This window comes from Choloepus didactylus, chromosome 27 (genome assembly GCF_015220235.1).
Source record: "Choloepus didactylus isolate mChoDid1 chromosome 27, mChoDid1.pri, whole genome shotgun sequence".
Classification (NCBI taxonomy): Eukaryota; Metazoa; Chordata; class Mammalia; order Pilosa; family Megalonychidae; genus Choloepus; species Choloepus didactylus.
The window spans coordinates 15,090,328-15,161,373 of NC_051333.1; the positions used below are offsets into that span (position 1 = coordinate 15,090,328).

Here is a 71,046-nt window from a genome sequence, read left to right on the forward strand (position 1 = left end):
TCACTGGGGGTTGTGAGGATTAAATGGCACAAAACACATAAATCACTTAGCACAGGGCCTGGCTGAAGGAAGTACCCACATTTCCTGTCATTGTTTATCGTTAGTATTATAAGTTGTAGTGATTTTATTCACCATTGTCACTATTTTCATTTATTGGACAGAAGCCACAAAAGGCATAAGAAGCAGCAAAGTAGTTACGTACTTGGGGTCTGGGAACCAGAAAGTCAGGGCTGGAATTCCCATCTTGCTGCTTACTGCATGACCTTAACAGAGTCACTTAGCCTCCCTGTGCCTCCCTTTCTGTATCTGTTAAAGGGAGCCACCTCTAGGGCGTGGTGAGCATTGAATGAGCAATATTCATAAAGCACATAAAGGAGTGCCTGCTGTTATTGTATTTGCCCTGTGCTCCTGAGCAAGCCATTTTGCCTCTCTGTGCCTGGGTTTCCTTATCTCATAAGGTGACAATGAGTTGATCCATATAGAGTTCAGTTCGGTGCCTGGCACATAGTAAAGGACGCTAAATGCTGTCACTATTATTGTTAGTACAAGAAGGGAGGAGACAGACCACGGGCGCTGGGTCTCACAGCTGGTAGGCGGCAGAGCAGGGATTCGAACCAGCACCCACGCCGTTCACTCCCGCCCCCGCCCGCAGGTGGACGGCGAGTTCGTGGCGCTGCCCTTCCAGCTGGACTCGCGCCTGCACGCCTACCTGAGTGGAGCCGACGTGGTTGTCACCACGGCCAGTGGGCTCTCGCTGGCTTTCGACGGGGACAGCTTCGTGCGCCTGAGCGTGCCGGCGGTGTACGCGGGCGCCCTCTGTGGCCTGTGCGGGAACTACAACAAGGATCCCGCGGACGACCTGGAGGCGGTGGGCGGGAACCCGGGAGACTGGCAGGTGGGAGGGGCCCCAGGCTGCGGGGAGTGCGTGCCCGGGCCCTGCCCGCAGCCGTGCACGCCCGAGCAGCAGGCATCCTTCGCGGGTCCCGACGCCTGCGGCGTGATCTCGGCCCCCGAAGGCCCGCTGGCGCCCTGCCACGGCCTGGTGCCGCCCGCGCCGTACGCCCAGGCCTGCTTGCTGGACGCCTGCCATGCTCAGGGTCATCCCGGAGGCTTGTGCCCCGCCGTGGCCGCCTACGTAGCAGCTTGCCAGGCCGCTGGGGCCCAGATCGGCGAGTGGAGGCGGCCGGACTTCTGCCGTGAGTACCGACCCACTCGTGGTCCAGGAGGGCAAGTCTCCCCGCTCCTCCCCTCATAGGACTCTAAGACAATGAGTGCCCTTTCTCTCCCAGGTGGGGTTAGGGACCACCCTGCCCCCACTGAGCCTCCTTAAGATTCACACACTCAACTTCACTGGGTGGGGTACCCCAGCGGGAGACCTGGATACAGCAGGTCACAAACCCTGGGTCTAGCACAATCTCTTGGATTCACATGCTCAGACAGTCTCCCGCCAATGACCCCATCAGAGTTACACAGCAAGGTACACCTGGTCACACAGGCGCCCTAGTCAGAGAGACGGAATGAGTTGCACCTAGTCAGATGGCCCTGGACGTTCACACCCTGCAATGCCTAGAGCCAGATAGAACTGGCTCACTAACCCCAGACAGGGGCACCTCTGGTTAGATTCACCTGGTCAGATTTACACCGAGACACATCTAGCCAGGCACGCCCAGCTGGAGATTCACGGTCAGATCATCCCGGGCAGTTTGTCCCCTTGTCAGATGTCCTTGGTCACGTTCCCCTGTCAGCTTCCCCCAATCAGAGATATGTGGTCAGAGTCACACACTGAGACAGATCATGTCTGGGAGATGCCGCTGGAGGTCAGACACCCACGGCTGGGTTCATTTTGCAGCTTCATACCCCAGGATCCATCTGCTCACAATCCCCAGGGGGAGTCACACCCTGAGATACCCACAGAATCCCAGGCAGATATTCACAGCCAGATTCACCTCATCAGAGTCACTCAATCCTTTAGAGACCCTCGGTCAGGTTAGCAAATCACCTGGTCAGATACTAGCTGCCCCGCCCTACCCCACGTCCCCCCACTGGATCCCGCAGTCGTATGTCCTTGGTCTGCAGATTCACTCAGGACATCCACCCTCTCAGATGGAGTTGGTCAAAGACTCATTCACCAAGTCAGGCTCTCCCACTCTGGGCCCACCCCCGTACCTGTACCTGCCCGGCTCATCGCTGTCTCTTCCCCGCAGCCCTCCAGTGCCCTGCCCACAGCCACTACGAGCTCTGTGGTAACTCCTGCCCAGTGAGCTGCCCGAGCCTCTCAGCGCCCGAGGGCTGCGAGCCGACCTGCCGCGAGGGCTGCGTCTGCGACTCTGGCTTTGTGCTCAGCAGCGACACCTGCGTGCCCGTGGGCCAGTGCGGCTGCCTCTACGACGGCCGCTACTACCCGCTGGGCCAGGCCTTCTACCCGGGCCCTGAGTGTGAGCGGCGCTGCGAGTGTGGGCCAGGCGGCCACGTCACCTGCCAGGAGGGTGCGGCCTGTGGGCCCTACGAGGAGTGCCGGGTGGAGGATGGCGTCCAGGCCTGCCACGCAAAGGGCTGTGGCCGCTGCCTGGCCAACGGGGGCATCCACTACATCACACTCGATGGACGTGTGTATGACCTGCATGGCTCCTGCTCCTATGTCTTGACCCAAGTGTGCCACCCAAGGCCTGGGGACGAGGACTTTGCCATCGTGCTCGAGAAGAATGCAGACGGAGACCCCCAGCGCCTGCTGGTCACGGTGGCTGGCCAGGTGGTGAGCCTGGCTCAGAGGCTGCAGGTGAGTGGACACAGCTCTGCCTCAGAGGGTGAGGGGACAGGGCCCCACTCCAGACCTGTGAATCTGTGAGTCCCTGACCCACTTTACCAATCCTTCCACCCAGGTCACCGTGGATGGCGAGGCCGTGACCCTGCCTGTGGCTGTGGGGCATGTGCGGGTGACCGCTGAGGGCCGGAACATGGTTCTGCAGACAACCAAGGGGCTACGGCTTCTCTTCGACGGCGAGTCCCACATCCTCATATCCATCCCTAGTCCCTTCCGTGGCCGGCTCTGTGGCCTCTGTGGGAACTTCAACGGCAATTGGAGCGACGACTTCGTCCTGCCCAGCGGCACCCCGGCCTCCAGCGTGGAGGCCTTTGGAGCTGCGTGGCGGGCTCCTGGCTCCTCCCAGGGCTGCGGTGAGGGCTGTGGGCCCCAAGGCTGCCCTGTGTGCTTGGCTGAGGAGACAGCACCATACGAGAGCATCCAGGCCTGCGGGCGGCTCCTGGACCCCCAGGGCCCCTTCGCGGGCTGCCACGCGGCACTCAGCCCCTCCGAGTACTTCCGCCAGTGCGTGTATGACATGTGCGCCCACAAGGGCGACAGCGCCTTCCTCTGCCACGGCCTGGCAGCCTACACTGCGGCCTGCCAGGCAGCCGGTTTGGCTGTGAAACCCTGGAGGACAGACAGCTTATGCCGTGAGTGTCCTCGGGGTCCTTGGGGGACTCCAGACCTGACTAGGGAGCATCTTCCTTCCCTGCTCCTTTTGTCTGTTTCCTTCCTGAGTGAAATCCTTCTCCCCAGTTTCTCCCAGGCCTGTGATCCCCTCAGATCTCCAGGACAGGTCTTGTCTCCTCCAGTCTCCCTAGGGCGAGACTTAGGCTCCAAACCATCATCCATTTCCACGGCCTTAGATTTCTTCTCAGTACTGACCCAAACCTGATCTCTCTCCTGACTGCCAGCCTCAGGGGTCCAGTGGCCTCCTGGGCACCTTCCCCTGGGTGTCCTTATGGTCCCTCACCCCTGCTGTGTTCTCGACTGATGGCAGCATTTCACCCCAAACCTGATCCTCCTAGTCCTCCTCCCTGTCCCCATCTTGGGACAGCCACGCCATCCTCCAGGTGCTCAGCCAGAGCAGAGGCTCAACCTGTTTCTCCCCCATCCCAGCCTCGACCCCTCTGCCTGTGCCTCCCCCAATCAGCCCCTGACCCCTCTGGGCTGTCACTACCTGTCCTGCTGGATGGGAGCTCTGAGAGAGCAGTGCTTGGGGGCTGTCTTCATCATTGTGTCCCCAGTCCTGCCCCAGCCAGGGCCGAGTGAGCAGTGGGCCCCACTGATGATCCACTGCTCGGCCTCCTGTCTCTGCAGCCCTTGAGTGCCCTGCCCACAGCCACTACTCCAGCTGCACCCGCTCCTGCCAGGGCTCCTGCGCGGCCCTCTCTGGCCTCACGGGCTGCACCACCCGCTGCTTTGAGGGCTGCGAGTGTGATGACGGCTTCCTGCTCTCCCAGGGTGCTTGCATCCCTACCCGGAACTGCGGCTGCGTTCATGACGGCCGATACTTGCCGGTAAGTGGGGCTCAACGTGGGCAAGGTGGGTGGAGGGGCCCCAGGAGATGCAGAGCTTCGATGCCGACTTCAGGCCTAGGAGCAGAGGAGCTGCCACCATCTACCAGCAAAGTGACCCGATGCTGGTAGCCTCCCGGTATTTGTTTCCTTGGGGCTGCCGTACAGATGACTACAGATTTGGTGGCTTAAAACGGCAGAAATCTATTCTCTCACAATTCTGGAGGCCAGAAGTCTCAGTTAGTATCCCTGGGCTGAGATCAAGGTGTTGGCTGGGTCATGCTCCCTCCAGAGGCTCTAGGGGAGAATCCGTTCCTCACTCCTTCTGGTTTCTGCCGGCATTCATTGACTTGTGGCCACATCACCGCAATCTCTACCTCTGTGGTCACCTGGCCTCCTCCTCTTCACTGTGTGCTGGAAAATCCCCCTCTGCCTCCCCTTGATTAGGAAACATGCAATTGCATTTAAGGACCACCTGGTTAATCCAGGATCATCTCCCCATCTCAAAATCCTTAATCACATCAGCAAAGACCCTTTTATCATATCAGGTAACATATACAGGTTCCAAGGATTAGGACTTGCATCTTTTTTTTTTTTTTTTTTTTTTGAGGCGGGGCATGATTCTGGCTACCACAGTCCTCTCCCAGAGCCTCAGTTCCCTCATCTGCAAAACGGGGTTACATCTTCACCCCTGGACCTTAGGCATCTGAGGATTGGGTGAGACTGTGCACAGAAGGCACCCACTGAGTTACAGGACCTTGCCCTCCGTGTTAAAACAGCACCGTAGTTAGCAGAGCTAGTAATTGTGTAATCTAATAATGTTTATTGAAAGTTCAATTAAATAATGGTTCATAGGTGATTTATTTTTGTAACGATATTTTTTGAACTCTTACTATGTCCCAAGTTTGTTGCAAGTTTTAGTTCTTAACAATCACAACAATCCTATGAGACAAAATAAATATCATTATCTTCTCCATTTTACAAATGAAGAAATTGTGCCATAGAGAAGTCAGCCCAAGGGTACCCATTAGCACGTGGTGATGCTGGGTTTCACCCCCAGCAGCCTGATTCTGCCTTCTTAACTACTAAGCCATCCTACTTCTCCAAAAACATATTTATCGGATGAAGGAAAGGTGGATTGCATGTGCCCCCTCATTCGCCCCAGTTTTACAGGTGGCAGAGGGGTAGGCTAGAGGGTCAGCAAGTCCAGTACTTCTGGGGAAGGAGGCTCTGTCCTTCCGGTCTCACCGCTACAGGGGACTCTGTCTCTGATTCCCTGGGCTGGGTTAGTCCTTCATCTGGACCTCGCAGCCCCCCGTGCCTCCCCCACCCAACCCTGACCTGCTGCCCATGCTGGATGTTTTCTTGAAATTGTGACTCTGGCCTTCAGGGGAGAGGTCTGGGCTGGGGACACACACAGGGGAGCTCTCAGTATAGAGATGGAATTTATTTTGTTAAGCACAGTTATTCATTTCTTTTAAAGTTTTCAAAGTTTTTATTTAGAAAGTTGTTCAAACTTAAGAAAAATTGCAAGAATAGTACAAGATACTCTTGTATACCCTTCATTCAGGTTCTCTAGTTGTTCATGTTATGCTATGTTTGCTTTATCATTCCCTCTCTCTCCCTCTCTCTCTCTCTCTCTCTCTCTCTCTCTCTCTCTCTCTCTCTTATATATATATATATATATATATATATATATATATATATGCACACACATGCACACACACACACACTCAGTTTTTTTTTTTTTTAACAATCTGAGATTATGTTGCGGACATGATGTCCCATTACTCCTAGATACTTCAGCGTGGGTTTTCTAAAGATAAATTAATTATGTGACCATAGGACACTGATCAAAATCAGGAAATTAACATTGATTCAACACTACTGTCTCATCTACACATTCTGTTCAGATTTCACCAGCTGTCCCAACAATGTCCTCTCTGATGATTCTCCCCCGGGCCCAGGGCCCAGACCCCAATCACACACAGCTTTTAGTTTTCACAAGATTGGATGGAGATTGGATGTAGAAGAAAGCTCTGAAGACAAGCCCTGGGCAAGATAGTTTTAAGGATTTGAGAGACGGGGAGGAACTTGAAAATGAGATGGAGAAGGAGTTGCTGGACATGTAGAAGAAAAACGGGAGAAAGTCAATCCCTGGAATTGGGATCTAGGTTTTGTGGGTGCCAGGGCTCTGGGGCATCTCCACTGCCTCTCCTCCTTGTGTCAGTTAGCTTTTGCTGGCTTATAAACCACCCCAAAATTTAGTGGCTTAAAACAACCACCATCACAATTCTGTGACTCTGCGGTCTGGGTTGAGCTCAGCTGGGCAGACCTTCTGCTCTCTTCTGGATTTACTCATGTATCTGTAGTTACCCAGTAGGTCAGGTAAAAGCTGGTGGGTCTAGGGTGGCCTTAGCTGGATAGCTGTCTCATCCTCCAGCAGGCCAGCCCTGGCTTTTTCTTATAGTGATTGACGGAGTTCCAAAAGAGAGTGAAGATGCAAGGTTTCTTGAGGTCTAGACTTGAAACTGATACAGCATTGCTTCTGCTGCATTCTGTTGGCAAAGCATAGTCACAAGGCCAGCCCAGACCCATGGGGAGAGGAACTAAAGTTCTACTTCTTGATGGGAGTTGCTGCAAAATCACTCTGCACGGATATAGGGTGGTTAAACGATTGTGGCCCTTTTTGCCATCCACCACACACCGTAACCTGGTCCCTTTCTGTGCACAGGTGAACTCCTCCCTGCTGACCTCTGACTGCAGCCAGCGCTGCTGCTGCTCCTCAAGGACTGGCCTGACATGCCAGGAAGCCGGCTGCCCACCAGGCCGGATATGTGGGATCCAAGCTGGGGCCCGGGAATGCTCGGTCCCCCAAGGTCTCTGTTTCCTCCATGTGGGAGCCAACCTTACCACCTTCGATGGGGCCCGTAGTGCCATCAGTTCCCCTGGCGTCTATGAGCTCTCTTCTCGCTGCCTGGGACAACGGGAGACCATTCCCTGGTACCGTGTGGTCGCTGATGTCCGGCCCTGCAATGGCAAGGCTGAAGCCGTGAGCCAGGCTCATATCTTCTTCCAGAACGGGCTGGTCACTGTGAGCCCGAGCAAGGGCGTGTGGGTAAGCCTGGGCACGTGTCTCCCCTGGGTTTTCGTTTTTCCTATTGCGGTGTCCCTCCAGCCCTGCCTGCTCAGCTGCCTGTCTGTCTTACTGTCTATTTTCTTTAACTAGTTCTGCAGTTTGGACTTTGGATTTGTCTCAGCCTTTCAAACTTAGTCCCTCTGTGCCGGCTGAGTTCTTGAGGAATGAAAACATACTCAAGTAACTTTTGATATTAGTATTAATCAAGATTCCATTGGTTGGAAGTGACAGAAAACCAAATTCTAATTGCCTTAAGCAAAAGGGACTACATTGGCTCTCAAAACTAGAAAGTCCTAGGATAGAGCCTCAGGAGTGGCTGGTTCCATGTGCCCTGGCAGAATTATCAGAAATGTGTCTATTTCTTTGATTTGCTGTTCACCAAATCAGTTTCATTTTCAGGCAGGCTCTTTCCTCACATGAGCAAAGATGACTTCTACCAAGAAACTGTTCTCTACGTAACAGACAGATGTTCTAGAAATGTGAATCAGATCAGATCATTCTGCTGCTTAAAACCCTACAGAGGATTTCCAAAACAGCATTCTAAGCCCAAGCCACCAACCTTCAGGGCCCACAAAGCCTTAAGTGGTCTGATTCCTGCTGGGCCCACCAACCTCATTTCCGATTAGCTGTGCTCCAGCCACACCGGCCTTTTTGCTCTTTGTACAGCAGATCAAGCTCATTGCCACCTCAGGGCCTTTGCATTTGCTATTCCCACTGCTGCAGTGCTCTTCTCCCACATTTTCCAAAAGTCCTTCAGGTTTCAGTTCCAGGATTGCTTCTATAGAGGCATTTCCCGACTATTCTACCTAAAGAAGCCCTCTTTAGGTCTCCATCCCAGTCTTGATCCTGTCACCCTCTTTTATTTCCTTCAAGACACTTATCACTAACTGGAGTTGTTAATTATTTGTTTACTTTTGTTGCCCTTCTCCATAATTAGAATATGAGCTTCAGGTGGGCAGGTAGCCTGCCCTCTTGGTTACCCTTTGGTCCCCAGTTCCCAGATCAGGGCCTGGCACCCAGAGGAAAAATTTGGTTTTGTGAAAGAATTTCACCCTTTTCTATCTGTGCCAGTCCTCATGCTGGGTAGCAGAGATGACTTGAGAAGAGTGCAGCCTGGTGGGATTCTCCATCTACCTCTCCATCTGTCTTTCACTCCCTCTATCCATCCTCTCTCTTTCCCTCCCTCCTTCCATCCTTCTGTCCTCTTTCCTTCTATCTTGCCTGCCTTCCTTCTTTTCCTTCTCTTTACCCACCCACCTACCCATCTATCCATCCATCCATCATCCATCTTTTCAGCTGTCTTCCTATCTATCCACGGTTTCTCCAGTCATGTCAGAGGAAGAGTCCGAGACACAAGCATTTAGGAAAAAAATGAAACAAAACAAAACTTTTTTTTTCAAAGAAGGTTCACTAAAGACTCTTAACTTTAGAAGGATGAACTCATCAACTGAAAAAGACAACATTTATTTAACGGAAAAAACTCAAAAGGTTACCAAGGTTACAGAGTGCACAGCCTATGATAAAGTAATTTTAGCACATGAATTTTATATCTTCTAAGATTGTTACTTAACTTTAGACATCAGCATTGTAAAAATAAGGACTAGAGTTGCTTTTGTTAGGGAATCAGTAACTTACAGGACATGCTCAAAGGTTCTTTTGTTTAAAGAACTAGAACCGGACAGGGTGACTTTGGGGTTTGTTTGTCTCTCTTTCAATCTGGTACAAAGTGCTTTTCCCCTGACCTTGGGATGTTGTGTGCATGTTTATCCATCCATCAGTCCATCTCTCCATTGCTCTATCCATCCATCCAAATCTCCAGCTATCTTCTCATGTATCTATCTTTCCAATAAGTGCCTCCATTCATCTCTTTCAGCACCTGCCTCTCTGCTTTTGCTCTTTGAACTTATCTTTCTTAGGGTATCCATCCTAGGAACACCCCAGCTTTTCTGTGGCTCTGATCTCACCTCTTATTTGTCCTCCCCTCCCCACCTCTGCACTAGGTGAATGGTCTCCGAACAGATCTCCCAGCTGAGGTGTTAGAATCTGTACTTGTAAGTTGGACACATGATGGCTCTGTGCTAGTCCAGCAGAAGGCTGGGGTCCAGGTGTGGCTTGGGACCAACGGGCAGCTGGCAGTGATGGTCAGCGAAGAACATGCTAGGATGCTGTGTGGGGCCTGCGGAAACTTTGATGGGGACCAGACCAACGATGGGCTTGACTCCCAGGGGAAGGTGACGATGGAGAGCTGGAAAGCACAGGACTTCTCCCCATGGTGAGGGACATAGTATGGAAGCCAGGCTTCTTGGGATGGGGCACCTGGGTACTCATGGGAAAGGGGCATTCAGGATGGGCACTCAGTCTGCAAGAGGAGGTGCTAAGTGTCTGTCCCTTGCAGTCATGGCTGATCAGCAATCCACCAGGAATGAGGACATCAGGACCTGATTCCCTGGAGATTGCAGTGGTTGAAGGATACACCCCAGCTCCACTCCTTTACTGAGCAACTGAAGATGAACATGAGAGCACTGAATAAATATCTTAAGCTAAGCTTCACCCAGATGTGTCTGACTCATGCCTTCTCAGCTGGCTCCCTGACTTTCTCTCTGCACAGCAGGACATCAGGTGCCTGGGGAATCTGGGACACGGTGATATTTATTGAGGGGTGAGAGGATGGATGGTTAGATGGATAAATGGAGAGAGATGGATGGAGAGATGTGTGACTGGATAGATGGAAGGAGAGATGAATGGGTGGACTGGGAGAAGAGTGAGTAGAGAAAGAGGAAGATGGTGTGATCAGGGGGAAATAGATGATTAGGAGAATAGATGGATGGGAAGATGAATGATTGGATGGAGAGATGGAGTCAAAAATGGAAATGTAGATCAGTAATGTGGTAGACTGAATTATGTAACCCAGAAAAACATGTTCTTAATCCATTCCTATGAGTGGGGAACCCATTGTAAATAGGACCTTTTGAAGATGTTATTTTTAGTTACGGTGTGGCTAACTGAATCAGGACGGGTCTTAATCCTATTACTGGAGGCCTTATGGAGAAGGTCACAGAGAGAAAGCCACCAGGAAGGAGTAGGAGCTTATAGTCAATAGATCCAGAAGAGAAAGGAGAAGATACCACCATATGCATTGCCATGCGACAGAAAAACCAAAGACCCATTGATCTCCAGCCCCAGAACACCACATTTTTCAGGGAGAAAGCATTGCCTTGCAGATGCATAGATTTTGGATTTTCCTAGTTCAAAATCATGAGCCAATAAATTCCTGTTGTTTAAACAACCCATTGTATGGCATTGTTTTAGTGGCTAGGAAACTAAGAAAAATTGATTCAAGCTTTATCATTTATAACCCTAGCACAATGAATTTCTCTGTGACTCAGTTTCTTCATCTTTAAAGTAGACTTAATGATAGTGAGGATTTCATGTGTTCATCCATTTAAAAGTTTTAGAACACTGCACATAATTAGTTATTTTCACAAATGGATGATATATTTGACAACTTAAAAATGAGAAACTTTTGTATGGCCACAAACACCATAAACAATTTTCACACTTATAATTACTTACTTACGCTGATGACCCCCGAGATTTCTCTCTCCAGTTAAGACTTCTCCTAGGGTTCCAGAATTCTATAATTTGCATACTTGATATCTCCACTTATATGTCTCCCAGGCATCTCGAAATCAACAAATCCAAAGTTGAACTAAAAATCTGATCCCCAGGCTTCCCATCATGGCCCTCCTCACACCAGTAAACAGCCATTAAGCCTATCAGCTGGAAAATGGGGAACTGTTCCTGATTCCTCCATCCCTCTCCCCCTCCACTAAGTTCATCAACAAATCATGTTGAATTGTATCAAAATATACCCCAAATCTGCCTTTTTTTCTTATGCTCAACCATCACCACCTGTTGTGAGTTACCATCACTCATATCTATGACAGGACAGCCTATCTGCTCTTTCCCTCCTGTAATCTATTCTTACAACTACTAGAAGAATCTTCTAAAAATATAAATTGGATCATTGGTTATAAATTTCTCTTTTAATAAAATAAAATTCTGTCACCTTGTGTTGCTGACACGGCGGAGCAGGAATGAGACACAGACATAAAGTTAAGAATTAAGGGAGCAGGAGGCCCACTGCATCTCATGCTAAGTGGACAATAACGCACCTTTGCTCCAGTTATTTATTTCAGAAGATCAGGGAGTATATGCTAAATGTCCTCAGGCTCGGGAGAGCCCACCAGATACCTATGTTTACATCCTGTTGCGTATCAGAAGGAACAATCTAGGTTTAGGACAATAGTAAACGTCGTCATAGTCACAAGACACATATCTTTACAGGGCGGGCCTGCACGGCGTTCCATGCAGGCCTGAGGCTTAGCGTTCTAAGCCACCACACTAGATATGCCTCAGGCAACATGGAAGACTCAGTTTCCCACAACCTTGTCCTTCAAGTTCCTGCCAACCTCTCTAAAATCATCGATCACTGACCTCCTTGCCAATTATGATTTGGGAATCTGATCGTTCTGTTTACTGAACATGTGAAATGTTCCCACTTCAGCCCTTGACAATATGCTTTTCCTTCCACTTACATTGCTGGTTTCTTCCCATCCATCCTCCAAATGTCAGCTTAAATGTTACTTTCTTAGAAAGGCCCACCACGACCATCCCACCTAAAGTAAGTCCCCTTCTGTTATCCTCTGTCCTTCCTAGCATTTATTGCACTTCACATTTGCTTTATTTGAATTTCTGTCCAATTAGAAGTAACTTCAAGGGAAGAGACTGTATCTGCCTCATTCAGCACTTCATTCCCAGCACCTTGCACAGTAAAATATTTGTTGAATGAATAGAAGACCAACAACAAACTTGGACGAAAGATTTGTAACATATCTGTTCTGGTTTGCTAATGCTGCCAGAATGCAAAACACCAGAAAGGGATTGGCTTTTATAAAAGGGGGTTTATTTGGTTACACATTTACAGTCTTAAGGCCATAAAGTGTCCAAGATAATGCACCAACAATCAGGTACCTTCGCTGGAGGATGGCCAGTGGTGTCCGGAAAACCTCTGTTAGCTGGGAAGGCAGGTGGCTGGCGTCTGCTCCAAGTTCTGGTTTCAAAATGGCTTTCTCCCAGGACGTTCCTCTCTAGGCTTCAGCTTCTCTCCAAAATGTCACTCTTAGTTGCTCTTGGGGGTATCTGTCCTCTCTTAGCTTCTCCAGAGCAAAAGTCTGCTTTCAACGGCCATTTCCAAAATGTCTTTGTAAGCTGAAGCTCCTCTCTCAGTTCCAGTGCATTCTTTTTTTTTTTTTTTTTTTTTTTTTTTTTTTTTTTTAATGTTTAAATGCAAATTTTACTAGAATAAAAATTAAAAGATAAACATAGGACTGTGCAACACAATGAACCCTACTGTAAACAACGGACTATAGTTAATAGTACAATTATAAAAATCTTCTTTCATGAATTATAACAAATGCACTGCACTAATGGAAGGTGTTAATAATAGGGTATTACACTGGGAAAAAACACACCCTAATGTAAGCTATGGACTATAGTTAATACTACAATTATATTATTCTTCCATCATTTGTAACAAAAGTACTACACTAATGCAAAGTGTTAATAATAGGGGAGGGATTATGGGAATGCTGTATTTTTTTTTTTTTTTTTTTTTTTTAAATCATCATTTTATTGAGATATATTCACATACCACGCAGTCATACAAAACAAATTGTACTTTCGATTGTTTACAGTACCATTACATAGTTGTACATTCATCACCTAAATCAATCCCTGACACCTTCATTAGCCAGTGCATTCTTCAAAGTGTCCCTCTTGGCTGTATCAGCTTGCTTCTTCTGTCTGATCTTATATAGTGCTCCAGTAATTTAATTCAGACCCACCCTGAATGGGTGGGGCAATACCTCCATGGAAATTATCCAACCAAAGGTCTTGTCCACAGTTGACTGAATCACATCTCCATGGAAACACCCAAAGGATTCCAAAATCTAATCAACGTTAATATGTCTGCCCACACAAGATTGCAGCAAAGATAATGGCATTTTGGGGGACATAATACATCGAACTGGCACATACCTAACAAAACCTAACATATCTAACAAAATATTAATATCCACAATATACAAAGACCTCCATCAACTCAAGAAGAACAACCCAGAAAATAAAAAGTGGGTTGAGGATATAAACAGGCAATTGAGAAAAGAAGAAATCTAAATATGTTGAATGCATATATGCAGGTTCTTCAAAGACAGTATTTCTGAACTTCATAACAACCCAATGAAATGGGTATAGACATAAAGAAATAGGTTAAATAACATATTCAAGGGCAAACAGTTTGCAAATTAAGGAGCCAAGATTTGAATCCAGGTGTGTCTGGCACCAAAGCTTGGACTCTCCACTGAATCTTGCTGTTGAATCTCACCTAGGCTCAATTTTTTTTCAAGAAAAAGAATAAAGAAGTCCTTAAAAATTAAGAAGTAAAAGCAACAATCCAATAGAAAAATAGGCAAAATATCTTAATAACTCATAGGAAAAGAAATACAAATGGCCCTAAACATAAGGAACGCTCAATCCTGCCCATCTTAGAAGAAATGCAAATTAAACTATCCCAAGATCTTACTTCTCACCTCCCAGGTTGGCAAAACACAAAAAATGACAACATAATTTGCGGACAAATTTGTGAGGAAAGGAACACTGTCACACATTATTGGTGGGACTGTGTTATATAAAAGGGTCAAAGATGGTCACTGTGTATTGACCTCTTGTAGTTCCTGTGTTGTTTACTTTTTCAAAACAGGCTTGGACCATTAGTCTAAAACCCACTGGTGATAAATTCAAATTTTTAGTTGCTTTAGATACAGCCCAAATAAGTATATATTTTAACCATTTATAACCTTCCTACTTTGCATATTTATATTTGCGTATCTATTAAAAGTTTAGATAAACCAAAAAAAAAAGGTTACTTACAAAGGGAAGGAGGGAGCTAGGGATAGAAGCAAGACTTACGTGAATATACCTTGTTATGTAGCTTTGGCTTGGAAACTATGTACATATTTCATATAATAAAAATTAAAATTAAAAACCCAAAAATTAATAGCAGAGTAATAAACTGAATTATATATCAAGTTGGTGGCATATCTACACTGAGAATATAATTGCTTCAAATGATTTAAAATACAGTACTTTTATTATATTCTCTATATTTTAAGGACAAAGAGAGCAGCAAATAACTCCTGAACAGCATTGAATAGTCTTATTTTAGAACATAATTGCTATTGTAATTTTGAAACCATAGTAGGTATATTTTAAGATAAAGCAAATAAGTAGTTATATTAATGTCATTAAAGCATTAAGATTTTCAGCATAAAAGAAAACATACAAACAAAAATTTTAAAATGTTAAGTGAAAACCACACAATCTTAAATTTTAATTGGTAATACTATGAACACATGATTCTCTTTCTAATATATATTAGCTAGCTCCACTTAAAAGGCACAGTAGTAGCAATGGCAACCTAATATGAATGAGAATCCTGAAAACCCAGGTAAGGGAATACAATGAACAATTTAAACTCATAAATTTGACAATTTAGAAAAATAGGCCGATTCCTCAAAAACAGCAAACCAACAAAACTCAACCAAAATTAGACAAACTGAACAGTCCTATAACCATTAAAGAAATTGAATTCATAATTTAAAAGCTCCCAGAAAAGAAAGCTCCAGGCCCAGATGATTTCTTTCACTGGTGAATTCTACCAAATACTTAAAGAATTAACACCAATTTTACACAATTTCTTCCAGAAAACAGAATATGAGAGAACATTTACCAACTCATTTTATGTGGCCAGTATTATTTTGATACCAAAACCAGGTAAGAAAGTACAAAAATAAATAAATAAATAAGTAAGTAAGTAAATAAGTAAATAAATAAATAAAAGAAAAAAGAAAGAAAACTATAGACCCCATTATCTCTCATCAACTTAGATGTTAAAATCCTTAACAAAACAATAGCAAACCAAATTATATACTACATACTATATATATTTGGTTATATACTATAACCAAGTCGGATTTGTTCCAGATATGCAAGGATTTGTTCCAGATATGCAAGGCTGGTTCAACATTTGAAAGTCAATTAATGTAATCACCATATCAACAAGCTAAAGAAAAACCATATGATCATATCAATTGATGCAGAAAAACAAAAAGCATTTGGCAAAGTCCAACATCCATTCCTGATAAAAACTCCCAGCAAATTAGAAATACAGGAGACCTACTTCAATTTAATAAAGAGCATTTAAATAAACCCTACAGCTAACATCATATTCAATGGTGAAAGACTGAATTCTTTCCCCTAAGATGGGAACAAGAAAAAAATTTCCACTCTTACAACTCTTATTCAACATACTGCCAAAAAGTCTAGGCACTGCAGTACGGCAAGAAAAAGTAATAAAAGGCATAAAGATTGGAAGGGAAGAAATAAAACTGTGCCTATTTTCAGATGACATGATTGTGTATTAAAAAATCCCAAGGAATTTTTTAAAAAGCCCCTAGAACTATTAAGTGAATTCATCAATGTCACAGGCTGCAAGATAAGCACACAACAGTCACATTTCTATATACTGACAACGAACATGCAGGAGCTGAAATAAAAACACAATACCATTTACATGCTTGAAAGAAAATGAAATGCTTAACAAAATCTGTACATGATCTGTCTGCTGAAAATTACAAAATGTGGGTGAAAGAAATCAAAGATGACCTAGATAAATGGAGAGGCAAATCATGTTCATGAATGAAAGACCTGTTAATTCTCCCCTAGCCTATTAAAATCCCTGCAAGGTTTTTGTAAGACATAAATGAGCTTACTGTATAATTTATATGAAAAGGCACATGCCCTAAATTAGCTAAAATAATTTTGACAAAGAAAATAAAGTGGGAGGAATAGTCTACCTGAAAATAAGGCTTATTATATAACTATAGTAATCAAGACATTGTGGTATTGATGAGGGAGAGACATATAGATCAATGGAACAGAATAAAGATTCCAGAAATAGACCCACACAACTATGCCCAACTGATTTTTTACAAAGTTGCAAAAGCAAGTCACTGGAGGAAGGATAGCCTTTTCAACAAATGGTGCTGGAGCACATGGTCATGCATAGGCAAAAAATATGAACTGCAACCTAAACCTCACACCTTTTATAAAAAGTAACTCAAAATGGATCTTAGACTGAAATGTAAATCATGTAAGTATAAAACTTAAAAAAAAAAAAAAACAGGAGAAAATATTCAGGATTTAGGGCTAAATACAGAGTTCTTACACTTGCCACTGAAGACACAATCCATAAAAAGGAAAATGTGATAAACTGAATTACATCACAATTATAAACTTTTGCTCTGTGAAAGTCTATGTGAAGAGGATGAAAAGAAAAGCTACAGGTTGGCAAACAATACATCTAAAAAAGGACTAGTAATTATAATATATAAAGAACTCTCAAAATTCAACAGTGTAAGAATAATATTTTAATCCGCCTTCATCAGCAGTAACAAATGTACCATACCAATACTATGGGTCAATAATATGGGAGGGATCAGGAGTATTGGAGGATTAGGGTTTTCTTTTTTATTTATATTTATTTTCTGGAGTAATGAAATGTTCTAAATTTGATCATGGGCCTGCATGCACAACTATGTGATGATACTGTGAACCAGTGATTTTATACTTTAGATAGTTTCTATGCTGTGTGAATATATCTCAATAAAATTGCATTAAAAAAAAACAGTAAAAAAACAAACAATGCAATTAGAAAATGAGAAAAAGACACAAAGATATTTTATCGAAGAGTATATACAGATGCCAAATAAGTACATGAAAAGATGTTCAACATCATTAGCCATTAGGGAAATATAAATCAAAGCCACAATGAGATATCACTATGTACCTATCGAAGTGGCTAAAATAAAAAAAAAAAAAAAATAGTAACACCAACAAATACAGGCAAGGATGCAAAGAAACTGGATCCTTCATACATGGCTGGTGAGAATGTAAAACGGTACAGCCACTCCGGAAGACAGTTTAGCTGTTTCTTTTAAAACTAAATACTGAACACAATTATCACATGACCCTGCAATTACATTCTCGTATCAATGTCAAAGTCCTGGTTGTGCTATTGTACCATCATTTTACAAAATGTTACTGTTGGGGGACACTAGGCAAAGCATACAAGAGATCTCTCTGTATTGTTTCTTACAACTGCATGTGAATGTATAATTATCTGGGTCCTTTGCTCAGAATCTCATAAGGCTGCAATCAAGATTATGGCTCGCAGTCTCACCTGGAGCTTGGGGTCGTCTTCCAAAAGCATACAGGTTATTGGCAGAATTCAGTTCCTTTCAGTTGCAGGACTAAGGTCCTCAGCAACTAGTGGAACCCCTCTCCACAGGCAGTTCACAACATGACTTTTTTGTTTCCTTCTGACCAGCAAGAGAGCACCCCTTTTTGAAAAGCTCAACTGATTAGATCAGGCCCACCCAGGATGGGCACCTGAATTACAACTGCAAAATCCCTGTGCTTTGCCCTGTACAGGGAGTGTACATCTATCAAAGGAGTGACACCCATCATACAGGCCCCACCTACACTCAAAGGGAGGGGATTATATGGTGCATGTATACTGAGGGGGTGGGGGCGTGGGAAACTTTGGGGCGATCTTAGAATTTTGCCCACCACACTTAAAAAGGAGGAAACATTAACTTTCACCCCATTTTACATAAGAGGAAACTGGCTCAGAGAGCTAAAGTCACTTGCCCAAGATCACACAGTTTATAAATGGTGGAAGCAGAGATCTAATGTAAACATATGGGACTCCAGAGCCGACACCCTTAAGTGCTTCTTGGTGGGGACTCTGGGCTGTGAGGCTGGCATCCTGAACCTCCTAGAAGCCACTCTGGCATGTAAAAACTCTGACTTCCTCATTTGCCTGTGCCTGAAAACTCCATGTGAAAACACCCCACCTCCCTCGCAACCACCCCCCACTCCACACACACTCTCTCTCTGCTGGGCCAGACAATACTTTGCATCCTGAGGTTCTCTCCTCAAGAGAATTAGAAAATCACCATCTTGCAACCCCTAATTAAATACTGGATTGAGATAATGATCATCAATGGATGCTAAAATCATGAGGTAAACAACTGATGAGGAACTTTGTAACAAAGGGATCAGGCCCTCGCCACTTGAACCCACAGATCAATCTTAACTTCAGAAGTGGAAGAACTTGACATTATGTGCATACGGAAATAGGCAGTACATGGCACTACCTACCAAATATTCTTGCTTCTCCATGTCCCATGCCCACCCCCTACACACACCACTCCCCCCCCCCCACCCCGCACCAATAAATTGAAGTTGACTGGAATCAAGCCTTTGGTTCTGAGTTCTGGTCTACAGGATATACTGGGGGAAAGGAACAGGCTAAATGACACACGAGAAGGCAACTGGCCACATCCAGATGGCGGGACATATAATAGGACAAACTATTCTGTTGTTCAACGGATTCATGGTATTTTAAAAAAAATGAAATTGAGGACAGCTTTGGAACAAAAGAGACTAACAGAATGGGCACAGGGGTGCTGATAACGGGCAATGTTCTATTTGTGGACCTGTGGTGGGGAGGTGGGCTTCTCTTTGTAATAACTCTTAGAGCTACATGCACTTTTCTTCGTGCACGCCATAATTCCAAAAAAGTTAAAAAATAAGTTATAATTTCTGAAGATTCTTGGCCAAAAAATGTGTGTGATGTGCATGTGTGTGTGTGAGAGAGAAAATAAACAAATACAAGGAGGTGACTGTCTGGATCTTGATTTGAACAAATCAGCAAATTTTTAAAAATCACATGTTTTAGGCAATTGAGGAAATCTAACTATGTACTGTTTATCAGATTACATAAAAGGAATTATTGTTGATTTTGTTAGGAGTGACAATGTAAGAAAATATCTTTTTAAAAGAGATACTTACTTATGTATATGGGGGTGGGTGACATATTGATGGTTGTTGAGGCTGGTTGATGAACACGAGGGACTTTTCATTTTTGTTATAAATTTGTCTTTAAGTCTATCAAGTCTCCAGGGTCCCATCTTAAAAGCCTCTGAAGAGCTCTGCACACTGGTCCTAACTTGGGTTTTCAATGAAATGTGTCCCCAACACCAGCCCTTATGACCCCACTAAGTCTATCAAGTCTCCAGGGTCCCATCTTAAAAGCCTCTGAAGAGCTCTGCACACTGGTCCTAACTTGGGTTTTCAATGAAATGTGTCCCCAACACCAGCCCTTATGACCCCACTGTGAGCATCCCTTCCTTTCTTCAATAACTGTGTTTGAGCACTTGCTATGTGCCACGGCCTTATTCTGGGCACTGGAGACATAATGGGGAAGAAGACAGAAATGGCCCCTGTCCTCCAGGAGCTGATATTCTACTCTGAATCATTACAGATGGTGAAAAGGGCTACGATGTGCTGGAAGAGACCACAGGCTGGGTGGCCAGGGAAGCCTCTCTGAGGAGGTGACCATGGAGCTGAGTCCTGAAGGGGGAGAAGCAGCAAAGACCTGCGGGAAGGGCATTCCATGCAGACCGAACAGCAACTGCAAAGGCCCTGGGGTGGACATGAATTGAAGCAAGGAGGCAGGTGTGGCTGGAGTGGAGGAGAGTAGGGGGAGAGTTGCTGAACATTATCCTGAATTGGAAGCATTTGGATTATTCTACCATTCTTGAAAATTCAGAATAGACTTAGCAATTTCATTCTGTAGTTTTGAAAAGTTTAAGTGGATTTCCATGTTAATACTTAAACAAAATTTCATGAATGTTTCTGAGCAAATTGGTGGCGTCACATGGCTGTGACACCCTCCACAGAGAACTCAAAACAACATGGGTTCATTTTCATTCATTCAACAAACATTTACTGAGCACCCTCTCTGTGCCAGGACCTCTTCAAGGCCCTGAGTGACACAGTGGTGAATGAAATGGACTTATTTTCTGGGCTACAGCTATGGGTTAGTGGGCTCTCCTGGAGGTTGACAGTAACTTCTCAGAGTGGCACTTCTGTTTTACTTGGTGGAAGGGATACAGGGGATGAATATAAATAATATAAAATTAGCAAACACACCACTCTCAATATGTATGCAGCATTTGCTCACTCCTCACTCCTCCTTGGCCCCCACCCCGATCTTGTCCATCCACTGTGGCAGGCCCCTCCCTGATCTTTCAGCTCCCATCCCACTCCCAGAGTCTGTTTTCCACTGCAGCCAGAGACACCCCGTATAAAATCACATTCCTCCTCTGCTCAGAGCCCTCTCATGGCTCAATCTCACTCAGTGTAAAAGCTAAAGTCTTTTCCATGGCCCACGAGGTCCCACACGATCTGCCTCGTCACCTCCCTGCCCTCATCTCCTCCATTCACTCCCCTTGCTCCCTCTGCTCAACACACTGGCCTCTTCACTGTTTCTCCAACACTCCATACCTTTCCTGCCTCGGGGTCTTTGCACCTGCAGTACCCCCCTGTTGGAACTCTCTTTCCCCACCTAGGTGCAAGTCTCACTCCTCATCTCCTTTAATTCTTTGCTCAAAAGTCACTTGATACATTCCTTAACCACACCATTAAAAAAAAAAAAATCACCAACAGACCCTATCCACTAATTATTTTCTGTTATTTCTCCAAAGCACTCATTGCCTTCTTAACATTCAACAAGTTTTACTAACTTGTTGGGCATCCGTCTCCCCATTAGAAGATGGCCTTCGGAGGGTGGAGTTTTGTCTTGTCACTGCTGTATTCCCAGCTCCTAGAACAATACCTGGTATATACAAGAATAATAACTGTTTTTTGACTATATGAATGGGGGCCCAGAGTAGGTTCCTGTTCTCAGGGAGTGGAAATGGTTAAGGGAAGGTTTTGGGGGTGCAGGGGAATCTTAGGAGGTAGCTAGGAATAGAGAAGAGGGACAGAGGGCACAGTCCATGCGAAGGCTTGGGTATGAGCCCCGATTAGTGGAGAGTAAAGCGACGAGGGAAGCGTGTTTAGGGGAGAGATCACAGAACAGTAAAAGACAGGACAGCTGAAAGCTAAGGGAGAAAGCAGCGTCGCAAAAGCCCCGCGGAGCCCTCGCCCACTACGCACGCGCTGCTCTCCGGAAGAGGCTGGGACACCGATGGGCGGGGCTGGGGCTCCGAGGGGCGGGGATACGTGAATGCGTCACGCACCGTGCGCTCCCTTGCGCTTGCGCACCTTTTGCACGTGCGAATACCCCAAACGTGTGGATTGGGAACCGCTGCACACCCCGGAGCCGGGCAGCTCAGTGCTCGACATGAAGCCAGGTTCGGGCTGGGGTTGTGGTTGGGGGTCCCGGGCTGGGGCCAGGCCGGTATCGGGGTGCTAGGCCGGAATCTGAGGGGCGGGGCCTTGGCGCGGGGGCTGGAGTTTCGACCTCGGGATCCGGTCTCTTGAGGGCCGGGGGTCTTGGTTCCGGTTTCGCGCGGGTACTGATTTCTCCCTGAGATTGATCCTGCACCCGGAAGTCGAGTTCTTGGTGCGGGGGTTTGGGACTGGCTTTGGAGGTCAGGGTCTTGAGTCGAGGGTCTTGGACCTGGGATTGGGGGGGTTCCTGTATGGAATTTGTTTCTTTTAGGTCATCTCTAGAGGTTCTAGATATTATTGGGCCGGGGGCGGCAGTCGAGGGTCCTGACCCGGAGTCTGAACCCAGGCATCTGGGGTCTTGGCGCTCTGGACGTTGGTTTGGGGAATCTATTTTGGATTGGGCATGGAAAGGCCCTGATCTTGGGTCCGATAACTGGGTTTGGGAGGTCTTCCAATTGCCTTCCCTGTCGCCGCCTCCCTGTCTTCTTGGTCCGCAACCCAGCTTCTCGGAGAAGGCCGGGTGTGGATGAGGACTCTTTGCTTGATAGCGTGCGGTTCTCTCTGCTCCGCTTTCCCGCTCTCTACTCTTCTAGGGGCGGGTCGCGGGGATGGAGTGGAGATCATCGGTCTGGTGATTCCCAACTCCGCGGTGAGATGAAACTCGACAAATCTAGGATTGCTGGGCCGGGGTAGGGTAGTTAACAACGCAAGAGTGGTTTTATTCACTTGCTTTTCCCCGAGATTCTGATGGACACATCCCTGCTCCTTGAAGTAGGAGAGTCCTGACTTTGGCAGCTGAAGGGACTCAATTCAAAATTTCAGTCCTGGCTCTGCTACTTAACCTACTGTGTGACCTCGGGCAAGTGACTTTACTTCTCTGAGCCTCAATAAAATGGCGCCGAGTCAGGATTAAGTGAGATTATGGGGAAAAAAAGATTAGCACAGAGTTTGACATCTAGTCGCTTGGTGTTGGCTCTAATTGTTATCATTTTCAAGGGAACAAAATTAAGGTATTTGTTTTTGGTATCTCAGGTCTTCATCCCCTCACTGTTGAACCAAAAGGGGCTTTTTCCCATTATAGGTTTTCTTTTTCCTTTCTTGTATGTGTGTGTGTGTGTGGAGGGGGGGACTGTTGAAGGGAAGATGGAGTCATTGGGAAGGGGGGGGTGGTTTGTGGATCCATGCCCCACTCCCAAGCTCACTTTCTTTTCTGTGTTTGGCAATCTCTTGAAGTGGGGTGGGGAGTTTTAGGTTATGTATATTTCATCCCTGGGCCCTGGCACGCCTGCAGGCATCCTATTGTCTGCTTCCCTGGAGAATGGAGGATGTGAAGTTGTAGAAGTTGTCAAGAGCCAGCACTTCAGTAAGGATATTAGTCTGAGAGAGAGGAGAAGCCTTTGGGAAATGTTGAGCATGATGCTGATATTTTTGAAAGGGCTTTTTCTTCTGTGTTGAAAAGAGACTTTAGAGGAGCAAGAGTGGAGGCAGGCGCATCAAGGGGGAGAGCTAACAATGGTTATGGAGTGTGAAAGGAATCAAGGATAACTGAGAGTTCTGCTTGTGTAACTGGAAGGATGGAGTTTGTTAAGATGGGCAAGATTGTGGGAGGAGAGCTGGTTTTAAACCGGGGGATGTGTAGGAGGACCCCCCCCAAAACAAAACAAAACAAAATTTTCCAGAAATCGGAATGAACATGCATTTTTCTGAGGAATGGGTACTTTTAGTACATTTTCCTAAGAGCTCTAGGACCTGAAATGGACTAAGATGTGTTTGAAGTCTCTAGGACTAAAAGTTAACACTGGTGCCACTGCCCCCAGTGACATGCCCACACTTCCCAGGCCTCTGTACTTTCATGCTTTCAGGCCTGGTTGAGAGTTGCATAGGCCTGGTTGCTGCTTCTCTGACTAGTGGGGAGAGGGAACTCTTTCACCTGAATTTAAATAATATTCAAATTGTGTGCCAGGCAGTGTACCAAGTATCAAGTCACATAATCTCTACAACTCGATGAGGTGGGCCCAGTATTATCTCCATGTCTCTGATTTACAGATGAAGGTTTTGAGACTCCCAAGAGCCTTCCCTGGGGTGACCCCTGTCTCCGTGTGTGGGACACATGAGCTGCTTGAAGGGAGGGACTAGTGCTGTCCTTTACCGTGCGATCACCTGAGCAGGACCCCGGGGTTTGAGAGTCATCAGCAGGCAGTCGTCAGCTCATTTAATATTTATTGAGTCCAAACTTTGTGCCACCTATTGTGCAGGGTGCTAGGGGTGCGGTGGTAACTAAAACAATTCAAAACCCTTGTCATTTTGGAGCTTGATTCTAGTGGGGGGAAGACAGGCAGTAGTAAATAAATATACTTAAAATGCTGTGTACAAGCATTAATATGATGAAAAATAAAGCAGGGGAAGGTACGGTGGACAGGGAAGGCCCATTTAGGAAGCGACACAGTCAGGGACCTGAATGACATGAAGCACCGGTTCAGATGTTTGCCCAAGCCAGACAGCGGCAGCAGCCAATGGTACAGGCTTAGAAGCTGGAGTGGGCTTGACAGGTCTGGACATGGAAAGAGGGGAGTCAGAGAAGTTGTTAGAGACCAGATCCTTAGGGCAGTGGTTCTCAATTCGGGCTCCATATTCAAATCACCTGTGGAACTTTAAAAAGTCCCCGTGCCCAAGCTCCACCCCAGATGAATTAAATCAGAATCTTGAGAGTTGGGACCTAGGTGGTTCCAAGGGATTAGACAAGATTGAGAACTGTTGGCTTTATAAACTGAAATCAATAAAGTTGATTTCATTTTGCATGTGATGGGAAACCACTGATGGGATTTGGGCAGGAGAATAAGGAAATCTGCTTTGCTGTTTTAAAGATTCATCACTTTAGCTGCTATGTGGAAAGTAGACTGTAGAGGGAATAGAAGATAAAAAGTAAGTAACTCCCTTAGGTTTAGGAGTTTTGAAAATTAAACGGTTCATTTTTTAAAAATTAAATTAGGAAAAACTATTTAAAAATCCACGTTCCTCTTTAACAATATTAAGAAACATGAAGGGTGGGATATAATGGAGCTTTATGAAAAGATATTGAGCTTATTGAATGGTTTATATCAACTGAGATCACTTTAAACTGTCAGTAATTTTCACACTATTTTACACTTCGTGAATAATGTTTCAGAGCTTTTGAAACAAAAAAAAGGCACTTTTTAAAAAAGTCCATTTCAGAATAGCCAAGTATTGAATCTCTTAGTGCCAGAAGAATTCCCTCTGCTTCAAATATTGTAGCCCAGCGCACAGTTTGCTGTATCCTGAAGTGATGAAAATAAAGTCTCTCCAAGCGTTTCTTAAACTTTCAATCTTTCTGGCAGGCCCTAGACTGCTAGTAAGTTGCTGCCCGTCCTTAGAGACAGTTCTGTTTTTAATCGTGTTTTTTTCCCCTTGGTTGGGAGGGACTTCTGCAAGCTTGGAAGCAGGGGGATCAGTTAGTGGGGAAAGACATGTGGAACTCCACTCTGTTTTGGGGGTTGGTGCTTCTCTTCCCAATACAAGGGCAAGTGTGGGGAGAGCACAGAGGTGTTTCCAGGGTCCGGGAACCTTGCTGCTACAGTGCATCGACACAGAGTTCGCTCTTCAAACTAATATTGATAAAATAATGAATTCTGTGAATCCACTCTCCAACCAAGAAAAACAGAATTTTAATAGTAACCCACATATTCTTACATATATTCTCCCCCATCCTGATGCTCTAATACCTCCCTCCCAACAACTGTCATGAATTTTGTCTTAATCATTCCTTTGTGTCTTTTATTTTTACTTTGTTTAGCACAGATACTCCAACACAGCTTATCATTGTTTAATTTTTAGTTTGTGTTGAATGTGGTTTTCTGGTTCTTGCTTTTTTCAGTTAACACTGTGGTTCTGATTTATCTGTGCTGTTGTGTGTGGCTGTAGATAATTTTCATTGTTGATTGTGAATAGTCCCCGTTTTATTTATCCGTTCTTCCGAGGGGCATTTAGGTTTGTCCTGTTTTTCTACAGCTGTGACTGTCCTTGGCCACGTATGCACCGGTTTCTCTGCTGAGTGGAACTGCAAGGGGTTGGATTGTTGAACGTTGTAGGCTTCATTGCCCTGACTCCTGCATCTGTTTCTCCACAGGTTTCAGTCCCCGTGGGGGCGGCTTCGGAGGCCGAGGGGGCTTCAGCGACCGTGGCGGTCGAGGTGGAGGCCGCGGGGGCTTTGGTGACCGTGGTGGTCGAGGTGGAGGCCGCGGGGGCTTCGGCGGGGGCCGAGGCCGAGGTGGAGGCTTCAGGGGCCGCGGGCGAGGAGGAGGAGGACGAGGAGGTGAGTGAGGCTTTCCCTAGGCTTGGGAGTGGCAAGGGAAGAGGTTTGGGGGCTCCCTCTTACTGTGTCTTTCCTGTAGGCGGAGGGTTCCAGTCTCCAGGGGGCAACCGGGGTCGTGGTCGGGGAGGCAAAAGAGGAAACCAGTCAGGGAAGAATGTGATGGTGGAGCCCCATCGGCATGAGGGTGAGTGAGGCGGGGAGGGAACCGGCCGAGGGGAGGGCTGGGGAGCCAGTGTCCTCAGCCCTGCTCTGAAACCCTCCCCTAGGCGTCTTCATCTGCCGAGGAAAGGAAGATGCGTTAGTCACCAAGAATCTGGTCCCTGGAGAATCAGTCTATGGAGAGAAGAGAGTCTCCATCTCGGTGAGACCTGGGCCCCTGTCCAAGACACTGGAACCCCAGTGTGCGCCAGGGATCATTGTGACTTCCCTCCTCACCTACCTTCTGTGACTCCCTTTTGCCTTCAGGTCGGTCCTGGGTCCTCACCGGCCCTGAAGGCCCTGCATGTCTAGTTCCCCCTCCCATCCCCGGCCTCATCTCCCCCTGCTCTCCCCCTAACCAAGCTGCACCGACCTCCTGGCTGTTCCCTCGGCCTGCACCTCTGCGTGAGGTTGGCTCCTTCCCCTCATTTGCATTTCTGGTTAGGCGCTCTTCCCCATGTTATTTTCTTTTTGGCCAGCCACGCTCGTAGCCTCAGGACCTTCCTGCTTGCTTTTCCTCTGCCTGGCACGTGCTCCCCCAGATAACCCTCATCTCCTTCAGGTCCGATTCAGGAGCTCCTTCTCGGCTCTTCCCTTGCCACTTTTTCTCATTTTCACCTGTCCCTTGACATGTCACCATCTAGTATAACGTGTTATATTTACGTACTTGTTCCGGTTACTTAATGCTGCCATTATGCAAAATACCAGAGATGGATTGGCTTTTATAAAGGGGGTTTATTTGGTTACATAGTTACAGTCTTAAGGCCATAAAGTGTCCAAGATAAGGCATCAACAATCGGGTACCTTCACTGGAGGATGGCCAATGGTGTCCGGAAAACCTCTGTTAGCTGGGAAGGCACATGGCTGGCGTCTGCTCCAGAGTTCTGGTTTCAAAATGGCTTTCTCCCAGAATGTTCCTGTCTAGGCTGTAGCTCCTCAAAAATGTCACTCTTAATTGCTCTTTGGGCATTTGTCCTCTCGTAGCTTCTCCAGAGCAAAAGTCTGCTTTCAGAGGCCATCTCCAAAATGTCTCTGTAAGCTGCAGCTCCTCTCTGAGCTCCTGTGCATTCTTCAAAGTGTCCCTCTTGGCTGTAGCAAGCTTGCTCCTTCTTTATGAGCTTATATAGTGCTCCAGTAAACTAATCAAGGCCCATGCTGAATGGGCAGGGCCACACCTCCATGGAAATTATCTAATGAGAGTTATCACCTACGGTTGGGTGGGTCATATCTCCATGGAAACAAAGAATTACAATCTAATTTACACTAATACATCTGCCCACACAAGACTGCCTCAAAGCTAATGGTGTTTGGGGGGACATAATACATTCAAACTGGCACAGTAGTTTACTGGGTACTTACTTCTTGGGGGCAGGGAGCTTTTTCTTGTTCATTGTCATATCCCAAGCATCTAGAACAGGGTCTGGCACAAGCAGGGCCTAGCACAGTAAGTGCTTGTTGAATGAACCCATAGGACCTAATGTTATCTGATGTGATCTTGTGTCTCTCTGTGTTTATTGTCTCTTGCCATCCCCTCTCCCTGAATTGGTAACCTTTGCAAGGGCAGGACTGCATCTGTCCTGGTCCCTGCTCTTCATCACATTCATTTCTTGTACAACAACGAAATGCCCAGTCCTATTCGGGGGCCCTTGGGACAGGGGAATGGGCTGTTGGAGAGGAGCCCAGCAATGACTTCCTTCCCCATCTCTCCTGGCCCAGGAAGGAGATGACAAAATTGAGTACCGTGCATGGAACCCCTTCCGTTCAAAACTGGCAGCAGCAATCCTGGGCGGTGTGGACCAGATCCACATCAAGCCGGGGGCCAAGGTGCTCTACCTCGGAGCTGCTTCAGGAACTACTGTCTCCCATGTCTCTGACATCGTAGGCCCGGTGAGTGTGGGGGTGGGTGAGTGGGTGGGCATCTGTGACAAAGTAGTAAGAGTTGGCAGTGAGGTGGGTGGGAGAGAAAGGCTGCCTCCCTTTGCCAGCCTGGAGTCAGAGTCCTGTCTGCTTCCATTCACTGTGTGTGCCACAAAGTGAGCCACGTGAATCCGAAGTCCTCCAATGCCTTGTTGAGTCTCGCTTCTGGGTTCCTGGATCTGAGGAAAGGGGCATGGGCATTGGAGGGGCCCAGAGCTGGGAGTATAGGTATCAGACTATTTGAATTGGTTGCTCTTTAAAAATTCATGTCCCCCAAATCTGGGCTTCTGGTTTTTCTTGAAAGAACAGATCTTAGTTTGTAGGCCTGCATTTCACGATCCCATCTGTAGAGGGAGCCTGCGCATCTAACTTTGTGACCCCTTGCTCATTTATGTTATCACTGCCTGTGTAATTTAGTGATTGGAAACCTCAGGCTCTGATGGCCAGGCTCTTTGGATTCACATCCCAGCTTAGCCATTTAATAGTGATGTCGTTTGGGACAAATTACTTATCCTCTCTGGGGCTCAATTTACCCTTCTGGAAAACATACTTGTGAAGATTAGACTAGTTAAATCTTGTAAAGTGTTTCTGAATAATGCCTGGCCTGTTGCAAATGCTGTGAGCTGTTGTACTTCATCACTGTGCCTTGGCTTCCTGTTTTTAAGCCTTTATTGAGAGTCTAGGCTCTCAGATCAGGCATCTTGGGGTTTGGAAGGCTCTGCCACTTATTTGCTGAATAACCTTTGGCTGATGACTTCACATCCTGGGACATGATAACAATAGCCATTAAATGGTAGGGTTTTGATTTGGGGATTTGAAGAAATGCTACATGCAGAGTATGGGCCCAAAGTAGGGGCTCCATGTGAGCACTGGTATCATCGTTATTATTACTTGTCTTATTGTAGGATGGTCTGGTCTATGCAGTCGAGTTCTCCCACCGCTCTGGCCGTGACCTCATTAACTTGGCGAAGAAGAGGACCAACATAATTCCTGTCATCGAGGATGCTCGGCACCCACACAAATACCGCATGCTCATTGGTAAGGGGGCCTGGGGGTTGGCCCAAGTCAGGTAGGACAGGCCACTCCTAGAACTAGGTTTCCTGGAAGAGGCCATCCAGAGCCCTGCACTGGATTGAATTGGGGTGGGAGAGCAGGTCTCTCAAGTCTGTGGGAGTGAGATTGTGGAGGTGGGGTCTCTGTTCCAGGGTCTCAGGTGTCTGGCACCCTCGACAGGCCAGCTTCCTCTCTTCTGATCTCTTCCCTTAGACCCCTGTGCTTCCAGCCTGCCCCCCCAAAACACAGCACTTTCCACATTGCTCCTGTCTTGTGTATAAACCCCCCTTCAGGAGGCCCCTCATCATCTGATGATCCTAGCCCAGGAGGCACACATTGAGCTTGGGCCTGGCCCACAAGGGGCCATTGTGAATATTTTAATGTCTGTATTTTTTTTTCCTTTTCTCTACTTAGAAAAGTAACATGATTTTGTTTTGTAAAAAAATCAAAAGCATAATGTAAAAACAGAAAGCCTTATAAAACAACCCCAGAGGAATCAATGCAAACAATTTGATGTCTACTTGTCCCGAATTTTAAAAAGTCAGTTTTTATTACACCACCTTTTCATTTGTTAAGGTTCCTTCTCTTCCCAGCCCCCCACCCCTTAATCACACTGGCTTACAAACATTACTTTTTCATTCCACTGGTTTTTCTTTTCTACGAGTTTTTTTTCCCTCATACTCTCATACCATACTCTTTGTCCTGCAATTTGTTTTCATTTGACAACCCTGCAGATGCTCTTGCTTATTAGTACTCACCTTTACTTGCCTTTTTGATGACATGTCTGTCTTCCCCCTCCAAACCTGGGAGCGTCTTGAGGGCAGGGTCCGGGTCTGACTCGTCTCTCTGTCCCCCACTGCTGGCCTGGGGCTGGCCACAGAGTAGGTGGCAACCATGCTTTAAAAGGAGGGAATGAATGACATGACTGTTTTGGACCCATCTTGGGGGCACTGTGGAGGGATGGGGAATCAGTGGGGGAAGTGAGATTGGAGGCAGGGAGACTCTGCCAAGAATCTGCTTGTGATGGTGCACAGGCAGTCGTCTCTGGTGGGCCTGACTTCTAACTACCATTCCTCTCTCCCTAGCAATGGTGGATGTGATCTTTGCTGACGTGGCCCAACCAGACCAGACCCGGATTGTGGCCCTGAATGCCCATACCTTCTTGCGTAATGGAGGACACTTTGTGATTTCCATTAAGGTGTGGAACTTCGTGGACTCTGAGATGGGATGGGAGTGTCCCAGGATGTCTTCTCTATCAGTGTCTGTCAAGCAATCAGTCAAAACAAGGGGGTCTCCATCTTTCCTACTCCAATCAATCTATTCCCAGCCTCTGTCCCTATTCCAGTCCTCTACCATTCATTCCCCAGCTTCAATCAAGTAATACGTGATGTAAAAATGTCTGCAAAACTAAAAGCTTTCAATTTAGAGAATAATTTGTAGTGGTCGAGTGCATGGTCGCTGAGTTTGACCATCTGAGTTTTAAATCCCAGCTTGCTGTGTGAGTTTAAGCAAGTTACTTAACCTCGTGTGTCTCAGTTTCTTCATTTGTAAAATGCGATATTGGTCCTATCTCTAGGGCAAATGTAAGAATTAGTATATGTGAAGTGTATAGATCAGAGGCTGGCATAGAATTAAATACTAGATAAATGTTAGATGCATTTTTAAAACTTTGAAATACAGAGGACTTTCCTGTATCCCCTTCATCCAGATTGACCATTCACTAACCTTTTGCTACATTTGCTTTGTTATTCTCGGCCAGGTTATTACTGTTAATAATAGTAATAAGAGAAAACAGACAAACTCTAGATGTAAAATTCAAAAACTAGTTTTTAGATAAATGGGGCCCGGATTAAAGCTTCCTAGTTCAAATCCAAATCAAAATGAAAGCTTATTTAATGAAGCTTTTCCCCACATTTCTAAAACCCTAGTATAGAAGAGACAAATGTTGGTCTCTGAGCCTTAATTTCACTGAGTTTCCAGTGAAAACAAATACTTCCCCCAAAAAAGGGGGAAGCACAGCCCAAAAGCCTTGCTGCAAACGTCAAATCCTCTTTCCTGCTATAGGCCAACTGCATTGACTCCACAGCTTCTGCGGAGGCCGTGTTTGCCTCTGAAGTGAAAAAGATGCAACAGGAGAACATGAAGCCCCAGGAGCAGTTGACCCTAGAGCCCTACGAAAGAGATCACGCTGTGGTTGTGGGTGTGTACAGGTGAGCAGGGGCCCAGTAATATACCAGGAGAGAAGCCTGTCCTTTGCACCCAGAGCTGTGCGGGTCAGTGTTAGGAGCACCATGATCCTGGAGACTCCCCTCATCTCCCCTCTTCCTCTCGCAGACCACCCCCCAAGGTGAAGAACTGAATGAAGTACACTGCTGTCTGGATTGCAAGAGATTGTATGGCTGCTGTTGCACCTGCGTTTTTCTATTAAAAGACTCCTCTGTTGCCGCTGTCAGCTGCTGATTGCTCCGCGATCCCGCTCCCACCCGGTTGTCGACTGGGCGCATGTGCCTTTGGTCCACTTGGGTAGGGGTGAAAAGTCTCATCCGGTTACACAGCGCATGCTCCGATTTTCGCTGCCTCCTGCGCAGCCGTATCCTGGATTTGGGCGCCTAGCCAGGGTTGGTGGTTCAGTGCGCATGTATGCTGGTAGCGCTCACTGAACGCAGGCGCGGAGTGGGTCACGTGAGGGGGAGCGGCTGGGGGTGGGATGGGGGCGGAGCCCGGGGCGGGGGGGCCGGTTTGTTGTGGTCGCCATTTTGCTGGTTGCATTACTGGGTAATCGGGGCCCTGGCTCGCCGCGTCCGCCGAATACCCTCAGCCAGTGGGCAGGTCTGAGCTCGGGCTTCCCGAGCAGTTTGAGTCCCCTTGCCTGCGCCCTCAGGTAACGACGCGGAGACGGGCGGGGTGGCACGCGCTCGCAGGGAGGGGGAAGGGCGGAACTCGCCCTGCCAGCTTCGCCGCGGGACTGAACACGAGGCCGCGGAGGGGGAGGGCGGGCAGGTGCAGGCAGCGCCTGGCTATTCATAGTCGGATTCCTGGAAGGGGCCAAACCCGAGGGAGCAATCTTGGGAGGAAAGCTGGGAGGGGGTAGCTGGGCCCTGCTCCCGCCCTTTGTTTGGGCTCGGCTCCGCCGGCCGCATCGTCGTCGCCTAGCAACAGCTAACCTGGGCTATGACTGGCTGAGCTCTTGGCAGCGACGACCAATGGCACGGTTGTTACCATGGCAGGGTGCGGACTGCCAAGCTCAGTCCGGCCCCGCCCGCCAGGTCTCTGCAGGCCGGGGCGGGCCTCCAAGGTGGGGGGGCGGGACGCCGGGGTCCCCAGGGGCGGGGGCCGGCGGTGCGAGAGTTAACTCGCCCCTCCCCCGTCCACCTGCTTGCCCTACCCCCGCGTGCCCCGGGTTGACCCTCGTCTCCTCCTTCCTCTCCCCGCCCCCGGCGGCGGCGGCGGCTGCTGTTGTCACCCACCGGGCCGTTTGTCCCGCTTGCCCTCCCCGCCGCGGGGCTTGCCGGGCCGGCCGGGACGGGGACAGGCGGCCGCCTCCTCACCGCCGCCACTGCCGCCATGCTGGCCGCCCGCCCGCCCCACTGGGGGCCCCACCGCGCCCCAGCCCCCAGTGGGCCCCGCGCCAGCCCTGACCCGGGTAGGGGGCGGGGGCTGGGAGAGACGGTCCTGGTATGGGACCGGGGTAGATGTTGTTTTGGGGGGAATGGGGGATCTTCCAGGAAGGGAAACTCCGAGAGAGGAGGAGTACTGGAGTGGCAAAGCCTTGCCTAGGAGCGAAGAATCTGACATTGGGGGAGGTGGGGATGGGGGTGGCAGTGTGTGGGGAGAGGGACTTCGGGTGGTGGGGCACTTTAGGAGAGGAGAACCCTGTGATATCTGAGGAATTTGGCTATGTGGGCCTCCTAGGAGTGGTCACAGTTGTGAAGTGACCCTGGTAAAGGAAGGATGAGGAGAGAAGAGTCTCTGGGGGGAATATTGGGTGGTGGAGGTGGAGAGGCTCCAACAGAGGGGAGATAAGAAGGAAGATCCCTGTAAGCCATGGGAAGAGGCATCTCCCCCTTGTTTCCATCAAAAGAAGTGGTAAAAGGAAGAGATCCTGGCATGAAAAGGGGTGGGAGGGTAGGTGGGCCCCTGGGAAGGGAGTGCCCTAGTGGATGAGGCTGCTATAAGGTGTAGGATTCTGGTATATAGGGGATCTCAAACTTGGGGTAGCTGGGAGGTCCTTAGAGGACCCTCATGTAGTTTGGGGGGGGGGGCTGTAAAAGACCCTGCTATGGCTTGGGGGAGGTCCAGAGGTAATGTCATGGGACCCTAGGGTTCTCTGGATTTGGGGATAAGATAGGGTACTGGGAAGGGTAGACCTTGATGTGGGGGGCCTTGGTGATAGGGAATGAGATCCTGATGTTCAGGAAGATTGCAAGAGATGGGATCTTGGGTCCTGGGGAGGGATTGAGTAGAAATGGGAAGAGAAGAATGAACCCCACTTCCCATGCTGTCTTGGTTTCTATCTTTTTCTTCTCTTTTCCTCCCCACAATTATTGGTGTCTTTCTGTCCTTTCCTGTGATGGCCCAAACCCCTGCTCTTTCCTGACTCCTTCCTCATCATCCTCTTTCATGTATCTTTATCTTTGTTCCGACTCATTTATTTATTTGGTGATTATTTGTTGAGGGACTCTGTTTTGCTATCCACCTGGCCATTTTTCTCTTCCCTCTTTATTGTCACTTGTTGCTCCCCTTTTCACCTCCTTCTGTGCCCCTGCCTTCTCTCTCATACCCATTTCTTATCTGCCTGGCACTGCCCCACACATCCCCTTGTTCCATGCTGTTCCCCACCTCCCCACCTGCTCTCAGGTCTCAGCGGCGGTGGCAGCCGAGGTGCAGGATGCGAGAAGGCGCCCCCCAGCCGGGCTCCCGCGCCAGGCCTCGCTCCCCTGCGGCCCTCTGAGCCCACCATGGCCATCCCACCGGGCCATGGTCCCTTCTCTGGCTTCCCAGGACCCCAGGAGCACACGCAGGTATGTGTTCACCCAACTCCTCACGTGCCTGGGGTCAAGGGAGGCTGGGGATAGAAGGGTCTCAGGGCCAAGAGATAGAGTGTGGCTGCCCAGGACAGTCTCCTGGGTGTGAAGGGCCCCGGAGAAGTGGAAGATAATAGAAGAGGCACCAGCAGAGTCAGGGTTTGGAGAGCCTAGGTTCAAATCCTGGCATGGTGGTTAAATTACTTAGTTTTCTATACTTCCATTTTCTGATCTGTGAAGTGGAGCCAATATCAAAACCTACCTCACAGGGTTGTTGTGGGGATTAAAGGAGTTAATGAAATGCATGTAAAATGCTGAGAACAGTGCCTGGCACCTAGGAAACATCCAATAAATGTTCACAAAGAAAAAAAAAGTCCAGAGTGAAAGATCTGGAGGGAGCGGGTGGGGAGGAGGGTTGAGACTGAGGGGTCTTGGGGCCAACAGGGCCTGGGTGGTACAGGATAAAGGTCTCCAAGGGTAGAGGTGATGGAGGCTCTGAAATGTGGAGCTTGAAATGAGTTGGAGTGGGAGGACCGGGGTGCAGGATCCAGATCCTCAGGACCCTTGGAGTGAAAGAACTAGACAAAGATGCTTTGGGGGTGGTGGTGGAGGAGAGTGGGCAACACCCCAAGAGATAAGGGTGAAGTGAGAAGGAGGGGTGCACAGAGGTGGGACACCCAGAACTGGGAAGGGGGGGTTGTCTCAGGCTAAAGGGTTAGGAAGGTTTCCCATATGATCTCTCCCACTGAAGTTCAGAAAGGCGTAAAAGAGTGGGTGAGAACACTGGTTGAGGGCCCAGAGTGAAAGGCCAGGGGTAAAGAGTTCCTCCATTTACTCAGCATGCCTCTGTTGAACGTCCATTACAAGCCAGGCCCTGCGCAAGGTCCTGGAGACACAGCAATAACAAGGCAGACCTTGTGGAGTTCGTTTCTAGTAGAACGACCACATAACTAAAATGGGCGATTGTACAGAGTAACGATGAGCCAGCTGCCCATATGATTCTCTCCCTTGAGGTCAGAGTGATGGGTCTTGCCTGTCCTCAGTGCCCGTCTCCACCCTGCCCTGCAGGTATTGCCTGATGTGCGGCTACTGCCGCGGAGGCTGCCCCTGGCCTTCCGGGACGCGACCTCAGCCCCGCTGCGCAAGCTCTCTGTGGACCTCATCAAGACCTACAAGCACATCAATGAGGTGGGCGGGGGCTGGGCACCCCGGGCTGGGGCCTGGGGGGTTCTGACGGCAGGCATGGGTTGCTCACTGGTCCACGCCTTGTTGGGCTGGCTGAGTAGGTATACTATGCGAAGAAGAAGAGGCGGGCCCAGCAGGCGCCGCCCCAGGACTCGAGCACCAAGAAGGAGAAGAAGGTCCTAAATCACGGTTATGACGACGACAACCACGACTACATCGTGCGCAGTGGTGAGCGCTGGCTGGAGCGCTACGAGATTGACTCACTCATTGGCAAGGGCTCTTTCGGCCAGGTGCGGGACACCCCACCCCCAATCCAGGGATTGGGAGGCATGGGCACCCACTGACATCGACTCCCTCATCCAGTGGCTCACCCAGTCACTTAGTTTTGCTGTGCCTCAGTTTCCTTTCTGTAAAGTAGTGCAAATAACAGGACCCCCACATAAGGTAGTTGTCAAATGTTTACGCCAGTGCCTGAGCCATGGTGAGCGCTCAAGGGTGAATTTTTATTATTGGTAATGTTTTGGGTGGGTCCTCTTGGCTGAGCAGAGTGAGGCCAGAGGGAGAAGAGAGGAAGAGAGGTACCTGCCTCTGCCTTGTCTCCCCTCACCCTTTCCACCTTGTGACATGCCCTGCCCTGGCAGGTGGTGAAAGCCTATGACCATCAGACCCAGGAGCTGGTGGCCATCAAGATCATCAAGAATAAAAAGGCCTTCCTGAACCAGGCCCAAATTGAGCTGCGGCTGCTGGAGCTGATGAACCAGCATGACACGGAAATGAAGTACTATATCGGTGAGGCTTGGGGCGGACAGGGCCGTGGGTACCTGGGATAACTGGAGCTGTGTAGGGATGGGTCTCCCCCAGTACAGAAGGGGGCTTCTGTCCCTGGGGCAGGGTTTGGTTTGTGCTTGCCTTGACATCAGGGATTCTCTTTCATGATTTCCCCCCTGGTCGTGTGATAATGGTGGCCAAAGTTTATTGAGGATTGACCAAGGACTAGGCTCTAAGCCCTTTACATAAATTAACCCATTTAATCCTCACTACAACCCCATGAAAGGGCAATTATTGCCCACATTTTGGAGATGAAGCAGCTGAGGTGTATCAGTGCTAGAACTTGTGTGAGGTGGGAGTTTTTACTCAGCACAGCAGTGATTTGACTGGGCAGTCCGCTCCAGAGCCCTTGCTCTTAACTTCCGGGCCAGGCTTTTTGTTCTTTCCCTCACACTTAGAGCAAGTGGATTTTTAAAAGAGGAAACTTTACATCTCTCCAGTAAATAGGTAATCAGGAGCTCTTGCCACAAAAATTCAACACAGTTGAGAGTAAAACTATGTTTTAAAATTAAAGGAAGGCATGTAGAATAGTGTTAAAGACCTGTTTTCACCTAGTGGATACTTTCTCTGTGGTTTAATCGCGTTTGACAGAGGCTTGCAAAGGGAATTAATTGTGTGAATCCAGTAACGTATCAGATAAAAACCTCCTGTCTAGCAGGTGGTACCCATGGGCACACCACAATTAGGCTAACACTGGAGCAGCACAGATCTGCACAGATCTGCCTCCAGCCTTCCCCTTGATGACTACAGGACCCTCAGTTTCTTCTCTGTCGGCCCCTTTGCATGCCCGCTCACGCAGTGCACCTGAAGCGGCACTTCATGTTCCGGAACCACCTGTGCCTGGTGTTCGAGCTGCTTTCCTACAACCTGTACGACCTCCTGCGCAACACGCATTTCCGCGGTGTCTCGCTGAACCTGACCCGAAAGCTGGCGCAGCAGCTCTGCACGGCACTGCTCTTTCTGGCCACGCCCGAGCTCAGCATCATCCACTGCGACCTCAAGCCCGAGAACATCCTGCTCTGCAACCCCAAGCGCAGCGCCATCAAGATCGTGGACTTCGGCAGCTCCTGCCAGCTTGGCCAGCGGGTGCGGCCGGGCCCAACCGGGAGGCGGGGGCGGGGCAGTCGGCGAGCGCGGCCGGGGCGGGGGCGGGGGCGGAGCCAACCTGGGGACCCGGGGCCGGGCGGCAGCGCTAGGCTGAGATGGGCCTGTCGGATGCAGCCTGAAGTGGCCGAATGCCTGGGCGGTCGTGCTAGGAATGGGGGTGTCGGCGAATACTGTCCTGGCTGGTGGGGCCAACTGGGGAGGTAGCAGAGGGCTAGAGCGGCCCACTGGGAAAGGGGAGGGGTGAAGGCTGAGGAGAAGGGGCAGATATGAAGCGGCCAGACAACTGGTCAAGTTGGGGTGAGACTTGGACTAGGTTACGTTTCCCTGGTGTTTTTAAAGCTGGGGATGGGTGGGAGCTTCGTGTGCACAAGCACTTAACGCCAGAGGGTAAGACAAGCTCGAAAAGGAGTGTGACATAGGCAGAGGCCTGGGACTGCCAGTCTCTGGTGACCCAGAGGGGCCCAGGGTCAGACCAGGCCAGCTGAGACTCACAGGGCTGCTGACTGAGCTGGTGGGAGTGGCTCCTGGAAAGCTGGTGGGCTTAACCTCAGGGTTTGGAGCCCCCATTTTTCTGCTCAGGGATAGGGGACTCATCTTCAGTTGGGTCCTCTAAGTTTTGGGGGTGTCAGCGGGACTAGTAGAGGAGATTGGAGCTTCTGACCATTGCTCCCCCCATCCCCACCAGATCTATCAGTACATTCAAAGCCGCTTCTACCGATCGCCCGAGGTACTCCTGGGCACACCTTATGACCTGGCCATCGACATGTGGTCCCTGGGCTGCATCCTTGTGGAGATGCACACCGGAGAACCCCTCTTCAGCGGCTCCAACGAGGTGGGCTCTGGGGAGGGGTGAGCTGGAGGTGGAGGGGGCAAGCCTGGCTGCCTGATGGGCCTGACACCTGCCTCCTCGCAGGTGGACCAGATGAACCGGATCGTGGAGGTGCTGGGCATCCCACCAGCCCCCATGCTGGACCAGGCCCCCAAGGCTCGCAAGTACTTTGAGCGGCTGCCTGGGGGTGGCTGGACCCTACGAAGGACAAAGGAACTCAGGAAGGTGCGGCCCCTGCCCTTTGCCCCTCTTCCCACCCCGGGTGGCCCCTCACTCTCTCACACTTGGGGCTCCCGCTCTCCCTGTTTCCTTTCCCTTGTGTCTTTCCCTTCCTTCCTTTTCCCCTTGTCTGTCCTTTCCTTCCTCCCCTACCACCTTGTCTCTTCTGCCCACCCTACAACTCTTCTTAGCTTTTCTCTTTCCATTTTCTCTCCTGTGCCTCTGTTTCCCCATGTGTGTCTCCCTGCCCCTCCTGCCCACTGACGGCCACTCTCTTGCCCCCCCTCCCACCCCCTCCCTGCCAGGATTACCAGGGCCCCGGGACACGGCGGCTGCAGGAGGTGCTGGGCGTGCAGACGGGCGGGCCCGGGGGCCGGCGGGCGGGGGAGCCGGGCCACAGCCCCGCCGACTACCTCCGCTTCCAGGACCTGGTGCTGCGCATGCTGGAGTATGAGCCGGCCGCCCGCATCAGCCCACTGGGGGCCCTGCAGCACGGCTTCTTCCGCCGCACGGCCGACGAGGCCACCAACACGGGCCCGGCAGGCAGCAGTGCCTCCACCTCGCCCGCACCCCTCGACACCTGCCCCTCCTCCAGCACTGCCAGCTCCATATCCAGCTCTGGTGGGTGCCCAGTGCCTGGATGAGGTAGAACAGGGGTAGGGGGGCAGCTCTGGGCTTGGCCTGATCTAGAGGACCTTGCCACTAGGATTTCACCCAGAGCATTGAAAAGGCTGGATCCTGAATTCCAAAAAGGGGTGGGGTGGGAAAATTTTGACGGGCCTTGACTTGATCTCTGAGACTGGGTTTGAACTCAGACCACTAAAATTGGTTCTGACTTTGACACCCAAAATTGAATCCATACCCCAAGTCTCAAATCTGGGCCTGACCCTTCAAATGGGTCCTGGTCCCAAAGCCCAAACCTGGACCTTGGCCATGAACTTGGTTCAGCCACCCAAAACTCAGCTTCTGCTTCCCCTTGCTTAAGGCTTCTTCTCCTCTCCTCCCCTGGTGCTTCCAGGAGGCTCCAGTGGCTCCTCCAGCGATAACCGGACCTACCGCTACAGCAACCGATACTGTGGGGGCCCCGGGCCCCCCATCACTGACTGTGAGATGAACAGCCCCCAGGTACTAGGGTCTTGGAGGGTTTGGAGGTGGGTAGCAGGGCTGTGGGACTTCGGAATCTGGGTCACCATCACCCACTGCTCCTTTGCTTCTTTAGGTCCTACCCTCCCAGCCGCTGCGCCCCTGGGCAGGGGGTGATGTGCCCCACAAGACACACCAGGCCCCTGCCTCTGCCTCGTCACTGCCAGGAGCTGGAGCCCAGTTACCCCCCCAACCCCGATGCCTTGGCCATCCCCCATCACCAACCTCACCACCACCCCCGGAGCTGATGGATGTGAGCCTGGTGGGCAGCCCTCCAGACTGCTCTCCACCTCACCCAGCGCCTGCTCCCCAGCACCTGGCTGCCTCAGCCCTCTGGACTCGGATGACAGGAGGTCGTCCACCCCTCCCACCCCCCGATGACCCTGCCACTCTGGGGCCTCGCCTGGGCCTCCGTGGTGTACCCCAGAGCACGGCAGCCAGCTCATGACCCCGCCCCTTCCCTGGGGCCCCCCTTGAAGCCATACCCCCCATCTGGGGGCCCTGGGCTCCCATCCTCATCTCTCCCCTCGACTGGAATTGCTGCTACCCAGCTGGGGTGGGTGAGGCCTGCACTGATTGGGGCCTGGGGCAGGGGGTCGAAGAGAGGGGTTTGGCCGTACCCTCCCCACTAAAGACTGGACCCTTGGCCCTCTCCCCCCCTTGTTTTCTATTTATTGTACCAAAGACAGTGGTGGTCTGGTGGGGGCAGGGGAAGGAGACCCCCCTCACCTCAGGGCCCTAGGAGGGGGTGGGGGCAGGTAGGGGGAGATGATCTTGCTCCTCCTTGCTGTACCCCCCAGTAAAGAGCTTTCTCACATGCCCGCCTGAGCGTTTGCAGGGCCTTGGGTTCCCTTACCCAGCCCTCAGAGGAGTGGTGGGGAAAGGTGTTTGGGGAGGGGGTATCAGAGGAGCTTTGTGGTGCTGGATGTATCACTTCTGCAGAAGTTAGGACTGTTGGCACAGACGTGGGGCTGCAGGAGATGTGGAGCTACAGAATCCTGGATGGGGATCCTGGAAACTGGCCCACGTTTGTCTTTTCCATCTGCGTAAACAGAGCCTGAAAGGGGCTCAGCTCTGACTTCTCTCGGAAACACCAGGTCTGACCTGATAAGTTGGGGCTTCCAGAGTCTGCACAGAAGTGGTGCCTTATGCCAGGAAGGTATTCAGTAGGTGCTCAGTACATGCGGTGGACCTTATTGATGCCACCTGGGGAAAAGGTACGCTGCGGGTACAGGCTTGACTCCAAGACAGGCCCTGCTAGGAGCCAGTGGGAGCAAAGGTTTTTGAGATTCCTGTGCAAAAAGATGTTCTTGGGGTTCCAGGTAAGTGGGCCTGTTTCCATGACAACTGGGAAACCAGTCTCTGGGCTCAAAGGGTACCCACAATCTTCCACCCTTGGGGCGCGGGCCTTCCTGGGAAATGGAATTTACTTAGCAATCTGTTTTCAGTCTTTTTTCGTTGATGAACTACAAAGACCAGAGTTCTTTTCGCTAACATGTTTGGGGTGGCGGGCTCTTAGGCAACCAATCGGCAGTCGGAGGGCGCCGGGACCCGGATGTTTAAGGTGGCCAGGCGAGGGGGAGAAGGCTGGGATTGGGTGGCTTTATCCACGTTGGGTTCAGGGGTTGCGTGCTCCGGGGCATGCGGAAGATGGGGCACGGCGCGGGACCGGGGAAAGATGCAGGTTAAGCGTTCGCGGTGTCGCAGCAGGCGGTGGGCTCTGCGGCCTGAGCGGAACTGTCACGCGGGATGTCACAAGTCGCTGTTCTGGCGCATCTCGCGGGAAGCCCCTGTCGGAAATTGAGACAGGCCAGGACCCCGGTACCGACGTGTGTATGTTTGCTAGTGGAGCAGCGCGGATTGCGGTGGGAACCTGAGGAGGCACGGGTAGGAAACCTGAGCTAGGCCTGAAGGTGGAAGGGAGTCGGGGGTGACGATGGTGAGGTGGGATGGCTTGTGCAGAGGCGGCGACGAGAAACAACCAGCGGTGTGTGAGTGTGAACTGCAGGTGATCTGATGTTGGTAGAGAGGATATTGAAAGTTCTGTATGAATTAGATCGTCATAGATTTTGTTGGCCATTTAGGTAGCTTGAGCTTTGTCTTGAGGACAATGAAGAGCCATGATAGTGTTTTTAGAAGGGAAAGGACATGGCCCAATTTGCTGCCATAGGGGGGTGACTGATGGGAAGGAGATTGGGGTCCGGGAATCCAGGGTGGCCGCTGGGCAGGAACCAGAACAAGAGAGGTCGTGGCTGGATCAGGGCAGGGGCTTTGGGGGTGGGGTGGGGGGGTGGAAGAGGCGTCCAGAAGGTTGAGTGGATCTGCCGTGGGACTGATAGGCGGCGTGGCTGACGAGCTGGGGGGGGAGGGAGACGGAGAGGGGTGGGGAAGGAATAGCTCCAGCACACAGAACAGTTTCTGGCATATTGTATGTGCTCAATAAAATGTTTTTGAATCAACAGTTCTGTGAGGCAGGTACTATTATGAGCTCCCTTTTGTAGATGAGGATACTGAGGAGAGAAGAGATTAAATAACTTGCCCATGATCACTTGCTGGGAAGTACAGGGCTCAGGATTATGTGTGGTTGTGAACCAGTGACTTGGCAAGGTATGCTATGAGCCCTGAGACATCAGCAGGGTTCTATGAGGAGTCTGGGTGAGGCTTGGAAATGTATACCCCACATTGCTCTTCCAGCTCACAACCTCTGCCCAAACCTCCTGACTGTCTATCTGATCTCTCCTCATGGATGTCAAGAGGTATCCCAAGAGAAATCTTGGCCAAATTGAACTCCTGGTTTTTTCACAAAAACCCACTGCAGCATTGGGGATGTAATAGAGAACAAAAGAGTTTCAGTGCCCCAAAGATCTCACAGGCCAAGGGGTGAGGTTCAGACCCTCAAATAATTACAAAGATATGAAAATACAAAGAAAGGCAGAGAATGGTATAAGAGCATGTGACAGGAAATCTAATCTGGTCCCCAGGAAGTGAAGTTTGAGATGATGAAGGAATAGGTATTAACTCAGTTAAGAGGGAAGTGTATGTTTGTGTATGATGGTTAGAACCCAAAGGCTGAGGGAAACAAGAGGCCAAATCATGTAGATCCTGTAAGAAGTTTGGATTCTTACCACATGCGTAGTGGGAAGTTGTAGAACAATTTTAAGTAGTGGAAGGGGACATAGCTATGTATTTTAAAAGATCCTGAGTGGCTGTTGTGTGGGGAAATTGATGATAGAGTGTTAGGGAATTGAAGCAGAGAGACCAGTGAAAAGTGGCTGATATTGTGAGAGTAAAACAGCTGCAATTAAAGAAAGCCACAGAATTTTTGCTGATTCTCCCATAAGGACATAGAGGCCCCTTCCCCTCACCTTGACTCTGGGCTGACTGTGATTTGTTCGGATCAGTAGCATGCAGTGGATGTGACTCTGTGCCACTTGGGGGTGCCTGGGCCTTATGAAGCCTGGCGGCTTCCTCTTTCACTGTCTTGGAGACCTGAGATGCTGTTCTAAGAGGTCCAACCAGCCCCCAGCTGTTCCAGCTATTCCAGCTGGTGTGCCAGGCACACGAATGACGTTACTTTGGCTATTTTAGCCTCATTCATTTCGTAGGTTGACACCACAGGGAATAAAGATGAGCCTCTGAACTTTGACCAAATTGCAAAATCATTAGGAAATAAGTGGTTGCTATTTTAAACCGCTGTTTTGGGGTGATTTGTTATGCAGCAATTGCTAACTGGAACAAGTATATATTTTTTGAGATCTTACCATTTTATGTATTAACTCATTGAATCCTCACAGTTATACTCTGCGGTAATATTACTACTCTTTCCTATCTACAGATGAGGAAACTATGGCGCAGAGAAGTTAATAAAGTACTAACAGGATACCTGGCCCTTAGTAATGCTGAGTATGTGAAGGCTATGGTGTTCATCATCATTGAAGTTCCCCTAACTATTAAGGAAGTGGTAGTAAAATGAATGAAAAGCATTGTTATTCTACTCAGTAATGGTGTGAATTTAGATGAGTGACTTCACCTCTGTGAGGCTCAGTTTCTTCACTGGAACAGGGAGACCATAATAGTATTCATCTCATGGGAGTAATGTGAGGAGCACAGGGTCAAACACCTACCATAAGGCAGAAATCTAATTATTGTGAAGCTTGCAGCCGAGGTCGTGGTGGACAGTGGCATGCAAGGACATGCAGTGGACATTGTGGTGGACAGTGACCCACAAAGATGAAGCCATTCTCTTAGAAGGCCTAATGGAGAGACGATAGAACATCAGGTCCTTGGTGATAATGTTGATGTGCTGGATCAGGTCTCACCTGAAGCTGAGATTAACTCTGTACTTTTCCATTAGGGGATCCAGTAAGTCTATCTGTGTTGTTTAACCCAAGTTGAATTGGGCTTCTGATTACTTGTAACCAACAGCATCGTGATTCCAGGGTTTTAGTCACTTGTTTGTTCATTCAACAAATAGTTGAAAACATACTGCTTTGAGTGCTGATATTATAAAAGTAAACAAGACTCCCAAGACCCCAGTCTTCATGGAGCTTATGTGCTAGTGGAGAAGACAGATGATAAACAAATTACTATTGGGGGTAAGCACTATGAAGAGGTTGGAGGAATGGAGAGTGGCAGAAGGGGCTATTGGGGGGGAGTTAAAGAAGCGGCTTTGTGGACCTCTTAATGGAGGAAGGACCTGAAAAAAGTGAGGAAGGCAGCTATGCATATATTTGGGAAGAAAGCCCCTTCCTGGTAGAAAAACAGGAAATTCAAAGGCCCTGAGGCAGAGGCACGCGGGCTGTGTGGGAGCAGCCTTAAGGAGGCCAGTGAGCAGGACCAGAGGGAACAAGAGGGGCGGGGAGGGGATGAGGAGAAGGGCTTGCAGTACAGAAAGTGAAGGTTTTTAGCCTGAGCAGAAGGAGGACGGAGTTGCCATAACTGTGTTGGGAAGACCCAGGGGCTTCGGGCCTGTTCAGCAGCCCAGTGGACTTGCTGAGCAAGCGCTAGGGCATACGAGTCTGAAGTTCAGGGACAAGATCTGGGCTAGAGATGTCAACCTGGGAGCCGTTGGCATAGCCCAGGATGAAATCGCTGAGGGAGGGCCTATGGATGCCGACGAGGCCTGACAGCGGGCGCAGAGAGGCCCACGAGGAGACGAGATGGCAGTGGCCTGGACCAGGGAGGGGCAGGTGGAGTCAGCAGTTGTTGGACTCGGGGTGCATGTAGAAGGCAGCCCCCGGGGCTTGCTGATGGATTGGTTGAGGGTGAGGTCAGGGAAAAAGAGTCAAGGGCAAGGAAAGATGGACAAGGGTTTCATAAGAACAGGATAGAGTTAGATTGTGGAGCAGCGACTCTGCTTTCCTTCCCCTGGGCCCATGTCTCTGCCTTTCTCTGTCTCTGCTGTGTTTGCTGTTTGCAGGCAGCTGGGCTTTCTCTGGCTGGACTCCTGCCCCGACTCTGTGTGATCTTCCAGCTCAGTTCCCCACAGCCGCTTTCTGTCCCCATTTCAAATCCCCATAATGGAATTGGACTCCCGAGGTGGGTATATACCTCTTCTCACCCTGCTGTAGCTAGAGGGTTCCCACCATGATATTCACAGTTGCAGTGTGTTTCTGACAGTTGGTGAACTGGAAGCTGGTGGTATTTGTATATATATGCGTGTATGTGATTGCACCCTGTTTTGGTTGCCTCAGTTATGTCCTGGATTGGGAGAATGGGGTAGGAGTTGCCAGGAAGGTGGGATTTGGGAGGCTCTGAACTCAGGAGGTTACGGGTCAAGCTGCTGAGGTTGGGAAAAGTGATGGGTATGTAGGCACAGCTTCTGCCAGCCCTTGAGGTATCCTTCGAGTAGACAGGGAGACACTCAGCACCCCTCACTGGGGAGAGACACGGCGGTGCCTGAGACAGCTCTGCTGCCCTCTCAGAGCACACAGTCCAGTGGGGAAGACAAACCCATCAATCAGATAGTGATCAGGCCGATGGGGGAGGCCCAGGCAGAGGGAATGGGGGCTGGGAAGGGGGAGTCATGGGCAGAGGGGTCGGGGCAGGACACGGGAAGTCTGGGGGAGTGTGAGAGCCCAGAGGAGGCTCCCGACCCAGCCTGGGGAGCCAGGGAGGACTTCCTGGGGTAGTGAGCACAACGTACGGGATGAGATCTGAAGGAGCTTGATGAAGGCTGACTAGTGACTACCCATAGCCAAGTCAGTGGACACTAAATTTTTTTCTAACTTTTTTATTTGAATAATTGTAGATTTACAGAAAAGTTGCAAAGATAGTGCGGAGACTTCCCATATGCCCTACAGCCAGCTTCCCCTAATTAAGCATCTTACAAAATTGTGATACCTTTGTCAAAACTAAGAAATTAACATCAATTCATGTTCTATTCACTAAACTCCAGACTTTGTTCATATTTTGCCCATTTTTCCACTAACGTTCTTTTTGTGTTCCAGGATCTAATCCAGGATACCATGTTGCATTTATTCATCACGTCTCCTTGATCTCCTCTAATCTGTGACAGTTTTTCAGTCTTTCCCTATTTTTCCTGATCTTGGCAGTTTTGAGAGTGCCAGCCTGGGTGGCTGCTATTTTCCTTATTTATCCTGGGATTGTGGGTTTGGGGACAAAGACCCCTGAGGGGATGGCGCCCGGGTCACTGGGGTGAGGTGGGGCCTGCCAGGTTTCTCACCTGCAGTGGGAGGGTTTTCCCCTTTCCGTGCTCTGTTTGTCAGGAGCAAGTCACTCAGGGCAGCCCACAGGCTCGGAGAATCAACCTCCACCTCCTAGAGGGAAAAAGATCAAAGAATTTGTCTTCATATGTTAAAACCGTCACAGTAATTAATAAATATTACAGGGAAGAGCCTTTGATGCTATGCATTTCCATTTCTCCTTAAAGTTTTTCACTCACTATTTTTAGCATTTGTCTGTGGATCTTGTTCAGCAGCAATTATTTCTATGATGTTATAATCATGATCTATTTCCCTCATTTCTTCTACAATTATTATTTGGAGTTTTTCTATATGGAAGATTTATCCCTCCTACCCCATTTATTTTGTTTACTCAATCATTTGTTTATATTAGTATGGACTCGTGGATATTTACCTTATTCTTTGGGTATAAATCAATACCATCGCAGTTAATTTGCTGTTCAAATTGTTCCAGCTTTGGCAGTCAGGGCTCCTTGAGGCTGGCTCCTGTGGTCTCTCTCTCTCTCTCTCTTTTTCTCAAGCACTTCCTTACTTTCTGGCACTGCAGGATGCTCCAGGCTCATCCTGTATCTTCCTTGCCATGTATCTAGGGAACCCAGGGTCCTCTTGGTGGACAGTGGTGATCTGGGCACTGGGTGTGCTCAGTGCTGTGGGGTGTCACTGCTTCTGGCCCCTCTCAGGTGACAGATCTAGATATACTAACCCACGAACACACATCTGCATCTCTGGATCTATATATCTGTGTGTAAAAATAAGCATGAGCTCAAACTGATATCTCTGACTAGTCCTGCACCACAGGGTTCATTTCTGCCCCCGCCCTGCCCTTGCTTGCTTTGTCACTTCTCTGACACTGAGAAACCTTGCTCAGTGGGTGCTTTTTAGTACTCATCTTATTGCCATCTTGGAAGGAACTGGCAGGGTTGCCCCTTCCCTCCTCTGGCACACTCTCCCCTTTCTGTGATGCTCCTCTCTCCCGATTGTTCTCCTACAGCCTACTTCCTTGCAAGAAGTTCCTCTGTTTTCACCTTTCCTTTAAATGTTTTGTCCTCAGGGCTTTGTTTCCTTCTCATGCTCTCTCTGGGCCATCTTACCGTCATCTGTGGTGTTTCCTGTTTCTGCTGAGGATGTCCACTCTCTGTCCCTAGCCCTCCCCTCTTCCCTGAGCCCCAGACCTGGGGATCCTGTGACTTCATGGTCACCTCCCCATGGGTGGTCCCCAGGCCCCTAAAACCCACTGTGTCCCAAACCCTAATGCTGCTGTTCCTCAGGCCCCCAGACACAGCTCTGGGCCTCGTCCTGGATGCCCCCCAGCCCAGCCTGTCAGCCTCCATGGCTTGTCCACTGGGACTCCAGCACATCTCTCACACTGGCCCCCTTCACACACCCCCACCCGACCCCAGCTCTGCCCTGTCTCTGCCCTGGCCTTTTCCCTCAGCGCCAGGCCTCCTATCCCACCCTTTAACCCACCTCCACTTGGCAGTTAAGAGGGGTCTTTTTGAAGCACAAATCTGACCATGACCTTCTCCTGCTTGAAGCCCTGCCAGGCTTCCCCAGTGTCCTTAGGACAAGGTGCAGACTCCTGAGCTTGATCCCGAAGGCTCGCTGTCCCCTGGCCTCTGACCTTCCCCAGTCTCTCCCCACTGGCTGCCTAGCTTCTCATTGCCTTGCACATGAGCCGTGCTCTCACTGGGCCTCTGTGCGGCCCCTCACCCAGCCCCCACAGCCCCCAACCCAGCCCGTCCTGCCCCATCCACACCCCCAGCCACTTCCTCTCCACTCAGAGTATTTTGAAGCCAATCCCACCTATCATCATCTATAAGGATAGTGACTAAAATGGAAAGGTAGGGGTGAGCTTTACTTTTCTTTCCATTTTTTTTTCTTCCAGTGAGTATGTTTTAACTAAATACTAACATAAAGCCAGTAGTTGTTGTGGGGGGGAAATGAAACAAAAAAATTTGCATCGTGTTTGAGCTTAAGGGGAAAAAAGCTTTCCAGAATCACCTTATTAATTTAAAAATTCTATAGTGGTGGGGAGAGAAAAGAGATATTTCTCCTTACACTAGAACAGCTTGGCCAGAATGAACATTTAAGGGAAGGTTGTAAGCTTCCCCTTGAATCACATCAACTGAGAGAATTTTCAAACTGTCATGAATTGTCACAATTATCATTATAAACATGACTTATCTCAACAGTGTTTCCCCAGGCATTTGGGGAAATCTTTGGATTTTGTGCACGTAAAAGGAAGGTTACTAAGTATATTGGCATTGGGAGAAGTCTTATCTTCTACTCTGATGTCAGTGACTGTTGGGACAATGAATTCAGCATAAAGGAACCACAAGTGCATCTGCTCTGAGCCATTTTCCATTTTTAAATCTAGCAAGTGCTTTACTAATAAGCACCAGCATTTATATGGTGCCTTCAGGCCAGGCACTGTTCTAACCCTTTCCATGCATTAACTCAGCAGCCCTCACACAGCCCATAGGACCTAACTCCTGTTTTTGTCCCGTTTCTTCAGTGAGGAAATGGAATCATCTACAGTTTAAAATACATTGCTTCACTTTCCACAGCGAGTAAGTGGCAGCACCAGGATTTGAACCCAGGCGTCCTGGTCCCAGGCTCCCTGCCTTTAACCCCACCCTGCTCTCTACCTTTCTCCTTGATTCCATTTTGCAGAGAAGGGCACACATATTTCTGATCTTGCAGTTTCTTCCTTTTGGAAGAGGAGCTTCAATCACTTTATTTTCCAGTATCAAAAATCCTTTTCAACATCCCCAGTTATCTATAAAGAAACATTTTAATCTGTTTGTTTGGGGGAAATTTCAAACATCTACAATTGCAGAGAGAAAAGCCTAAAGAACACCTTTAGTCCCCACAACCCAGCCTCAACAGATACCAGCATACGGCCATTCCTGTTCCTTCTATATCCTGCAGTTTTCTACCCTGCTCCGTTATTTAAAGCAAATCCCGATGTTTATTGAAGGAAATTTTAAAATAAAAAGAGGACTTCCCCTGTCTGCAAATTGGCTTCCCTCCTAATTCTCCGTTCCCTTTCTCCTTGTTTTCCAAATGCAGACAGGTCCATGCATGGAGTGATGTTATCACCCGGCTCGTCCCTGGCTCCTTTCCTGTAACCCTATACACGTGGCCTTTCTCCACATAGCTCTGAAGCCTGAAAACGATCCCTCGTAACTACCGTGGCAGGCTGGGGTTGCCTTGGCAAGCCTGTCCCCTCAGGAGGACATTTAATCTGCTGGTGGCTTTTTGCCATGATCGTGGCCTCTTCCCTTATTTGGGTTATTTTCTGGATCCTACCTCCCCTCCAAGCCAGGTCAGCCCTCCCGTGTATACACTCCTTGTCCACCGTAACTTCACTCCAAGCACAATTAGCTTTATCCTAGTTGAAACAGAACAACAATTTGGGTACTTAATTGCCTGGGAGCTCTGTGAGGGCAGGAATTGGGTCTGTCTTTCTCCCTGCCATGTCCCCAGCATCACCAGCACAGGGCCTGGCACTCAGTGATGCTGTGCTGAACGAACGAATGAATGCACGCCGAACTCAACAGCTGGGCTTTGATCTGAGGGCAATAGGAAGCCACGGAAGTGTCCTGGGCAGAACTGCGACGTGGTGGGCAAAAGAATCCCCTGCCATCTTGTGAAAATGCAGATTCTGATTCAATAGGTCTGGAGAGGGGCCTGAGATTCTGCATTTCTAACATGCTCCCAGGTGATGCCAATGCTTTGTCTTTCTGTGCTGCCCAGCTGTAGCCACTAGCCACATGGTGACAGAGCACTTAAAATGTGGCTAGTGTGAACTAATATGTGCTATGAGTATAAAATATCCACCAGACTTCCAAGACTTGGTATTAAAAGAATGTAAAATATCTCATTAATAACTTTATATTCATTATATGTTGATATGGTAATATTTTGGATATACTGGGTTAAATAAAATATATTATTAATTTCACCTCTTCCTTTTTTTTTTCCCTAATACAGCTACTAGAAAATTTAAAATCATGTACGTGGCTCACATTTGTGGCCTACATTATGTTTCTTTTGGATAGTGCTAGTCTAGAACACTTCAGACTCCCTCTTGCCTTGAAGCATTTGCACATGCCAGTTCCTCTTTATGGAGAACCCTTCTTTTTCTTACCTGCCTATTCACAGCTAATTCCATGTATGTTTCAGGTCTCAACTTCGAGGTTTCCTTCTCCAGGATGGGTCGGGTGCCTGTCTGGGGCTTCTGCAGCTCCGTGGGTTTCCCTGTCCCAGCCCTATCCCCCTGCCGAGGCCTCCCCATCCCAGCCTGACCGTCATCTGGGACATCAGCAAGTGCATGTTTATCTCCTTTAGAATGTTAAGTCCATGAGGATGGGGACAAAGTCTGTCTTGGTCACCACTTTATCTTCAGAACCCGACACAGAGTCAATAAATATTAGTTAACTGAATTAATAAATGCCAAGTAAGATGTGGGCCGTGCACATTGTACAGCTCGTGCACTGGCCAGTGACGCCGCCTTTAGAGGTCCTGCCTGGCTGTGTCCTGATGCAGGGGCAACACTGGGCTGCTGCACCTACGCTGATGGGCCGTGGTCTCATCTGTCTCTTTGGAAAATTGTCCTCCTGCCTCCCTGCCTATGAACTACCTGTAGCTCCCCTCTTGGCATCTGTCCTCTGTCAATGGCACATTTCTGAATGGGAACATGATGTTTTCTTTGGTCTTTTGTGTCAGTTTTTGGTACAACATAGCTTTTGATAAAAAGATGTTTCCCAGTCTATTTCCCTTATCCATTTTTTTCTAATTGCATAGAAACACTGATTTTTAAAAAATTGCCATCAACAAAGTCATTATTTTTTGTTTTGATATTCTTCTGTTGCTTCAATAATTTTACAATTAATTTGATATGAAAAGTTGCTCAACCTCATCGGTTATCAGCAAAAGAGGAATTAAGGTCATCCCTGCCCAAGGCACACCCCGCCCCGTAGTCTTTGTCCTCCATGACCGCCAGGCCAGGGCCCCCGCCCCTCCCTGCCCATCACATCCGTCCTTCCATCCCCCTGCCCTGCCATCACCATAGGGTCATAATTGTAATTGTTGCTTGCAAACTAATGAAATTCCCTTCTCTATTTTCTGGTCCCACTCATCTGAATTATATATAAACTTCTAAAGAAACAAAAAAAGCAAAGGCCAGACAGAGTATATTTTACATCCTCAAATCAACAAAAATTAAGATAGGAGAGGATGGGGGTTCTCAGCAGAGGTCTCTTATGCTGCTGCTGGGAGTGCACGTCAGACCCGCGCTCTGGAGAACAGCTCAGTGTCGTTTGGAAACATTCAGCCAAGCAGGAGATCTGAGTACCTTGCACTCAGCATCTCCATTCCTAGCCACTTACCTGAACACATGCACAAGGTGGGACATCCAGGAAAGTTCACAGCATCACAGCGACTCTGATGCCCAATAAAAGAAGAATAGAAAAATTGTGGTATAGTCACATGATGGAATATTATACAGCAATGAAAAGGAACTACAGCTAGTTAAGAAATGGGTGAAAGAAACAAAGTTGAACGAATAAAGCAAAATTCAGAAGACTCCACATAGGATGATACTACTTTTGATAAGGCTCAAACCAAAGCAAAAGGAAACACTGCTTATGCATACAAAAAATATGGTAAAACTAGATTTCAAAAAAAGCAAGGGACAAGGGAATCATTTGGGATTTGTTGCACTGTATACTTAAAATGGGTGTGTTTTATTACATGTAAATCGTACCTCAATAAAGTTGAATTTTAAAAAAACTTGTTCTGCCTCTGAGTATGCCATGTAAGGAAGTGATAATAGGGGCAGAGGCCACCAGCTGATGACTCAGCTGTCGTGCTGAGGATGGCATGGCAGAAAGGGGAAAGGACGTAAGTTCCTGATATTGTCACTGAGCCATCTAAACAGGGGACCCTGTTTTCTTCACTGCTGTATCTCCAGGTCTTATAAGAGTTGGCACACAATAAATATGTATTTTTAAGTAAAATTTTTAATTAAAGTATAAAATCTTTAACAAGGTTTGGGTGGGTAAATTACTTAATTTAACACCCATGGACCCACCCTACCTCTGGATTTCTTTCTATTTGAAATAGTGCATTTCCCTGTGATTTGAGCCCTTTTGATTTGAGTCCTCTCACCCATAGCCAAAAGCATTTTAACTGGTGACCTACATGATGAATGAGTTACAGCTAAGATTGTTGGGACAGCTACTATGTGTTCAGCCCTGTGTTGAGGGCTTTGCCTCCGTGATTTCTTTGAATTGTCACAACATCCCTATGAGCCTGGTTTCAGCTCCTCTTTTCACTGAGCAGGCCAAAAAAAGACTGCAGGTTGTCCTGCTGGGTCTTGCCATCTGCTGGATACCTCCTGGGTCTTGACACATTGCTATGTCCACCCATCACCTTTAGGGAATCCCAGCATTGCAGTCACATATTTATGATCAGGGGCACGTGGTCTATTTTCACCTTACAGAAGCCATTGGAGGCAGCCCAGGGTCCAATTATCTACTCCTACCTAACACCCCAAATCGCAGTGGCTTAAAACAATAAACTATTATCTCTTGTGGTTCTGTGAGTTGACTGGGCTCTGCTGGGTGGTTCTTGCTTGGGGTGGGGTGTGGGGGTGGGGAGAGACCCATACCCTTGCAGTTAGATATCAGCTGGAACTGCAGACATCTGCAAGCTCTCCTGGCTGGACACGACGATGGCTCACTCATATGGCCAGCAGCTGATAATGGCTGTGGCCTTGGGCTGTCAGCTAGAGTTCCTACACATGGCTACTCCACAGGGCTTGGGTTTCTCACAGCCTGGTAGCTGGGTTCTGAAGAGGGAGCATTCCAAGAATGAGCTTTCCAAGGGGCCCAATCAGAAGCTGCCAGGCTTCTTAGGATCTGGCCTTGGAATACCCAGAATGCCACGTCCTCTGCATTGCACTGGTCACGCAAGCCGTGAGGGCAACCTGGACTCAAGGGGAGGGCAAGCAGGACAGCTCCTGATGGGAGGAGCAGTGTGCTCCACACCAGCTGTGTATCCACATTGACTTTTTAAGGTCAGTTATGCGTCATCACCAAGAAACTTTCTGGCATCAAGCCCCTTCTTTCCTTGCTTCTTCCTCTCTCCGTGGTGCCACCCAGTCTTCGGGACTTTTGGCGAGAACCTTTACCTGGCATCAAGGCTTCTGCTGGCAGGGCCAGAGACGGCTTACGTTTCATGCCCCTTCGCTATATTCACGCTTTTCTTGGATGTCCTTCAGCCTAGAAAAATCTTACCTTTCTTTTGGTTGTTGTTAAGTAACATTTTTTTTAGTATAATAATACATACTGAAAAGTCACAAATCATAAGTGTAGTGCACAGCTAAATAAATTTTCACATCCAGTTTGGTGACTAGAGATATTGATGTGAGCAAGACAGATTGTTTGCTGACCTTGTGGAACTCATGGTCACAGTAATGGTCTCTAAAAAGCACTCTGGTTCTCTAGGGGTTTTCGAGGCAAACCTAAAAGGTGTTGGAAAATATTAGAAAGTCTATAATCACTTCTATATCATCTTTAAGCATTTCTATTTTAATATGTGTATGTTTTATTGTACATGTCAATATAGTACAATTTATAAAAATTTATTTAAAATATTTATAATTTGTAAATTATATATAAATAAGCAAACGTCCATATATTGGAGATGCTGTGCTTACGAACTCTTTTCCAATGGGGTGTGTGGTCAAAAAGGTTTGGAGACCTCTGGCCTAGAGTGGGGGGCCCAGACACATAAACAGGATAGTTTTAAGGAAAGGCAATTATGTTATAGCAGAGATATCACCAGGCCCTGTGGAACCCAGACTTGGGGGACTGTGGGATGTCAGTAGTGGTTTTGTGGAGGGAGACGACATTGAAGGGTAAGTAAACATCTGACTGTTGAAGGTGGGGAGGAGCAGAGCTGTAGGAAGTGATTGTGGTACAGGGACTTGCATGTGCAGAAACCTCAGGAATGGTACTGTGATGCAGTTAAAAAAAAAAGAAGTATGCAACCATCGCAACACCCCCTGCCATGTCCCCTCCCAGTCATTACCTCCCTGTGGCATACTGAATTTTCCAAAACTTCTGTAACATTGTCTCCCATTCCACACGCTCTTCTGACAATGTGCCACTCCCCATCAATAGGTAGAATCGACGACTTTTACGATTGCAGCCACCACCAGAGTACAGCAGACGTGACACTCCGTGACTTCTGAAGCGAGGTCATAAAAAACGATACAGCTCTCTCTCTTGGAACGCTCACTCTTAGAACCCAGCTGCTGTGCTGGAGGGAAACCCAGGCCACACGGACAGGATAGGCCAGAACGTGGACTTATTCTGGCCAACAGCCAGGGTTAACTGGCAGCCTTGAGTGAGGAAGTCTTCCAGGCGACTCCAGCTCCACACACCATTTGACTAAAACCACATGAAAGACCCTGAACAAAAGCCGCCTGGCTCAGCCCAGCCAACCTCCACACACACATAAGAAGAAGTTGTCGTTGTTTTACGTCACTATGTTTAGCGTGGTTTGTTACGCAGCAGTAGATAACTGATACACTCTGAAGTCAGTAGAAGCAGGCTGACTTCTAACACCATAGATGAGTTTTGCCTGGTTCGGCCCTGTATATAAATAGAATAATAAAAGATATAGACCTCTGGGTTTTCCTTTTGATGGTGGTCTATATGCTTGGGCCCATCTTGGGAGCATTTAATGAAAGGGTACACAGTTTTGCTTTCTGGTCCTCTGCGCTTTGAGGATGGTGCAGTGGACATTGGTTATGTTGGCCTATCCCACATCCATTCCCTTTTCCGGTTACAGCAACCCAATTCTTCTCCCACACATGTGGTCTGTGTGCTTCGGGTGCCGGCTCTCAGGGGTGAACCCATAACCCAGGCCTGGCTATTTCATCTCCTTGACCACAGTGATATTTCAGAAATGTGTCTGTGACCTGAGCCTGGCCAGTGAGAAGGTGGGGTAGACTTCTGCTGGGATGACAGGGAAGGGGAACTCCTCTTAGGATGTGGCTGCCCACTGGTAGAACGTAAAGCCAGAGTTGCTGGGGGCCACTGTGAGAGAATAGCTGCCTGAGAATGAAGAAAGCAACACAAAGAGGAAAGCAGGGTTGAGATTTGGAGAGAGAAAGAAAATCTTGACCATCTCCTTGATCCCTGGGTGCCAGAAGACAGACTTACCCTGCTTCAATTAAATGAGCTTATAAATACCTTGTTTTTGCTTAAACCAGTTTGAATTGGGTTTTCTTCATTTACAGCTAAAAGAGTCTCAAATATATAATTTCTTTTTGCTGGACATAAACCCTCAGGTGGGGAAGGCAGCATAACACAGTACATTGGTTCTTAAAGGGTGAAACCCAGATCAGGGCATCACCATCACCTGGGACCTCATGAGAAATGCACATTTTTGGACCCAACTTCAGACCTTGTGAATCACAAACTCTGGGGCTAGGTCCAAGCAGCAGTATTTTAAGAAGCCCTCCAGGGGCTGTGGGCTAAAATCCCAACATCATGGCAGGAGAGCCTAGTGGAGTAGAAAGAATATGGAGTTTGGAGCCAGACTGTGGGTTCAACTCATGGATATACCACTGTCTGGCTCTCAGATTTTAGTGTCACATAAATTACCCTGCTTCACATTTCCCATCTATACAATGGTGCTATTATAGCACCTCCTATTTTATAGTTTTTATGTGGCTCAATAAGTTAATAGAAGTAAAACACTTAGAACAAGTGCCTGGCACATAATCCATGCCCAAAGTTAGAGCTGTGGTTGTCAAACCTGGATGGGCTTGTTCAAACATTGATTGCTGGGCCCCACCCTCCTCTCAGAGTTTATGATTCACCAGATGGAGCTTGAGAATTTGCATTTCTAACAAGTTCCCAGATCAGGTTGATGTGGCTGCTACTCAATGTGAGAACCATTAAGTTATACCTGTTATTTTTCCTGGTCTCCAGCTCTCTCTCTAATGGCTCTGCAGTCACCTCAGGTGCTCTGGAATTGCTCTTTCTGCTGACTCAGACCTCTGGCTTCCCCTCTGCCTCCCCCCTGGCATCAGTTTCCATAGTTGGATTCTCCCTGGCTCGTAACTGGAGCTCTGAGCCCAGCTTTCCGCTGAGAGTCGCCTCAGCTGCCACCTGTTCAGGCCACCTGATTGATGGCTCCTTCAAACACAACTGTTCCTTTTTTGGCAGCCTTCAGAACTGTCTCCAGCTTTCTTACATAAGCAGACACCTTTCCTCCTAACCTTTGGGATTTGGCAATTGCCCCATGATTCCTGACACTCTTGTTGTCCATTCCAGTCCTCACTCAATCCCCCTCACAGAGGTTTTTTTTTTTTTTTTTTTTTTTTTTTGGCTTTGCTGATACAAATGGCTTTAAATGCAGTGCCAATTAAGCCTCCTCCAACCAACTCCTCTGTAACGTGGCCCTGATGGCTGTAGCAAGATGAGCAGTATGGTCGGAGCTGAGAGTGAGGGGGAGGATGGCAGGAGATCAGGTCAAAGAGACAGGCAGGGGGTAGATCGTACAAGGCTTTACATGTCTTGGGAAGAACTTGGACTTTGTCTCAACAGCAGTAAACATCTTTTATTCATTTATTTTAAATGTGAAATAGATATGCAGAAGAGTATATATATGTGTGTTATACACACACATGCACACACAAAGCCAGAAGAAAACTTACACAATAAACACCCCTGTAGCCACCACATAGGTAAGAAATGGGATGCTGCCAGTCAAAACCATCCCTGATATTTGTGGGTCCTGGACCGAGAGTACAAACGGAGGCTCCCTTCCTGCAGCTCACATCCTTATCTTCCAATCCCTGCCTCTGTCCTGCACCCTTGAGAGGTCCTACATCTGTGTGGACACCCCACTCTGCATGCTAGACTCCCCCCAAATCACCTCTCACCCATCCCTTGGGTCTAGGGATGTGCAGACTAGCACAGCCTTCCCTGGGGGTGGGGGATAAACCAAGGAAGAAGCCCACACAGGTGTTGGAAGCAGGTTTGGAAACAAATTGGGCAGAGGATTCTAGGGAAGAGAGTACTCTGAACATGGTCTACAACTGCATTGTCCAGGAGAATAGTCAATAGCCAAATATGGCTATTTAAATTTAAATTAATCAATATGAAATAAAATTTAAAATTCAGTTTCTCATTGCACTAGCCATATTTCAAGTGCTTAATAGCCATTTTTGGCTAGTGGCTATCAGTGAATAATGAAAATATACAATCTATCACTGCAGTAAAGGAGGAAAAGAGGAACAAAAAAGACGTGAGACATAAGAAAACAAAAAGTAAGATGGCAGATGTAAATCAACTATATAAATAATAACTTTAAATGTGCATGGATTAAACAATCCAATCAAAAGGCAGAGATTGTCAGACTGAATAAAAACAACAACCACATGCTCTCTATAGGAGGCACACTTTAGATTAAAAGATACAAATAGACTGAAAGTTAAAGGATGGACAGAGATATGTTATGCAAACAACAATCACAAGAAAGCTGGAGGAACTATACTATTTCCAGAGAAAATAAACTTTAAAACAAAAAGTGTTGCTACAGATAAAATGGGACATTTTATAATGCTAAAAAGGTCATTCCATCAGGATTATAAACAATATATACAATTATAAACATATACGCACCTAACAACACAGTCCCAAATAGATAATGCAAAAACTGACAGAAATTAAGGGGAAAATACGCAATTCAAAAATAATAGTTGGAGACTCCAAAAAGCCTATTTTCAATAATGGATAGGCAGAAGATCAACAACTAAATAGAAGACTTAAACAATATCACAAACCAACTAACTTATCACACATCTATAGAACACTCCACCCAACAACAGCAGAATATAGAGTCTTCTTAAGTGCATACGGAACATTCTCCAGCATGGACCATATGCGAGGCCATAAAAAAAACCTCAATCGATTGAAAAGGGTAGAAATTATATGAAGAATTGTTCTTCAATCACAATGGAATTAGATTAGAAAACAGTAACAGAAATTTGGAAAATTAACAAATGTGGAAAGTAAACAACACATTCCTTATGATAAATTAGTCAAAGAAGAAATCAACAGGGAAATCAAAATATACTTTGAAATGAATGAAAATGAAGACACACATATCCAGACTTATGGGATTTGGGTAAAACAGTGCTCAGAGGGAAGTGTATATCTATAAATGCCTATATTAAGAAAGAAGAAAGATCTCAAAGCAATAACTTAAACTTCCACCATAAAACACTAGAAAAAGAAGAGCAAACTAAACCTAAATCAAGCAGAAAGAAGGGAATCATAAAGATTAGAGTGGAAATTAATGAAATACGGAATATAGAGAATAGAAAAACAATGCAGAAAATCAATGAAATCAAAAGGTGGTTACTTGAAAAGATTAACAAAATTTACAAAGCTTTACCTAGATTGACCAAGAAAAAAAAACAGAATCAGAAATGAAAGAGGCAAAATTACTACACTTTACAGAAATAAAGAAGATTATAAAGAAATACTATGAACAATAGTTCTGTATGGCAATAAAGTAGATATTAGAGGAAGTGGGAAAATTCCTAAAAAGACACAAACTGACACTGATTCAAGAAGAAATAGACAATTTGAATAGACCTGTAACAAGGGAAGAGATGTAATCAGTAAACAAAAAACTACCCAGGCCCTGGCCCAGGTTACTTTACAACTGAATTATATCGGACATTCAAAGAAGAATGAAAACCAATTCTTCACAAATCTTCCAAAATACAAAAAGGAGGGAACACTTCCATTCTACAAGGCCAGTAGTTACCCTGATACCAAAACCAGACAGACATTACAAGAAAACTGTAGACCAGTCTGTCTTATAAATATGGACATAAAAATCCTCAAAAAAAAAAAAAGAAAAGAAAAAAGAAAGAAAGAAAGAAAGAAAAAGGAAAAAAAGGTAGCAAATCAAATCCAGCAGCATATACATCATGACCAAGTAGGATTTATCACAAAAAGGGTGGTTCATCCTATGAAAATCAATCAACATAATACACTACATTGATAGACTGAAGGGGAAAAAAATAAAACCATATGATTATGTCAACAGACACAGAAAAAGAATTTGATAAAAATCCAACATCCTTCCATGATAAAAACACTCAACATACTAGGAATAGATGGTAGCCAGAAAGGCCATATTCTTTAATGCAATCTTGTAGGGGCAGACTGATCAGTTTGTTGATTAGGGTTGAACCTCTGACTGAATTATGTCCACATAATAATCCAAACTGGCACAGATGCACAGTAGCTGAAAAAGAGGAGCTAGAAAAGAAGCCCAGGGACATTTTGGAGAAAACCATTTTGAAACAACCCCAAGAGCAAAGGACCAGTGGACACCAGCCATGTGCCTTCCCAGCTGACAGAGGTGTTCCAGAGGCCATTGGAACACCTCTGTCAGCTGGGAGGTGTTTTATCTTTATTCCCAAGGTCTTATTGCCCTATAAACTGTCTCCTTAATATATTAATATATTAACAGTTCATTTTATTTCTACTGTCTATATTGATATCTTTCCCTTCTTCTATTCAATATATCCCCTTCTGAATTCTCTCTTGATTAGTATTGCCCTTTGCGAGCCACGGGCTTTTCTCTTTTGTTAGATAACCATTTTCTAGTGACTCATGGCCCCACACATTCTATTTTAAGGCAGGGTAGGCTGGGTCATGGCTTTCTCCCAGGACATTCCTCTCTAGGCTGCAATTCCTCAAAAGTATCACTCTTAGTTGCTCTTTGGGTGTTTGTCCTCTCTTAGCTTCTCTGGAGCAAGAGCCTGCTTTCAACGGCTGTCTTCAAACTGTGTCTCATCTGCAGCTACTCTCTCAGCTTCTGTGCATTCTTCAAAGTGTCCCTCTTGGCTGTAGCAAGCTTGCTCCTTCTGTCTGAGCTTATATAGTGCTCCAGTAAACTCATCAAGGCCCATGCTGAGTGGGTGGGGCCACACCTCCAGGGAAACTATCCAATCAGAGTCATCACCCACAGTTGGGTGGGTCACATCTCCATGGAAACACTCAAAGAATCACAATCTAATCAACACTGATAAGTCTGCCCACACAAGATTACATCAAAGGTAATGGCGTTTTGGGGGGCATAGTACATTCAAACCAGCACAGTGTGTGAACAAAACTATCTGAAAAATAAACAGAGGTATACAAGTGCTGGAGAAAATGTGGAGACAGGGATGTACCTAATCATTGTTTATGGGGAAATGGAATGGTGCAGCCCATCTGGAGGGCAGTGTGGTGGTTCCATAGGAAGCTAAGCATGGGGTTGCCACATGGTCCTGCATCCCTGTTACTGGGTACATACCTGGAAGAACTGAAAAGAAGGACATGAATGGACATTTTCACAGTGGCATTCATGGTGGCAGTAGTCATGATTCACAGTGGATGCAGGTGGCCTAAGGGTACATCAACTGATGAACAGAATGGCAAACTATGGTGTGTATATTAGAGGAAGTTGAACAACAACTCAGAGTTCTAGAGGACCACAGAACAGAAAATGAAAGAACAAAAGAAAGAATGGAGAAAAAAATGGAAAAAAATTGAGATGGATCTCAGGGATATGATAGATAAAATAAAACGTTCAAATTTAAGAATCATTGGTGTCCCAGAAGGGGAAGAGAAGGGTAAAGGTATAGAAAGAGTATTCAAAGAAATTATTGGGGAAAACTTCCCAAACCTTCTACACAATATAAATACACAAAGCATAAATGCCCAGAGAACTCCAAATAGAATAAATCCAAATAAACCCACTCCGAGACATATTCTGATCAGATTCTCAAATACTGAAGAGAAGGAGCAAGTTCTGAAAGCAGCAAGAGAAAAGCAATTCACCACATACAAAGAAAACAACATAAGACTAAGTTGTGACTACTCAGCAGCCACCATGGAGGTGAGAAGGCAGTGGCATGACATATTTAAAACTCTGAGAGAGAAAAATTTCCAACCAAGAATACTTTATCCAGCAAAACTCTCCTTCAAATTTGAGGGAGAGCTGAAATTTTTCACAGACAAACAAATGCTGAGAGATTTTGCCCATAAAAGACTTGCCCTACTTCAGATACTAAAGGGAGCCCTACAGACAGAGAAACAAAGGAGAGAGAGATACAGAGAATTTTAACAGACATATATAGAACCTTACATCCCAAATCACCAGGAAACTCATTTTTCTCTAGTGATCACAGATCTTTCTCCAGAATGGACCATATGTTGGGACATAAAACAAGCCTCAATAATAATAAAAAAAAAACAAAAACACAAAAAAACAATTGAATATATTCAAAGCACATTCTCTGACCACAATGGAATACAAATAGAAGTCAATAATTTTGAATTGTAACTCCACTATTTACTTCCTACATGATATAAAATACACAAACTCTAATGACAAATCAGTGGTTCTGAACTCAATGTAAAATATGTAATTTTTGACAAGAACTATATAAAGGTGGGGGAATGGAGGAGTATAGGAACATAGTTTATGTGTCCTATTGAAGTAAGTTGGTATCAAAGAAAAACAAGATTGTTACGGATTTAAGAAGTTAATTTTAAGCCCCACAGTAAACACAAAGAAATTACCAGAGAATATGACTTTAGAGATGAAAAGTAGAGTATGGATTACAAGAAGTGGGGGAAGGGGCAATAGGGAGTTAAGAAATGAGTGTAGTGTTGCTGTGTGAGGTGAAGGGAAATTTCTAGTAATGGAAGGTGGGAAGGTGATAGCATTACAACATTCTAAATGTGATTAATCCCACTAATGGAAGGCTAGGGAGGGGTTGGAATGGGAAGATTTAGGCTGTTTGTATGTTTCCACAATTGAGGAAAAAAAAAAAAGTAAAATAGATGACAATTGAATGCCAAGGATGACCCTGGATGGGATCTGAAGATGGAGGACAGGAGGCTCAAAGGGACACAGTTGAGACATAAGGAAATATAGAATGTAAGCTTTGTATCATTGTTGAATCTCATGTATTTCTTAGCTGCGCTTAATGGGATTGCATAAAAGAATATTCTTGTTGATGGGAATTGTATATGTGAATTATAGTGTTTGTTCAAGGGTGTGTGCAGCTAGCTCTCATATGTACAGAAGACAGAGCAATAGATGATGGATGATAGGGAGAGAGGGACGGAGGGAGGGAGGGAGGGAAAGAGAAATGGCGGTGTGACAGCGTGTTAAAGTTGGTGAATCAGGGTATTGGGGGAAGGGGGTCAGGGAATGCAAGAGTTCTGTGTATAAGGTTTGTATTGTTTTTGTAACTGTTCCTATAACTTTGATTTATTTCAAAATAAAATTTAAAAAAACAAAAACAAAACACCTAAAAGAAAAACAAAAAACAAAAAAAAACAACCAATCTCTTCCAGTTGCTCTTTGATGCCTCCTTGTGGCTTCTTTTGCACACTACAGCTTTTCTGGCCCCACCTGTGGACTAGTGTCAACAGCATGGGAAGCCGGCCAAGAGTGAGTGAGGGGGTGTTAGGAGTTTTAGGTTGTCCCTGCCTCTAGAGAGCCTGGAATAAACACCCTTAAAAACCAAGAAAGCAGCTCCCAAGGGCCACCATCTTGACCATGCTGCTTTCTGACCAGGAAACAGGACCAGACCGGGGGTGAGGTGGGGGGTGGCTGAACACCTGAGTGTCTAGGATACCTCAGCCCCTTTAGTTGTTCTGTATTGGCCAGGGTTCACGGACGTTCTAGAAACAAAGGTCTCTGGCAATTTGTTCTCAAGGTTTAAATGTAAGAAAGCACAGCTGGCTGGTGTGGTGTCAAGCATGGGATTCCCAAGGCTAATGGGCTTCCTTTGATAAGTAGACCTGGTGCTGCAAGGTGAAGCAAACACCGGATTAGGCACTTGATGCTGATGCTCAGATGACCCCAGGAAAGCTGCTGGTTGTTACAGACAGCAGGACGATGGCCAAGCAAGTCAGGAACTAAGAGCACAAATAACCAGGTGCTGGAGTTTGAAGTCCTGCCCCAGATAGACTCCTTTCCCAGGAGCTAAACCTTGACAAGTAGGAGGGGTGTTGGGGTGAGCCTTGAAACCATGGGCACCCGTGGGGCTTCCCAAGTGCAGAGCTCAGGGGTAGCAGTGGATATGCAAATAAGAACTGTTCATAAATAAGAACAGTTATATCCACAGAGCAGCTGAACCTGGGTCAACAAGTCCCAGCTTGGTGATTCCTATCCTCATGGAGAATCCAGGGGCTGCTCTGGAAGAATCCTCTTTATGTGGGAAGGGCAGGAGGCCTGGAAAGGATTCTCCTGGAGAGTAAGGTCATGCCTTGAAAATGCTATGGTTCTGAAGGTATAAGGGGGGCTCTCCTGGGTCTTGAAATCTGGGAGAGAAGGTCTGAGTCTAGACCTGTCTCTTTCCCTATCAGCAGCAGGTCTCCAAGGGGAACAGCCTTCCACAGTAGGAACAATGTAGGTGAGGGGAGTGGGAAGTCATCCATAACTTTGGGGTAAGGATTGGCTCTAAGCCTGGGTCAGTCTGGGAAGGGCCAGAGGCTGCTGGGCACAGGTCTCCGTGGGAAGAGGCACCAGTTTTCCAGTCAGGGCCCCCTCTCCCCACCACAACCCTGTTACAAAAACACCGTCCTCCCCTGGAGCTACTTCTAAGGCTGGTCCAGGGGGTGTGGGGATGGGGTGGGAGTGTGGGTGATCCTAATTGACCAGGGTCGAGCCTGCACTCTGGGAACAACGATGACCCTCGAGTGCTCTCTAAATAGCCCAGTCACGTGTGGCCATCTAGCGGCAGCTCGTGGCACGTCGTCCAAGGTAGTGGCAAGGCCAGGTTGTAAACTCTCATCTGTCTGACTCCAAATCCTACATTTTAAATTCACAAACCAGACTTGAAAGTATCGCAAGAAAATGATTAATGGAGCATGGTATAAATAAATTAGTCCCACAATAGCTGACTTTCCATATTTTAAGAAAGTGATTAACACACACAAAAAAAGGGAAAAAAAATCACAGAAGAGAATTTAGTGATGTGGATAGTAAAATATCAAACTACTAGCATCCTATGCAAAACAATTTGATGTCCAGGAATTTGATGCTCATGGTCAGTCAAAGAAAGAGGAAGAAGTGGAACCACTGATATTCCACAACAAATCTTTAAAAGAAAATGTAGAATCTCAACTAATAAAGGTAGGAGTATTGGGATCAGAAAATCACCATTTGTCAAGTCTCATAATAATAACTGATTCAAAGGAAAGTTTGAGGAACAGGAAATTTACATAGTTTCAGGATACTTCCCCACAAATTACATATTAATTACAAGGGGAAAAAGAATAACTTTACAATGGAGAATCCTGACAGACTCCACCTTAAACAATGATCAAAGTTAGCATCACCATTAATGGGACAAATCTGCATCCTGTGACTCTTGATGTGATGCATTTCAGAAGCATTCCCACCAAAAGTGCCCAGTCTGAATCTAATCATGAAGAAACATCAGACAAACCCAAACTGAGAGACATTCCACAAAATAACAATATACTTGTCAAACTTCGAGGTCCAAAAGACACAGAAAGACTGCTTAAATTATATTAAAGGAAATTAAAGGAGACTAAAGAAAACAAAGACTTAAGAATCATGATAACGGAATTCAACTCATGATCTGGAATTTTCTTTCCCTATTATGCACATTATTGGTACAATTGGTGAAATTTGAATAAGGTCTGTAGATGAACCAACAGTATCATACCAATGTTAATTTCCTGATTTTGAGATTTATACTGTGATTACGTAAGGGCATGTTCTTGTTTTTAGGAAATACACACCAATATCTTTAAGGTAAGGGAGCAACATGTCTGCAACTTACTCTCTAATGGTTCAGATAACATATATTTAGAGAAAGGGAGAGAATGAAAAAATGATAATGTTAATATTTGAGGAGTCTTAGGGAAGGATATTTGGGAATTCTCTGTACTACTCTTGTAATTTTCTGTAAGTCTGAAATTATTTCAAAATAAGTTTTTTAAAGAAAATTTATATGCAAAAATTACTCTTGCTGCAAGGAAGCATGATCATGACATAAAAAATCACCTTAAAATGCAATTACATGCCCAGTCAGGAATTGTACACATTGCAAGCACAAAGAACACAAACCATAATCCATTTTGATTAGGACCATCATAATCATCATCATCATCATCATCATCATCATCATCATCATCATCTATGGTTTTGGGTTGCCATTCATAGCCACCCTGGGACCTCATGTGTGAAAGAGAGAAGACTTCCCACCAGTTCTTTGAATTTAGACTTGGGAAAAAAAACCTCAGGCATTTACTCTTTGGTTTATATCTTCAGTAGCTCACTCCCAATCACCTTCACCCAAAGGTGAAGCAACTACAGCCTCCATCTCCTTTCTCTTGCAACCAATTCTCAAATCTCAAAAGCATTCAACAAAATTCAACATCTATCATGGGATTAAAAAATTCTCAATAAAGTAAGAATAGATGGATTCTTAACATGTTAAAGAATATCTACCTCAGAACAAAAGCCAGCATCATATTTGATGCAAACACCAGACACATTCTCACTAAAAGCAGAAACAAATCAAGGATACCAACCAACACCCTTACTATTTAATACTGGATGGGAAGTACCTGCCATTGAAAATAGGTAAGAGAATGTAATACAAGCACAAAAATTGGAGAGGAGGAAAATTGAGCATTAGTCAAATTATATAATTGTAAACCTGGAATATCCAAGATCATCAGCTGAGGAACTACTATAAACAATAAGAAAACTCAATAATGTAACAGAGTATAAATTAACATGCATTAAAAAAATAACATGCATAAATCACTGGGCTTCATATCGGCAAACAACGTCTTAAGAATTACACAGAAGCGGAGCTTGCTGGGGTTTGATGGGCAGTATAGAGGTGGTGGTGGCTGCGGTTCCCGGGAATTGCTGGGACTTGGGGACACGGATCGCCGGTACCCCGGCCACTGAGCTCTCGCCGCCTGCGTTCCCGGGTGCGGCCGCAGGGCCGTGCTGGCCTCGCGCGTGGCGAGCGGAGCGGCTCAAGCAGGATTCCCTGCTGCCCGGGCTTCTCCGCCGAGGGCCGGGGCTGACCCGCGAGGCCGCTGCCCGGGCGCGGGGAAGGCGGTCCCGCGGCCGGAGGGGGGCGCTGCCGGTGGGGCCAAGCAAGTGCCGCCAGCCTGTGTGAAACCCCCCTGGCCAATCCCAAACATGTGGCTTGTGACAAGAATTGGCTTGGCCCCAGTTTGGGGCAGTTTGATTATTGAAGAATATTTTAATATTGCACTAGGAGTTTTTGCTTTAGCTGGACTGATTCGTTGCATGGATTTATTGCTAGCAACTGGGAAATGCTCTTGATCCACTTGTAGCAGACCCCGACCCGTTTTTCATATCCATCCATCCTCACCAGCACCACCACTTTCCCAGCAGCTCCCTCCCTGGCTAAGTCTCAAGAGTTTCCATTTCTCTTTTCTCTGATCTTGGAAATCTCTGCCTACACACCTCACAGGTAAGTTCTTGTTTTTTAACAGTTCCAGCTAGATCACACTTAGTTGACTTTAACTGCCAAAAAAATGTGCAATTAAAAAGGTTAACCTAGAAGAAAACTTTGCATAATTATAATAGCAAAAATCAGTCACTGAACTGAAACGCAGAGGCAGTTTTGCCGGCGCCATGCTTTGAAACTGCACCCTGTAACTGTACAGTAACAGGACAACACGTGGCTGGCCCCATCTGAATCCCCTTATCTTGTTTTGTAAGACTAAAGTTGAGTGCCCTTGCACATAGCATCTTATTGATTAATATAAGTCAGTCCAGAACTAAATACCTCAAGCTCCCAAACTATCTTGCTGAACCAAGTCAGTTCTAATCAAGGTTAGCACACCTGACATGCACAGTAGCCTAAATATGTAATCGCTCTCTGACCTCAACTCATCTCAAACAACGGTCTTGCTTATTATTCTAAGCCTGCCTGCCTTTGTTTGAATACTATAAAACACGGAAAGTTTCTCCAGTTAAGAAAGACGGATGTGTAAGGACTGCCCTCCTGTCTTCAGGAGGTTAACCTTTGCTAAATAAAATTTTCTCTCCCCCAAATCCTGGTGTCTACTGACTGATGGTACACGTTGGGCAAGGACTCATTTTTGAGCAGCAACAGGCTTGCTGATAAAATACTTACCAGTATCCTGTATGTTAGCTCGATCTATGAAGATCTCATTACAGTTCCACTCACATGATCATTTCAAGAGATGTAATGTTCATTGCTGCCTTTTTTTAAATATTGGACATCGAACTCTTCCAACACTGCAAACACTTGCTAAATATTTCAATCCTTGTTATGCCACTGCTAGGTTAAATCCAACATTCATCAGCAATGTGAACACAGCAGTCCAGTTAATCTTGGTGGCAGCTTCTTCTGACTTTCAGTTATGCTGACAGCATTTATCTTCGGCTACTTTGGTGTTTTACAGCTGTCACCACAGCTGCATCAGCTTACAGTTACTACCATTATGGGCTGAAAATTGTTCACGTGATAAAAGACAGGTGAAAATCATCCATCATCAATAGCAAGGAAGCAGTATACAAGGCTGGCATGAAAGCCAGGTGGAAATCCACAAAGAGTTTCCCCATTTTGATGTTCAGCTTGAAACAGGACTTGTTAGAACAAACCATGTCATCAAAATTGAAGGGATGTGCATTGAAAATAATTGATCACAGGCATATACAGAATTTCCTATGTGTTTTTAAATAGGCATAAAACTATAATTTAGAATTTATCTTAGGTTTCTTGACTAATTTATAAAATATCAATTATTTTCAGTCATTTTTAATGTCTTTTTTTAAAAAAAAATAGTCCAGAGCATGGAAACTGAAGAGTTGCCACCTCTCTTTAAGTAGAATTTACATTGCTCATGAAGCACTAGGGAATTTCCTGGGTTTGAATATAATATCCTATATAACTTGACTACAGCTTTCTGCTTTTTAGATCTGTGCATACATTAACAGTACACAGGGCTAATATTTTGATTATTTAGAATAATGACAGAATAACGGTAGCTTAGCTATGGATGAAATTATAAAGAGATTTGAAATGCAGTATATTTTGAAATAAGAAGATCAAACAAAACAGAAGGTGTCGAAGGTCATGTTCTGTAAAGTCTTCCAACCTCTTAGGTGTCTGAAAGTTTATGTATTAGGATAACAACAAAGGTAGTTGGAGAATTAGGACATGTCCACTACCCTTTATATCCAAGAGGCGATGATTTACATCATGCCTCTATTAGTAGGAAACAGAACCAACAGGAGATATCTGTAAATACGAGATTTCATAAAAGTGTCTCATGCAGCTGTGGGGAAGCACAAGTCCAAATTCTGCAGGGCAGGCCCTGAGCTGTCAACTCTGATGAAGGTCTTCGATGAAGCTCCCAGGACACCCTGACTGAAGAAGCAGTGAAAGTTTTCTCTCTTCTCCCTTAAAAGTCTTCAACTGATTGGATTAAATCCAGCTGATTGAATCCTCTCATTGTGGAAGACACGCCCTTCACTGATGTAATCAGCCACAGATGCAATCAAAAATTGACTGATGATTTAATAAACCAGACTTCTAGTTTATTAACCAGTCATGAAATATCCTTGCAGTAACGGTTAGGCCAGTGTTTTCCTGACCAGACAACTGGGCACCATCACCTGGCCAAGTTGACACTTGAACCCAACCATCACAATGCCCCTCCACTGTTTTTCTGACATAGCAATATTTGTATGATATTGGAACTTGTACTCATGTGAAATGTAAATATGAAACTGTATATGTTTCAAAGGTTTTTTTAAACTTTGGGAAATTTTTGTTATTAATATTTAAAGGAGTAAAAGAGCTGGAAATAACAATAAGAAAAAAGAATTATATAAGCCCTATGTGAAATAAAAGTTGAAAACAGTCCTGAATAACATAAAATAAAATTAGAACAAATAAAAACATTACATATTCTTAGATAAGTAGGCTTAACTTTAAAAAGATATTAATTCTCTCTGAATACATTTCTTATTTTTACACGATCCCAATAAAACACCCACATTTTATTTTTTCATGTGGGAAATAGCAGGCTGATTCTAAAGTTTATATTGTTATAATTGTTACACTAAGCAATTAAGAATAGATGCAAACTTTCTGCCAAAAGGGAAATAATGACCACATATAAAATATTTTATAACACTCAAATTATTAAAATAGTGTGTTACAGGCATTTTACATAGACCAGTGGAGCAGAAAGAAAATCTAGAAATACAAATGGTTTCATACAAAAGCTTAAAACTGATAAATGTGGCATCTCCAATTAGTGTGAAAGACAAAACATTCAATATACAGTAGGATCCATTTCCCGTACTACAAACAAGATAAACTCAAAACAGTTGTTTTCTTATTTTGAAAAGATACTCGTATTTTCATTTTATGTGAATTTCTTGTCTATGTTTGTTGACCACTTTTCTATTGGAGTGTTGGTCTTTTTCTTATGAACTATTACAAGATTTTTATGTATTAGAGAAGTTAGCACTTGGTGATATGTGTAGCCAGTGTTTTCTCCCATATGACTCTTTGTCTTTAATTTGTGATAATTTGAATTTGAATTTTTTTAACAATTATGAATTACAATTTATCAATTATTCCTTTTATGAGTTATGGACACTTTCTCATGCAAGTCGTGCCTACACTTCCAAACTGCAGAGAAAGAAAACTCCTCTACCGTGAATAGTTTTAAAGTTTTGTTTTCACATTTAAATATTTGTTCTAGGACAGTTGCTCTCAATCTTGGATTCACATTGGAAAAATCTGGGAAGTTTTTAAAAACCCAAATTCCCAGTCCAAAATCCAAAGCAATTAAATCAAATTCTCTGAGGGTGGGACCCAGCATGGGTACATATGTATTTTAAGTTCCTCAGGTGATTCCAATGTTCAGCTGATAGCTGCCCTTTTTTGTTAACAGCTCATCACATTCTTTTCCCTCAGACCATATTCTGGTCCTTTCCAGTTCTCAACCCCCTGGTTTCTGGTTCAAGTTAAAGTTTTTCCTGTCTATTTCCTGATCTAGTTCAGCAAATGCATCAATACAGCCAACATCAGCAGAAGGCTGTCAAATTATGGGCCAAAAGATTTAATGAAGGAGGAGGTGGCAGAATCACCTCAGATAATCCTACCTGGACGAGACCAGCTATTGCCACTGCCTCTCCCACAGGTGGAGCTACCTGAAAATGAAGACAGCTCGGTGAGCCTGAGTTGATGAGGTCTAGCCAGGAACAAGATATGTGTGCAAAATTCTATGCAGGACATATGCAGTAGAACAGTCACACATGCACAAGTAAATGGTCATATTATTAATGTAATCATTTATAATATTAGAGCACCTGCCTCATTAAAAAGTTATCGTTGGGCTCTGTGGTCTCAGGTCTAAAGAAAACATGGCTTTAGGGAACTGAGAGCCTAGAAGGGACAGAACCATCAACAAGTCATGGAAATACATGGATAACTGTATAATGTGATT

At 46.6% G+C, this 71,046-nt stretch overlaps 2 protein-coding genes and 1 pseudogene across 7 annotated transcripts; all 3 read left to right on the forward strand.

Annotated features, from left to right (window-relative positions):
• The first annotated feature begins 21,728 nt into the window (after positions 1-21,728).
• On the forward strand, positions 21,729-31,830 carry FBL (fibrillarin). Its single transcript, XM_037819777.1, has 9 exons — positions 21,729-21,843; positions 26,028-26,213; positions 26,293-26,397; positions 26,480-26,574; positions 28,128-28,298; positions 29,234-29,366; positions 30,467-30,579; positions 31,446-31,591; positions 31,716-31,830. The coding sequence occupies exons 1-9, from the start codon at positions 21,834-21,836 to the stop codon at positions 31,738-31,740; spliced, it is 984 nt and encodes a 327-aa protein (XP_037675705.1). The 5' UTR covers positions 21,729-21,833; the 3' UTR covers positions 31,741-31,830.
• A 282-nt stretch (positions 31,831-32,112) lies between these two features.
• DYRK1B (dual specificity tyrosine phosphorylation regulated kinase 1B) lies at positions 32,113-50,387 on the forward strand. Of its 6 annotated transcripts, XM_037819383.1 has the most exons (14): positions 32,113-32,262; positions 34,239-34,402; positions 35,474-35,593; positions 35,692-35,880; positions 36,232-36,379; positions 37,218-37,504; positions 38,211-38,357; positions 38,439-38,579; positions 38,879-38,914; positions 38,999-39,194; positions 39,592-39,698; positions 39,793-41,603; positions 45,136-45,254; positions 46,166-50,387. In XM_037819383.1, exons 2-12 carry the CDS (start codon positions 34,340-34,342, stop codon positions 40,162-40,164), a joined length of 1,806 nt encoding a protein of 601 aa, XP_037675311.1. In that variant the 5' UTR covers positions 32,113-32,262; positions 34,239-34,339; the 3' UTR covers positions 40,165-41,603; positions 45,136-45,254; positions 46,166-50,387. The 6 variants fall into 6 exon arrangements, with proteins under 6 accessions (XP_037675311.1, XP_037675307.1, XP_037675309.1 ...); XM_037819379.1 differs by having other exon boundaries at positions 38,879-39,194; XM_037819381.1 differs by having other exon boundaries at positions 38,879-39,194; positions 39,793-41,549.
• Positions 50,388-66,322: 15,935 nt separating this feature from the next.
• Positions 66,323-68,060, forward strand: LOC119521173 (annotated as a pseudogene).
• Positions 68,061-71,046: the final 2,986 nt, after the last annotated feature.

Excerpts from the sequence above, each read along its gene's own strand:
- DYRK1B (XM_037819379.1), top strand. The coding sequence starts at position 34,340 with ATGGCCATCCCACCGGGCCATGGTCCCTTCTCTGGCTTCCCAGGACCC. Across the intron at positions 38,358-38,438 it reads TCTTCAGCGGCTCCAACGAG|GTGGACCAGATGAACCGGAT; the intron begins GTGGGCTCTGGG and ends GCCTCCTCGCAG. Across the intron at positions 38,580-38,878 it reads GGACAAAGGAACTCAGGAAG|GATTACCAGGGCCCCGGGAC; the intron begins GTGCGGCCCCTG and ends CCTCCCTGCCAG.
- FBL (XM_037819777.1), top strand. Across the intron at positions 26,398-26,479 it reads GGAGCCCCATCGGCATGAGG|GCGTCTTCATCTGCCGAGGA; the intron begins GTGAGTGAGGCG and ends ACCCTCCCCTAG. Across the intron at positions 29,367-30,466 it reads CAAATACCGCATGCTCATTG|CAATGGTGGATGTGATCTTT; the intron begins GTAAGGGGGCCT and ends CTCTCTCCCTAG.